The sequence below is a fragment of the Lemur catta genome, chromosome 23, assembly GCF_020740605.2.
Source record: "Lemur catta isolate mLemCat1 chromosome 23, mLemCat1.pri, whole genome shotgun sequence".
In the NCBI taxonomy this organism is placed as follows: domain Eukaryota; kingdom Metazoa; phylum Chordata; class Mammalia; order Primates; family Lemuridae; genus Lemur; species Lemur catta.
In genome coordinates, this window is record NC_059150.1 from 1,428,665 (window position 1) to 1,500,753 (window position 72,089).

General features: G+C 39.2%; 1 protein-coding gene across 1 annotated transcript; it reads right to left on the bottom strand.

Moving 5' to 3' along the window:
- Nucleotides 1-16,654: 16,654 nt before the first annotated feature.
- On the bottom strand, nucleotides 16,655-32,402 carry ATP6V1G3 (ATPase H+ transporting V1 subunit G3). Its single transcript, XM_045536009.1, has 3 exons — nucleotides 32,270-32,402; nucleotides 23,103-23,203; nucleotides 16,655-17,021 (listed from the first exon to the last, which is right to left on the bottom strand). The coding sequence occupies exons 1-3, from the start codon at nucleotides 32,349-32,351 to the stop codon at nucleotides 16,848-16,850; spliced, it is 357 nt and encodes a 118-aa protein (XP_045391965.1). The 5' UTR covers nucleotides 32,352-32,402; the 3' UTR covers nucleotides 16,655-16,847.
- Between the last annotated feature and the right edge of the window lie 39,687 nt (nucleotides 32,403-72,089).

Here is a 72,089-nt window from a genome sequence, read left to right on the forward strand (position 1 = left end):
GAGCTTTCACGGAGGAGAAGCGAGCAGCTGAGAGACTGAGAGATGGGGCCACACACAAGGGATGGCTCGTAGCAGCCTTTCTGCGCTGCTGAGGAGCAGAGGGAAATGTGGTCATTTAGGATGGGAGGTCCTCTCCCCACTTCCCATGCCCCTGCCTTGACACTGGACACAGCCTCTGGGATTTAGCCATGATTTCAGAAAAAGAAAAGGAGCAATCCATATTGACTGAGAATGAAATTCTGCTAGGAAAGTAGGCAGCTCAAATCAGATTCAAACTGGATTTTGGAAAAATAAGGGGTTTTTTGGGTGCACTTTGAGGTCTGAAGCGGATACCTGCAATCCTATACAGTATAACCTGTATGGAAGGAACATATTCTAGAAAACATTCATTTTATAAATGTAAGTATCATCTGTAGGTTCATTTGCTAACGGATCTCATCTCTGGACATTCAGGGCTGACGTTCGGGTGACTTCATCAAAGATTTAAAAGTTGTGAGCAGACGATTGCTGGAGTTCTGGTTCTAGCTATCCTAGTTTGAGGTTGTGTGACCCTAGGCAAGTTTTTTTGTTAAACTTGTTTGTTCCTTGGTTCCCTAATCTGCAAAATGGAAATATCAATGATTTCTACATCATAGATTATGGTGAAGGTTAAATTACATATCAAGTAAAGTGCTTACACAGTGACAAGATCTCAGTAAATGTTAGCCAAAATAAATACTATAAATTCTAGTTTAACAATGTAATTATAAGAAGAATCAGCTATGAAAAAACCTACGTAGAGCAGGGTTTAGAGTAAAAACCAAATAAAGTTTACTGGAGGTCTGTGAATGCTTTTCATAACACTCAGGCTTGCTTTTATAGGGAGCTGATATGGACAACAGCCATGTTTCTATGACCAAATTAAATATTTGCAGCTTATTTTTGTCTCTGGTGCTTTTCCAACATCTTGATTCACCATAAATTTGTATTTACATTTTTTTATGTACAGTTCAATACTTTTTATAGATATTTATACAAATTAAGACAATAGTCTCAATGTGCCCCCAGCAGCCAGAATTTTCTATTCCTTTCATTGTACTCATTTGCATTTGAGAAAAGTCACCTGTTGAAATGGGTGCATACAAAGTACAAGTAGCCAATGATAATCTCTGCTTTGAAGGAGGGCGTTTAAAAGCACAAAGAGAGCAACTATTCCAAGGTGGAAAGTTTTAATGCCACTATTTTGAATATGCTGCCCGTGTTATCTTGGACCCTGGTAGAAACAGGAGCGCTTGTTGTGAAGCTGTTTTCCCTCTGAGGGCAGGTGCTCACGGACACACCTGCCTGGGCGAGGGGGCTCCACTCCCCACCGCCCCGCCCTGCCAGGTAAAGCACCTGGGCGCGTGAAACTGACTTGCGCATGCGCCCTGTGGGAAATCGGCTCATCTGTACAGCGAACGTAAAATTACTACCTCTCAGGGTTATCTGTATTAGATAAGGATACATATATATATATATATATATATATACACTTTGTAAATTATAAAGAATTGCACACATATAAGGGGTTACGTTATTGCATATTTATATTTTCACATAATGTTTACATTCCTTCTTTTTGTGACATGAAACCTTGGTATTGAAAAGCAAACAGGGTAAACCCTCTGGTCGAGCAAGGAAAAGAGATGTTGGCACGTAGCCCGTTTGCCTAAGTGCCTTGCCACATTTCCCTTGCTTCCTACCCCAAACCAGGACGGAGCCAGTTGTGGGGCAGGAGCAGGCGGGTGCGCTGAGGAGCCGGCGGGGTGCAGGTGCGGGGCCTCGGGACGCTGCTTTCCGCGGGTCCCCCCATCACCCACTCATCTGTTCACGCGTTTATCTGTCCAGTCCTCGTTCGTCAAACACTTGCTGAACGCCAGGCCGGGTGCTAGGGCTCAGGGATGCAGATGGACCAACACGGCTGTAACGCACTGCTGGATTTGGGGTGAGAAACAGGTTTTGTCTCCGGCCACCTTTTCTCCGTGCTCTCCTCTCCCACCCCTCACCCCTGCCCGCCTCCCGCTTTCCGTGTCTCTGCCAGGACCCCCCACAGCCACCCTGTTCCCACCACTCAGGGACCCGGGAACTCCGCCCTTGGTCCTCCCCGTCTGCCTGGGGCATCCTCCCGTCCTCAGGCTGTCAACCCAAACTCACCATTTCTTCATGTGACAGGAAGAGAAACTTCCATGTACAAGGGACCGCGGCAGGTGCAGACAGTCCAACTGTAAACACGGTGGACGTGGCTCTGCCTTGGTGCAATGGACAGAGCACACGTGTAAACACGGGCCAAAGCTGTTTGGCAGTTACAGCGGTGACAATATGGATAAAAATACTGCTTATTTCTGATTGTCAGATAGCAACGAATCATTTGGCCAAGGGCCTGGAAGCAGATGAGAAGAGGGAACTTTATTTGATTCAAGAGGTTGGCGTCCGTCTACACCACACACTCATTTCTAATTGATTCTGACTGGCCGTAAGCGCCGCATATTCTCAGTAGGAATTTGAAGTCGAAACGATGCCTCTTAACAACTGACTGCGTAGCATCTGTGTGGTTTTATTGGAAAATCACTCTCTTTAAATATTAAAGTTTATATTGCTGCCTTTTGAAATGTTAAAGGGATGTAAGTATTTCCAGTGAAAGATTTAACCTATAGAAAAAATCCTCCCCAAAACAAAATTCAAGCCTACAGCATAATTTGAGATTCGCTTGCAGCCCCCTCTGACCTTTATGTATTTTTTCCGCATTTGCTCAGGAGCAGAGTCTTTCTACAATTGGCCCCAATTTAACACGGAACTTTAATTATACCTAAGAGCTTGGATTCAATTATCCATTAACCCAGTCAACAAGCATTTACTGAGAACCTATTGTGTGCTTGGCACGGCTCTGTACTTCGGGAATAACAGTAATAGTGAAGATGCAGGCAGGCAATGCAAGTAAGCAGAAAGGTGGCCAAAATGATTTTAAATACTGAAATAATATTAAAAGGTGTCTGAGGATAGGGGATACATTAGCTAGGGTGGTCAAAAACGATCTCCCTGCCCTGGTGATTTGGGGAAAGGAATAGCTTGTGTGGTTAAATAACGGAGAAAATGGGAGATAAATCATTATGTATGTGGTATAACAACAGAGCCACATATAGCAGTATGTTCACCGTGGGGAAAAGTCGGCATAGATCTCCATTAGTGAGACTTAGACATCACTGACAGCGAAGGCTGGGGTTCCTCCAGATACAATCAGCTAACATGTTGGCAGGGAATTCTGCACATGATGATGTCCTGTAAGTGTTACACTAATTATCAGTAATATTCCAGTGTTCTATTTACTAGAATTTTGCAATAATAACGTTTGGATTTTGTATTTGCAGCCAATGTTACCATTCCTTAAGGAAATCCATATGGTTTGAATTGCCTTTACTATTATAAAATGAAAGCCTATAAAAAGGCATAAAGCAAACAGCAACTGTGATACCAGCTAAATAATATGACTGCTGTCTCGTGTAAAAGGAAGTCACTTGACTTTGTTTAAATAGGAATTACTGAACCGTTGCCAAAATATATAAAAATCCAAGGTCTACTACACAATAGTTTGGGCACGTATGTAAGAGGAAACTCAGAATTTAGGAATTGTAAGGTGAATTTTACATACGAAATATAAAGAAATTAAACCAGATTAATCTTGTAAGATTAATCACCTAATTATAAATCCGATCATTATAATTTTAAAATTGCATTGAATTTAGAACACCTTCCTTTCTAGTAATGGTATCAAATTTAATTGTAAGGCACACTATAACATTTTTTAATAAAATTAAATTAGAACATGGAAAGGTTTATAGCAGTTTGTGGGCAGTTTAGCTCCTGGAACCTTGCACTTAAAAGAATATGGATTTTGAAAAGAACAACAACAACAAAAAAGGTCAACTGTACTCTAAGCTCTAAGTGGACAGAGATACTGTTTTTTATTTTATTTGAAACCCCTTTTCCCCATGATAAGCACAGGTCAAAGATATTTGCTAATAGGTCAAGAAATCAGTGTCTTAAAAAATGTTTATGGGCCCTGTTTTATAAGCAAGGCGCTTACGTACAGACTGTGGATAGAAGGCAATTTTCAAGAATCTTACCACCTAATTGGAGGGTACCCACATGCATATGTGCGCATCTTACGATGTGATACTAAATAATGTAATAGGGCACCAGCAACAACTCCAGCAAATATGCAGATATGACACTTGATTACTTTAGATGTGGATTCATATTGTCAAGGCACCATTCTGTATAAAGTATTTCTTTGCAGGTTTCCCTATTCTGTAGACTATAGTCTTGACTAAAATAGTACCTGAGACCCATCTGTTTCAGGGACCAATCTTTTAATGTAAAGACAATCAAATGGGGCTGGGAAAACTGAATATCAATATGCAGAAGAATGTAACTAGTCCCCTATCCCTCACCGTATCCAAAAAATCAACTCAGAATGAATTAAAACCTTAAATTTAAGATCTGAAACTATATAACCACTAGGAAAAAAAAAAATAGGAAAATTCTTCAGGACTTTGGTCTAGAAAAAGATTTCATAGCTAAGACTTCAAAAGCACAGACAACAAAAACAAAAATAAACACACGGGAGTATATTAAACTAAAAAGCTTCTGCACAGCAATAGAAACAGTCCACAGAGTGAAGAGACAACCCGTAGAATGGGAGAAAATATTTCCAAACTATTCATCTAGCAAAGGACTAAATCCATGTTGTACAAGGAACTCAAACAACTCAACAGCAGGAAGAAAACCTCAAATAACCTGATTAAAATGTGGACAAAGGATCAGAATAGACATTTCTTTTCTTAAAAGAAGACATACAAATGGCAAACAAATATATGAAGAAATGCTGAACATCACTATTCATCAGAAAAATGAAAATCAAAACCAAAATGAGATATCATCTTACCCCAGTCGGAGTGACTATTATCAAAAAGACAAAAAATAAATGCTGGCATAGATACAGAGAAAAGGGAACTCTTATACACTGCTGATGAAAATTTGAATTCATATAGCCATATGGTCAACAGTGTGGAGGTTTCTCAAAACCTAAAAATAGAACTACCATATGCTCTAGCAATCCTACTACTGGGTATTTATCCAAAGGAAAGGAAATTAGCATATCAAAGGGATATCACACACACACACACACATACACACAGACACAACAATGAAATACTATTCAATCATAAGAAAGAATGAAATTTTGTTACTGGCAGCAACATGGATGAACCTGGAGGACATCATATTAAGCAAAATAAGTCAGGCAAAGAGAGATATTCTCACTCACGTGGAAGCTGAAAAAACCCTGAACTCATGGTAGATGGAGGAGGTCCCGGAAAAGGAGGTCTACCCACAATTCTAATGGGGGAGGAGGATGGACATAGGTTGGGTAATGGATACAAAATTGCAGCTAGATAGGAGGAATGAGTTCTGTGGTTATGCAGCACTGCAGGGTGAATATCATTAGGTATAATTTATTGTATATTTTCAAAAAGAAGAGAGAATTTTGAATGTTCAAAACACAAAGAATGATAAATGTTTGAGATGGTGGATATGCTGGTTACCCTGATTTGATCATTACACATTGTGTACATGTATCAAAATATCACTGTTTACCCCATAAATATACACAATTATTATGTAACAACTAAAAATAAAAAAGAAACAAGGATATAACTATATCAAAGATTAAAATATTTTTGATAACTATCAAAAAAAGAGATTAGTTTAGAGTCCCATATTGTGATATAAAATGTATACGAACAACTAACTTAGACAAAAAAACAAACTTATGCAGTGTGATCTGGATGTTAACAAAGAACACCTCCTCACTTACAAACCGGTGAAGCCCATGCTCAGCTATGGTCAAGGGATGCTTTCTCCACCCTGATATTAGTAGAATCACTTTCTTTTGGATCTGTGATTCTGATTATTGTTCCACAGTGTTTCCCTTCCTGTGTGCTGTGTGTCACACCGCAGTGTGGTGGTTTAGACAGTGGACGATGGAGTCAGACAACCTTATGGGTAATATGGTATAGTTTTTAGTTTTTCGAGGAAGCTCCACACCACACTGTTCTCCATAGTGGTTGCTCTAATTTACATTCCCGCCAACAGTGCACAGGGCTCTGCTTTGCCCACATCCGCGCCAGCATTCGTCATTGCCTGTCTTTTTGATAAAAGCTATTTTAACTGGGATGAGATGATAACTCATTGTAGTTTTGATTTGCACTTCTCTGATGACTAATGATGTGGAGAAATGTCTATTGGATCTTTTGCCCATCTTTTACAGGGTAGAGCCAAACATCTCCTCTAGTTGTGAGTGAGGTTATTATCATTGGACTTGCTGTGCTGTCGAGAAGTGATTTGAGCGTGGAGAGTGATGACACGGTAGAGTCCCTTGTCAGTGATACTGTTTGTAACCTCTCTGTGGTGAAAAGGGACAAATGTCCCCATAGCTTGTTATAAATAAAAGGGATTTGGAAGCAGCTGTGTCCTCTCAGGCCGTGGAATCAAAGGGTCTGCTGGAAAGCAGTGGGGCAAGTCGCAGCAGCGCACCCGAGTGCAGGGAGGCTCTCGGGGCTGGGAGGGGGGAAGGGGGGTGCAAAAAGAGGAGGTTTTTTTGAGATGTGGGAAAAAAATAAAGAATACAGAATTCTGGTTGTGGCTGGAAAGCAAAGGCAAACAGATACAATAGCTGAGGGTAAATAAGAGGTTGTGCCGAGGGAGCAGCGGGAAGATGGCTCATGTCACGAGAGAGAGCTGGGTCTGCCTCCCAGGATGAAACACAAGAGGAGGAAAATCGTCATAGAACTGAATGGGGGGAGAAGCAAAGGAAGATGGGAACGATAGGTCTTCTGTAGATGGGACCCAGGCCCGGGACCGAGAGAGGGAGGGCTGTCTATCTGGCTGAGCCAACGGTAAGGCTTCTCCCCTAAGGAGGAAAGGAAATGACCATTCAAAGAACTAAACCTAAAATTTTACAAATTTGGAGCCAGTAAAGCTTAAGGTAGAAATGCATTCTCTACTTAAGCACATGGCAGCTAGAGATGCAGCATATGAAACTTGGAATTTCCAAGCAGAAAAACACGGCCTTAATTTAATACGAATTGAAAGACTGGATACAAGGAGCAAAATTCATCTCAGACCTAGGTCCTGGATGTCAGATTTCTAAGTGGCCAGAGATGAAAGACACCTCTGGGCAGGATGAGTGTCGGAGAAGGGTTTTCAACAGTCACATACGTGAGGCATGTAAGGGGTGAAGGAATGGACGCCTGAACTCCCAGCATGCGTCAAACACTGAATCCTCCCAAATGTAGGGAGCAAGCAGGAAATTCCTCTGGTAGTTGCCAGTTTTCCAAATGAGGAAAAGGAAATTGCAAATGAAATGCATAGCAAATGAAACAATGTAGGTGAAATTCTTTGGAATTACGCATACTTGTATTTGAGTTCTGTTTTACCAGATCTGTGACTTTGAACAAACTACTGAACCTCCTTCCCAGGCTTTAGTTTCATCATCTGTAAAATGGGGAGAAATGGCACTTCTTCTTCTATATGAAAGAAGATTGAAAAAAATAATATGTATAAAAAACTTGGTCCTGTGCCTGGCAGATGGTAAGTGCCCCAAAGTGTAGGATGATGCTATTGCTGTTTTATAAATATTGTTGAAAATATTGAGTCATCCCAGACCTGAAACTTCAGACTCCTACTCTTACTTTCAACAAACTATGCAGCTAAATACGAAATTTGTATTGAAAATATGTTTATGGGTATGATGTAAAGTTAAGAGAACGTCAGTAAAGAAACACAAGTAGTTTTCTGAACGATATGGGGAAGTATCTTAACTGGGGGCACAGAAAAAGGTACCTCAGTTAAAAGGTTAGGAATAGTTCTAAAAGTAAGCAAAGTGTGATCTGTGGATTAAATATTTTCAAAGGTATGAAATAGTGTTGATCTCTACTTGTTTACATGCATATGTTAAGAATATAATGGTATAATTGCTACAAATTACGCAACCTATTTCATGTTTGTGTTGATTAAAACAAGCCAAAAGTTTATAGTGTGTGTGTGTTTAAAACAAGTGTAAAATGCATCATGGATGTTACAAATAGACAATGCTACTTTGCCCAAATTGCCAAATTTTTAAGAATGACGCAATTAGAAGATAATTACTATTTAAAATATGAGCAGTTATTATAAGGTATATGTAGATTTTTCAATATCTAAACATCTATCTCTTAGAAAATAAATAATATTCATTTCATTTTAAGACTTGCAGCCTTCATCATTCTTTTGATTCCTCTCAACCTTCTTGGCAAGCTTCACATTTTCAAAAGATGCTTTTAAATCTCCAATCTAAGCACCTCCAATTCATCTTTTTAAAGTTATATCTGTAATAAGACAAAAAAAGATAACTACCAATTTCCCTGGTATTCCAGATCATATAAATCACCACTGAAATGTCAAAGATGCACTTGTGATTCATTAGACGTGTGCAGTACCATCCAAGCTAATAGTGTCATTGGAATTTACTAGAGATGCTAGTATTATGGAAATACTTCAGTTGAGCTATTGCACAAACACTCAATATTTAAGAACATTTTGGAAAAGACATTACATTGTAAAATGAAATGTACTACGTAAAGGAAAACTTGATTTGTTTGATTTCTGCAGAAAGGCTAGCAATGAGTTTTATAATGCAAGGCTAAGACCTGTTCTTACAGAAGAGAAAAGAGGCCCATTTAACTGATAGGACTATTGGGACAGAGGAAGAGAGGAGGGGGTACACACAGTGGAAGATTCTTTGATCTTTAAAATTAATGTCTCAGAAACTTGGAAACTTGGCAGAAATCTATGGAAAATGAGCAGATCACTGTTAAAAGGAGATGATATTAAAAATACCAGAAATCAGAGGTCTGGCTCATATATTTATGATACTTGAGAACAGTAGTAGGAAATGCCATGCTGTAAAATATGAAGACAGACAGTGTTCTAGAAAGGAGGAAAGTTAATGGCTATAAAGAACAAAATAAATACGAATAGTTGATTAATAGAATGCTCTAGTTAAAAACACTCAATGAATACATTGTATCAGAAATAGCAAAACGAGATAAATTCTTGTAAGACAAGGTTGAGGTGACATCTGAAGGTAAAGAGTCCAAGGCAGGATACAGGCAGGGCCTGCAGACACTCTGGAGTGTCTGTGGGGGTCAGTTTCTAGGATCACAACTGACAAATTAGGAAGGGGAAATTGTTAATAATGGGGACATTCTTTAGAACCTCCTTCAATGCCACATCAAAGCCTGGAGAGGCAGATGCATTCACAGCAGCCACGTCAGATATAAGGGCTTTGACGGGACTGGCGGCGAGGGATGTTCCCTCTGGTCCTGAGTTTTCCCTGGAGACTCTCTGCACTTTCTAGCGCCCACGGGGAAAGCCTTTGGTTGCATTTTTCAGTGGCAGATAAATGGGGGAAAACATCAAATGATTCTTATAATTGACAAAGACAATGATATTTCTTAAAGGAAATGTGAGGATATAAAAATGACGTGACACAATGTTGGTTTTCAGTTTTCTATGGGATCTTGTTTATAAAATTTCTACGCAGAAGGGCTGACGTGAAGGCAAGCGCTAACCTAGACGTTTATTCTGGTTTCTGGTTGGATGTATCTTTCCTGTCTTTTAGAAGACGTCCTCCTTAACCTTTGAGGGCTGCTCAGCGGCTACCTTCCTTGAGATGCCCTTCTGTCCTTGTGGGGGTGTCCCCCCCTTCCCTGCTGTACCCCTGTGCCACAGCTTTCCTCGGTTCCCATCACACTGTGCTGTCATTCTCCACTCCCGTGCTGGTTTCACATCTAACGGAGAACTTCTCTCGATAGGTAGACACGTTTTTGTTTCTTGTTTCTGCTTTTGATTCCAGCTCCTAGACTGGGATCCAACTATAGCTGGTGCTTAAATGCTTGTTAACTGAATGAATGGTCTTAAGAGAAATCACAAGCTTTCCAAAGAGGGATGTTCAGAAGGACATTCATTGTGTTTGAGGTTAGACATCCACAGTTGGCCGAGATACCCAGGCTGCTGGCGTAGGTGCAGGCATTTTACAGGATCCAGAGCAGCCAAGGTAGATTCCAGAGCTTTGTAACTCAGGCATCTCAGTAGCTTGTGGAATAAGTGTGTCCTGTAGGTGTTGCTAAGCCCTGGTGGGTACAGGTGAGTCTTTGGGTGTAAGGTGAGCCCTGCAGCAACTTCATGCCTCTGAGTATGGCTTTTCTTTAGCTCTCAAAAGATGTGACAGTTCAACTTCTCGACATTTACTCTGGTTTCTGGTTAAAATTTTGGGTTTGTTTGTACTTGCAGGGCTTCCTTGATTCCGGGACCATCTCCCTGTCCTTGCTGTGTCTTCACTACACCCACACACACACAGAGGTGAGGTACTGCTTTATTCAGCCGTGATAGACTCCTTGGGAACATGACCACAACTACTCACGATCTCCAGCTGTGAGGCCCCCACTGAGCAGATTAGATTTTTTAAATCTATCATGACTACTTCTCATTGTGACCTCCGTTACTGCCTCGACCCTGTCTAAGCCACACCATTCACTCCCTCCAACCACCTCCTAGGAGTCCTCCCTACAGCTACCCTCATCCTGCTTTAGTTCATTTTCAACACAGCAGTCAGCACTGAAGTTAGATCATTTCACTCCTCTACTCCAACGCGATGACTCACCAGTTCACTCAGAGTGGAAGCCGTTTGGCCGTACGGGATACAGTCCTCTGTCCGAACACTCCTCCTACTAACCTCTCACTTCTCGCTCTGCTTCTACTTTTCTTTTGAGACGGTCTCACTCTGTCACCCCGGGTAGAGTGCAGTGGCATCATCACAGCTCACAGCAGCCTCAAACTCCTGGGTTCAAGTGATCCTCCTGCCTCAGCCTCTTGAGTAGCTGGGGTTACAGGCGCGTGCACCATGATGCCCGGCTAATTTTTCTATTTTTAAGAGAGACGGGGTCTCACTCTTGCTCAGGCTGGTCTCAAACTCCTGAGCTCAAACAATCCTCCTGCCTCAGCCTCCCAGAGTGCTAGGATTACAGGCATGAGCCACTGTACCCAGCCCTAATTTTTTTATATCAGCCTATTTGTACATGTTTTAATGATCAAAATAATATCACACTGCTTTGATTATGCTATCATTTCCCAGAAGCTCAAAGCTTTTAAGGAAAATTCTTGTATTTACCCCTTGAAAACACTGTAATTGCTCAAGGCAGGGCATTAGGGCTTGGAGAGTGACTCTGTGCTGGCTAGAATGTTGAGCTAGACGTATGTTTCCCCCAGAGTCAGAGCTTCAAGCGTGCCCATCCCCCAGACGGTGTGCATCACACTCATTAAGTGTGAATCCACCCATCCCCTCCTCCCCCTCCCATCTGCCCGACGCCCGATAAATGTTATTCCTATATTTGCACTTAGGTGTTGATCAGTGAAACCAATTTGATGGTGAGTACATGTGGTGCTTGCTTTTCCATTCTTGGGATACTTCACTTAGTAGAATGGGCTCCAGCTCCATCCAGGATAATACGAGAGGTGCTAGATCACCGTTGTTTTTTGTGGCTGAGTAGAACTCCGTGGTGTACATAGACCACATTTTATTAATCCACTCGTGTATTGATGGGCACTTGGGTTGTTTCCACATCTTTGCAATTGTGAATTGTGCTGCTATAAACATTCGAGTGCAGATATCTTTTTTATAGTATGTCTTTTGTTCTTTTGGGTAGATGCCCAGTAGTGGGATTGCTGGATCAAACGGCAGGTCTACTTGTATCTCTTTGAGGTATCTCCATATTGCTTTCCACAGAGGTTGCACTGGTTTGCAGTTGCAAGTGCTGGTGGTTTTATTTGAGATGTTTGGACATATTTACATTTCTGCTGAGAAAAGCATCTTTCTGAACTGTGACTGCAAACTGTGAATTCCACCAGGAAACAGGTCTTCAGAATATTGGCAAGGTTCTCACGTTCACTGTAATCTCTATTTAAATATCTTTGAGGTTTGCCTGTGGAACACATATGTTCTTATTTATTGATTACACATTAATAAAAATGATAACACGTTAACAGTTATAGATGCTTCTTCATTGGAAGTGCTAGCATGATAAAACAGCCTCAGTTAAACTTCTGTTCCATTGGATTCTACTTAACTGAAGATGGAGAAACAGTTTAGTTACTCTACTTTAAAAATAAGAATTTTATTCATAATGATCTATTTAAACTACCTGAAAAAGTAAATTATAGTGATTCTCTGCCATTCCTCACGTCACAACCCCCTTCCACACTCATTTTATCTTGAGATCAGGCCACCCTGCTTAGTTCTTTTTCAACTATAATAAAAATAATTGCCATTATTATTTTAAACACTTATATATAAATCCAGATAGTCTAGTTCCAGGGATGGTACTCTTAACTGAGGTGCTACACTATCTTTTTAATAATTTTTAATAATTCATGCTAAATGTGCTTTCTGTTTGTAGTACCAATAGCAGGGGCTTAGTTAATTTGGGAACCGAGGGAATCCAATGCCCTCAAGTTGTACCTGGTCTTAAACTGGGATTGAAAAGTTGGGGCACTGGAGGTGGGAGGAATGAGAATACAGGGCTTGTCAGCGTTGCTGATAGTTGTGGCTATATTTCCATTACCAGTCTCAAATGAGTGACATAGCAAAATTCAACAATCACGGTTGAATAAGTGAATGAGTGAAGGAATGATTAATATGGTATAGGATGCCAAATCTCCCAGTTGTTTACGTCATTGATCAGCATTTCCTTCAGGTCACACTTTAAAGTGAGGAAACGCACTAGACCAGTAACTCCTTGTTGTGCAAAGGTTATGCAAAACTCCCACGAGAGTGTAGGTAGGATAGGAAACAGGACAGCCACGTGGCGTTATCAGTAGTCATGTTTATTCAAGGTGATAAGATAGAATCACCAAATTTTTAATGAGCTTTGTGCTTGGATTCCTTTCTCTTTTGTGCTTGACTTTCAATAATCTTTAAATTTAGGGAGATGGTAGTCTTTTGAGAAGAATTATTCCTGTTCAACTTTAGGGCTGAAGGGTGCGAGACAGGCGAGCTGGTCTCAGGTGTTTGCCGGTGAGTTTGGAGGTAGAACCAGTTACCTGTCTCCTCCCACCTGCACCTGAACCGCTCCCCATCAACAGAGACAAACGCACAACCGACTTCATCTCATTTAAAAGTATAACAATAAATCCCACTTAGACCTTCAGCACCGCCTGGCAATCCTGTTAAACTTCCCTGGCACTTCATCTTGTTACTTTCTAAAATGACCATTTTACCCCTTCCCTTGTTTTGATGAGTCTTCTGAAATTTCTATTTATCTCCAGCTGATCATTTCCCTTATATTTAATTCAAAAACAGCAGAGTCATCAGACAGGACCTTTCTGATCTTCCTACCATGAAATCTAATACCCACTTGTCTATCAACCCATGCCTGCTAATACGCGTCCCTATTTGTGTCTGAGGCCAACTCTTGTACTTTGTGATCTAAGTCCTGTGCTTCATGCCTTCTCAGGGACTTTGCTTCTGCCATAGTTCCCCTTCTCCATTCTTTATAGAATTCCCTATTCTAGTGAAATTTCAATCAACGTACGAAAATGCTCTAACATTTCCTCTTCCAAACAGAAGAGACATGCTCGACACACATCTCCCTCAAGCTGTAGCCCCATTTCTCTGATCCTTTTTATAGTTTCACGGTTATTGTTAACTTCTCTCTCTCACTTTCTCATCACGCATTCTCTCCTTGAACTCCTCCTCCACACGTGTAAATGTAACTGACACAGCTCTGTCCTGTTTTACTTGAACTCTTAGTGGCATTCAAGACAGTTGATCACCCTCTCCTTTTAAAGCAATATTCAGTGGGCATATTAGTTACTTATCGTTTCTTAACACATCATCCTAAAACTCAGTGGCTTAAAATAACAATTTATTATCTCTAATGAGTCTGTGACTCTTCTGAGTGGCTCATGTGGTATCCTCTCTGCTCACTTCCGTGTTTAGGGTCAGGGGCAGGTCGTGTGGCTCTGTTGATCTAGCCTGGGCTTTGACGTTGGAGGTCGTCTGTCCTAGGATGGCCTCTGCTGGGATATTTCACAGTTGGAAGCTTTGTATACTCTGGCTAGCTCTACTGTGCCAGCTTTGTCTGTCTGGGAAGTCACAGTGGTGATGCATTGGTGGCAGTTCTTGACTGTGTGTTTGTGTGCTAATACAGAGAAAAAACCCAGAGTCTTAACATTCCTTTAAAATTTTGTAAAGTACATGGTTTTGTTTTCAGGTGCAGTGGAAACGAGTCAGAATCCAATGGAGTCATTCTTTATTTTGCGGTTTCTGATTGTGCAAAGGATCAAAAGAAGGGTAGAGAAGAATTAAAAATATACTTGGATTGTTTCATTTCTGCATGAAGGCCTGTATAAACAGAAAAAGTCTTTTAGGATAAGTACATGTACCAAAAAAGTCAACTTTTTTTGTGTGATTGAGAAAGTTCTCATAGATAAGTGAGTTATCTCCGAAATATATAAATGGTTTCATATGTAAATAAAGTAAAACCTGGCAGCTCTACCATCTGTGATAATGTGAGAGCTCTTGGAAAATGACTCATTCAGTCAGGCAAAGATGTGAAACCGTATTTGAATGTACAACTACGTGAGCTGCATAGAACCTAGGATGCTGGGAACTGCATACTCTTGACAATAGAGTGTTTGGAATAGATGAGGGGTCACTGAGAAATTAACAAATACTACAGTAGCGAATAAAAAAATATAAGTAGTGAATACTGCTTTTTTGAAATTGGTCTAATTTAGTATGTAAGATTATATGTTAAAGGGCTGATGGAGATAATTTATTTCAGCAACACGTTGTAGATTTCAACACTACAGAAGAACCCCAGGCCCAAAGAGACTGAGTGAGTTGCCAGCCGGACAGAAAGCTTTCTGGGCACAGTGTGTTGACACCCAACTCTGGCCTCTTTCTCCTGGGCTTGGCACCACTTAGCTTCTGAGAAATACTTCCGACTGGCTTTAAAGTATTTCTGTAGTGCTTAGGGCCTAAAAATCATCCTATCTCCTACGCAGGCTCGGAAATTTATTATTATCTTGGATGTTCCAGATAATATATTCAGGCTTTCACAACCAGAAAATTGATATCTTGATGGTTTTCATGAGATAAGACAGAAGACTAAATCTTTAGGATATAAGACAAATCACAAGGCTATACAGTTTTACTCATTGTTTTATATATCTCAGCTCTGTAGGGAGAGAGTAGATGAATTCTCCAAGTCTGTGTTGAAGTAGAAATCCTCCGTGGTCGTCCTCATTTTAGGGAGACAACTTTACTTGATTTCCTCCCCAGCTCCTCAAAAGCATGAAGGGCCGTGTTCCTAGGAACAGTTGGTACCTTTCTGTTCTTTAATTGGGGGATCAGTTTTCCTTCTAGTCAGTGGAGAAATCTACCGTACAAGACCAATGAATTAGTTTGCTTTTCCTTGCCTTAAAAGTTGGAAAAATAGAGAAACAAACAGAATCCAAATTTTCTTCCTTTTACCTAATGTGAAAATAAAATTGACTTTTTCTGAAATAGTAAAATATGTGATAAAATTTTAACTTTTTATACTAAAAAGAAACAGTGATGCTAGTAATCTAAAATAATGATCAATTCAAATCATTTCAGTTTATACTTGGAATTAATTATATGAATAGTTTGGGGACAATTAAACTTTACTAATTAAATTTTGTTTAGACTGGAATTAAAATTTGTTTGCATATATTATTTGCAAATCAAGGATTTTATAGCATTCATGATTCTTAAAGATGCAAATATAGAAACTTTCCAGGGAAACAGTTTGGTAAGAAGTAGGGAATGTAGACACTGGAGTCATGTTGCCTGGTTTAAAGCCCGGGTAATTCCGGGCAAGTTCCATTGACTCGGTTTCCCATTTTGTAAAACGGGACACTAGTACCTGCCTGCACAATAGGATTGAGATAATTTGGACGTTGCACTAACAAAGCACTTAGTGCTTAACAAGAACTTAGCTTCGCTATTACTAAGCTAAGGATTAGTGTCACATTAACCTGGTATATATCTTGGGAGTTTTCTTTCTTCTTTTTTTTTTAAACAAAAATATTTGTGCTATCAGCTTATTTCCCATTAACTTTTTTCCTTTAAAAATATACTGAAAGAGAATAGCATCGAGTTAGTTGAGGTTAGGCAGATAGAATGGTTATAGAACCCATCATTCTTCATCCATTTGTCTCTGTCTGTCTGTCTTATTGGTTTCCCTACTGATTACTGAATTAAATAAAATCCTTGATGTGCTCATTTTAGATCAGTATAAGAGTCATAATTATATCCAACTTTAAAAATTATCTTTTAACAACCACAATTAAAAGCATACTTTCTAAATTAATGAAAAGGAGAAGAAATTTTTTTAAAAAACCATACCCACAAATAAGCTGTCATGACCATGTTTTTCTTTCAAGTATCGAAAAATATGTTACTTTACATTCTTGACCTACTCCAAGTTAAATGGCAAGGTCATAAGTATTACCAGGAAAGACATGACAACGGTTTTGCTTTTCTGTTTGTTTGTTTAATTTAGTACCCATGTGTGAATTACGTCATACGTTATCTGTAGATGTCCAGTAAATTTTAGATTAGCATTTCAAATTCTTTAATAGAAACATGAAGCGATATGCAACCAGGTGGCAGCCACACACCTTTCCTTGAACAGCATGATGTACATTTAGCTGGTGGCTCTATAGTTCACGTGGATTTCTGGATTCATGTCACAGACCATGCTCAAGAGCTGTTGCATTACACTTTCCATGTGCTTGTCATAGCGTCCATTCAGTTCTTGTATCTTCCCTCGTGTTTCTTCTTCTATTTCACCTGAGAGGTTACTTTGAGAACCCATTATCTACCAAAACAAAACAGAATGCATATCACATTACAATTTATTGTTTTATGAGTTAAATTTGTCTAGCCTATTTATTGATGATTGTTCTATGGGGTATACATTATGTATTCTTTTTTAGAATTTTTTTTTCCAAAGAACAGATAAGATTACCAATACCGTGAGTGAAAGGATAAATTTTCCTTAAAAATGGAAGCTGGCCATAGCAGGTTACTTTCATTTCTAACTGACTCCTACGTGGTACAAATTGAATACAAGTTTACAATTGTTATACCATGCTCAGAAGTTCTTTTCCAACATATCTTTCATGTATTTGTAATTGTTTCTATTCAGTTCCCATATCTTCCCTAGTGCTTACTTTCTGAATTACAAGTCTGGAAAATAAAATTGAAAGATACCATTAAACCTACTTTTGTTGGTTTTTAAAGATCAACTAGCTGACTTTCCTAGTTTTAAAATATATTAACTAATTAAGTCTTTTTTTTTCCCAGGAAGATACAGCTGTAATATGCCTTGTAAGACATTTTTACATGCACAAGTATATTTTTTTGGCTAATAGATATAATCTTGAAAAATTTAATGTAAATGTAATGTCTTTCAAATTGAGATATACTTACTTATTTAGTCACATTATAATTTTAGACACAGCTTAATATATCTTTCTGATTGTTCTTTAATTGGCAGTGATTTCCAGTATTTTCCATTAGCACCTTTTCCCTCTTAGCTGCTCTATTAAGGAATGATTTAATCAAAATATAATTTCACCAGGGAGTTAACAATTTAAAGGAATTCTATAGTGTAAAACTTTGAAAGTTATCCTTTACTAAAGGAAACAGTCAACTAATTTATCTTCTTTGTAAACTCAACTTTCTCATACATGGCACTGTTAAGGCAAGACAGCTGTTTTTTGTTTGTTTGTTTTTCTCTTCTGTGAGTGTTTAGGAAAAGTATGCATTTAGTTTAATCCAAGAGACTCCACTAATGATTGACTTCTACTTCAAGGTTGTTAGAATATTCTAAATTCTAGAATGTACATGATCTTACTGGGTCCTAAGCTTGAAATCAAATGTGATCTAGGGTATTGGGTTCAAGTTCTTTTCTGTTTACAGTACAGGCAATAAGGGCTTCTCAGTTCAAAGAAAATAATTTTGAGAAGATATACCTCCTAAGACATCAAATAACTTTTACAAAATAACATTTTGATATGTGGGTATACAAGAAGCAGGAACATATGGATAAAATTTCCCTTGCTAAGAAGTTGTTTAAAAGTAGAAAGAGCTACTTATCAAAATAATTCTACTGAGCTCAAACTTCTTCTCTTGAAATTTAGGGTCTTAAGTGGGATTCTATCAAACTCAAAAAAGAAAAAAAAAAAAATTTCTGACGAGTACATGGCAAGATGGGCACAGGATTGCTGGAGTTACTAGTTTTCTAAAAGAAGCCAGAAATGTGTTTTGTTTTTTTTTTTTTTAAAGTGTGACATCTCTTAATATTTTAACATTAGAAATTAACTCAACCTTTTAAAAAAACACGCTGTGGGGAAAAGAGAAAAGAAAAATAGGATCCAGGAATCAGACACAAGATGGCTGACCAGAGACATCAGCTGTCACATCGTCTCAGAAAGAATGAAGAGTTTTAGACTAAAAACAAAAACTGACCAGAAAGTGCCAGAACCTACCAGAGATTCCGTGGGAAGAAGGTGTGGAGCAGAGCAGGAAGGAGCACGATGCTGGCCGAGACCCACCCCAGGAGGCTCAGAGTTCAGTGAAAAGGGTAGGGGGGTGGTGTGTGTCTCCCTCCCTCACATCCCCGCAGTCAGCAGGATCCTGAGCCCTGGAGGGACTTTCTACCCTCAAGACCCCAAAAGCCGCTGCTGCCAGTGAACTGGGAGCTCCTCAGGACGAAGCCCCAGGCTGCCAGCCCCCTTGGGGCACTTCCAGTCACCACAGACCCCAGCCATCATGGCGGCACCACGTTGCTTCTCCACCTACTGAGAGCCTTTTCCTCCCCAGGGGCCTTCACACACTCAGTTTTCATCTTGCCTGTTCCCTCCCAAACATTTCCCAACTCTGGCCCGGACTGCAGCAGCCACCTAAATCCATTGTCTTTAGTAGTGAAAAATTAACGCGCAAACTGTTACGAAACTATAACCTTTTTTTCTTTGTAGCACCATTAAAAATAGTTATTATTAGGCCAGTTTAGTGCAAGTATTCTGTATGACTTCGGAAAAATTAATCTCAATCTTAGGTTCTTTATTTTAAACATAGGAATAATTTCACCCATTTGATGAGATTGTTGTAAAATGTAAACAGATTCATGAGTGCTATGTGCGCAGAGAGAACAGTAGTGTCTGATAAAAATGTGACATGAGCCACAATGGCCAGCCATATATATAATTTTAACTCTCCTAGAAGCCACATTAAAAATGTTAAAGAAACAGGTGTAATTAATTTTAATAATCTATGTTATTTAAGCCAAAATATTCAAAATATTTTAAGGTACAATCAATATAAGTATCATTTAATTCTTTTTTTCGTACTAAGTCTTTGATATCTGGTATGTATTTTACACTTACAGCACCTCTTAATTTGGACTAGCTACAGATCAAGTGCTCAGTAGCCTTAGGTGACGTGTCTAACATATTGGACCATGCAGCAATGGAGGGCAGGTATTAGCATTTGTTGTATTCTTCATGTGGTTTGCTAAGACAACATGGTCATTTTCTGCAGAGAGTTATCATAAAGATGGTACTAAGCACAGAAGCTTTGCGTTGAGCAAGTAATCGGTAATTGTTAGTGATAATTATTATAATTTTTCACTGATTGCCCATCTTGAACTTTCTGAATTTTTCTAGTGCATATTGCACTTTCAGAAACATTGTAATACCATTGTAAATACCCCATAATTCCGTTTCATCCTATATAAGTAAATATATTATTTCTAAGTTTATCAAATGGTCAATAATTTAAGTATCCACAGTGATTCCTAGACAGTATTATAATAATGAATAATCATACACTATTTTAAATGGCTTTCCTGGGGAAGAATTCCATACATTGATATCTGTAGGCGGACTGTTGATTTAACCCACATAGGAATTTAAATGAATGAATACAAGTTCCACAAAGGCAAAGATCAGTGTAGATGCTCGATATATATTTGTTGACCTGAGGAGAATGAGCAGGTTCCCCAGGTATTACAGAGAACTTACCTGTGTTCTGGTGCCCGTGTTGGCCGCAGCCTGTTACCTGGATGTTTGGGACACTATATAAATTAGAAGTTGATCATTGTGTGACAAGTACTGATACAGTTGGTCAAAGGGTAACATTTAATGACTTCTCCATGTTAGTTTTCAAAACTTCAGTTGAGGCTGACGTGTATAGCTTTGCAGCACAATGATTGATGGTGACGGTAAGATCTTTGAACATTCAATAAATTTTCTTATAAGTTACTCAAATGTTCCAGTTTACGGTAAGGCAGAGCTTCAGGTCCCAGCGTCATAGGCAAAACAAAATTTTATGCTCTCAATTTGTTACTGCCTCAAGGAAACAAAATGCTCTTGAGATATGAATTCAGAAAGAAAGATTCAAGACATAAAAATCTTCAGTATGCCCAAGGCAACAATTTTTTAGCTTTTCTATTTAGATTCATGGTCTAACTTTCCCTTGTATTAACAACAGATTTAATTTTTCACTGCAGTCCAGATCTCTTCTTAGTAATATAATATCTTCTTCAGTAAAAGATGTTATATTGGGTAGCAATGATAAACAAGGAATAAATAAATCTCTGATAAAACAATATTTGTTGAAGTGCAATCCAAGTTGGGATATTTGTTTCTGTTTGATAAGTCAGGGAATTTGAAAAAACACATACAAAAGCAAGAGCTAAAAAAAAAACCACACAAAAAAAGTAACATCAACGTACAACACCCACAGCAGGCAGGAAACTGGTTTCTTGGGTCTCCTCCCAGACCTCCTAATTGCCCTGGGTTAATGAGGATGCGATTTAACTGGAATGGCAACATGCCTGACATATGGAGGTCATGCCAGGGAAAGAAGATCCGTGCTAATGGTTTTTCAATATGCTTGAGGTAGCCAAGGCTTGAACACGCTGACCTTTCTCCATGAGCTTTGGATCAACTAGCTGTAAAATTGGCTTGGAGCTCTAATTATGAGAGTGACGAGGAGTTTTAATTATTTAATTATTATCCAAAGCAGAGAACAAATATCCTGAACCAGATATACGTCTGATAAGGTTCTTCTTGAGAAGAAATATTTGAAGAGATTTAACTCAACCACTTTCTGAAATTATGATCAGTTTTGTTATTACTTAAAAAATAGAAATAACTATCATATCAGAAATAGCCTACACAGGGTAGTCAAACACGATTAACGTTAAGGTTGATTATTTTCTCAGGTCCTAATATGTCACGGTTATAACCCGATTCAATAGGAAAGGTAAAGGCAAAGCAGAAATGTGAGTTCTTCTTCTTTTTTTATTATTTATTTTTTTTTACCTGGGTCCTCATGCAAGCCAAGTCAGTTATTCGTTCTTTCAAAAAATACTTATTACATACCTATTATAATGCAGACACCACTCTAATGCCTAAGTAAACAAAAGATAACAAAACAAAATAAAGAAACTGCTGTTTTGGTGCTTACAGTCCAGAAGGAAAGAGAGGCAATAAGCAAAAAAAAAAAAAAAAAAAAAAAAAAATATCAGATAATGATGAGTGCTATGAAGAAAAAGAATGGACTATAATATAATACTTTCCTTTTATTTATGAGAGACGTAATTTCAGACAAGGTGATTGAGAAGAGGCCTAACAATTGAACAGAGATCAAAAAAAGATAAGTGTGCCTAAAAGAAAACAATTGCAGGAGCCAGAGTGGCATGTGCAAAGGCCCTGTGGCAGTGGCATGTTCTGGCTGTTGGAGGAAGAATAGAAAGACCACTATCGCTAGACTAGAACTCGTAGAGACTAGGAAGAATGTGGTTAGAGAGATAGCCAAGGGCCAGTCAGGGAGGGCTGTATAGACTTAGAATTTTAGGATTTCTTTTTTCCAAATACTGGTAAGAAGAATTTATTTTTGCTGAGTGGTCCACTTTATTCTAGAATGGACTTTTTATTTTAAGAAAGATCCCACTACAAAAGTTTTTCTTACCATGGGGTCCAATTTATCTGATCCTGTATAAGCATCTCACCTATTATCACTAAAATGAAAGTTGTAAATAAAGAGGATTTCTAAACTGCTTGGAATTCATTGGCAATGTCAGGTTTCTGCATGCACACTGCACAGAGCTTTATCTATGTTTTTACTGAGGCAAAAAGAAAATATCATATAAATATAAACTTTAATTATGACACAGGGAGTTTAGCACTTTCTATCCTTTAGTCCATGTTGCAACATGGAAAGGAAGATACTGGCTTTGAAAATTTGATTCCTTATTTTTTACACTAAAGTGTAGATATTTTTCTAAAAAATGCCAGCATAAGAAAAATCATTTCTTTACCTCTAAATGAAAGATTTATTGAAGGAGCCAGCCAGTTGCAGAGGAAATCATAAGGATTCCTTTTCAGCAATTTGTGACAATATCTACCTTAATCATTTGTAAATCTTGGATCCACCAAAGAAAATTTGTCCTAACAAACTCCTTCCATATCTGAGCATTCAAACACTTTTTTATTGATTCTACCAGTAAAATTAGTCGACAAAAAGATATGTTTTCTGAAGTGTTTTTTTCTTACTAAAACGTGTTAATCCATCGTCTGTGGTAGGAATGACACTTTAACCAATCCCTTCAATTTGTTTATTTGAGGATATGATTTTTAATGTATGCTACATATACATAGTAACGATTGATTGACCTTTGGTCTGACAAATTAAAAATGCCTTAAGAGTGAAAAATGTACAATCAGTAGTTGTGTTATGTTTAAGATTTAGTTGGATGTGCGGCGCTGCTTGAATTGTCTCTGCGCAGTCCCAGCACAGATTTCCCTCCTGACCGTCTGCTCGCACCCGATGAACATCAGTGTCTTATCATCTGTTCTGGACCAAAATCAGTGCAGACGTCACTGCTTACCTTCGACTGCTTCAGTCGAAACTCCTTCTCTTTCTGCATCCTGTACTGGTCAATTTCTGCCGTTGCTTCCTCCTTAGCTTGCTTCAGTCGCTTCCCTTTTCCTGAAAATTGACAGTGGTATAGAAGGAATGATATTTCCTTTTCATATACATAGAACTGCAAACTTAAATTAAAAAAAAATTGGGTGAGTTTTTCATTCTATTTTTGATGATTTTTTTTTTCTAGAATGGCAAACTTTATTAAAAAAACAATAGATACTACAACATTTCTTACTTTTCCTATTGAATTCTTTAGGACATGGAAATGACAAATTTCTTTCGCACTTAACATGTTTAAATAAAATATCTCCCCACTGACGCACAGCAGTAATGTCAGAGAACAGATTTTAGCTGTCAGTTGCTTGAAAAGACATTATTTGGTCAGATTTTCTCTCTTGATTTGCTGCCAGGAATCCTTCAGTCCACCCCAACTGGATGCTATTTAACGCTGGCAGGCCTCCAAAATTGCGACAAACATGCAACTCAGACTCTATCAAACTGACTTACAATTTTTTTAAACATTTTATTAGGATTTTTTCTTACCATTTGTTGACTCTAGAATGTCTGATTAAGCCCCACAATACATCAAAGTAGATTTTTTTTGTAGTAGTTTTCTCTGAGGGGGACTTGAAAGTGGCTGTAAACCCAATTTTTTTAATGGTTAGGAGATTTAGGTAAGTACCCCCTTTTCTTTTATTAAGAGCAAAGGTGTAAGCCTTAAGCTATAGCAGACAACATAAATGAAAGTTTTAGACAAACACGATGCTGTGGCAATCATCAGCTAAGCACGTGAGCTTTTGACAGCCTGAATAAGTTTTGAGGGTCACAGATTAATATTAATTGCCGCTGTATCCCCACTCTCTGCCACCTTGGGGCTTAGGTACTAACGCTTTGTGATCATTACAACTTTAAAGAAACTCTGAACGGTGTTAAAATTCTTTTTTTCCTCTGAATCTATCGTCTTTCAATTTCAGTAAAATGCCCTCACTCTTGCCCATTTAATGCATTATAGTTTCTTCTCTTTGATAATCTCTCTTAAGTCTTTGCTTATGATTTTTGTCAGCTATTTGTCATATTGTGTAGACTTTGAACTAAATACATGTGTGTGCATTAAGTAGCATAAAAGAAAATCTTAATATAAATTTTTATCTTTCATTTGCCATTTACATACTTTTGTAGCACTTGAGTATAGGATGTTTCTAAATTTCTGTCCCTTCTGGGTATGACTTGTTTCCCCAGTCACTGTATATATGTGGAATAAAGACAGAGTCGCTAAATTACAAGTGGAAATACGTCTCTTAATGTCTATCACCTTTGAAAGGAACTGCCTAGCCTTCATTCAGAACTGGCTAGACCTCATTTAACTCTCCTTTACTTCCTTTAAAATCCAAGGTCTGGTGAAAACTAAATACTCTTCTGATGCTTGAGGCTTAATGGAACATTAAGAGCAAGATTATCTTTTTCTGAATTAATGCTCATTACCACTGTTTATACTGATTTCTTCATTCTCTATAGTTCTAACCAATCTGTCGCAGCTAAGCATATACTGTTCACAGAGATTCTCTGTGAACAGAACAAATAGATGACACGTTGGTAGGAAAAACTATTCCTTGGTTCCCAGCCCACTTTCTTATCACTGCTTCTCATTTACATCAGGGCAAAAATACAGAATCTTAATGTATTAAACATTGTTTTTAGTAATAATGGGTTGTAGGATATATAATTATTTTATAAAGTAAATCACATGCATCATTACTCTCCATCCTAATTGCATAATATGTAAAAATATTGGGTTTAAAGTTACGACTCTCTAGCACATTAAAAAATAAGAATAGGCAATGTTGCGTGTGCCCTGTCCCTGAGCAGAGTCTAGCACTCCACGAAAAGGCTGTACATTAGCTCCATCACACAGTGACAGGCTCAGAGCGTGTCTGTGATTCCCTTGTCATGGCACCAGCCACCTGCTGGTTCTCATTCAATTAAATAAGAGAGCCACAGGGAAATGGCTGCTGGCGCAGCAATTTTCTGGAAAGACTCAGCAGCTGGCGCTGCGTGAGAGCCTGCATATGCTGCACCTGATTTAATCCGGCGGAAGGAACCGGAGCCTGAAGCCTCCTGTTCTGTCAGAGGTGAAGCAAAATGCGTGCGTCAAACCCACTCATGTTAACCTCTGGCTTCCTCCTCTCTCTGTAAGAGGATTGCCAAATTTTAAAATTTTACCCATTTCTTCTTAAGCATTAAAAACATGACTACTCTGAACTAAAATGGGAAAAAAGGACATTTGGGCTGATTTTCAGGTGATTTGAGGGGAAAGGATTACAAAATCAACTTGGAGCAGGTTAAAACTGAACTCTGTGCAGGAGACAAAGGGTAATGCTCAAAATTGGGAAGCTTTCAGCTTCCTAGTTAGGATGGGCCGTGTGAACCGAGTGTTCCAACATTCAATAAATCCTTGAGATGCAGACAAACCTATTGCTTGGATTGCTAAATTTGTTTTAGATTTTTTTTTTTTGATAGGGAAGGCATGATTTCATTTATCATCTCAGAAGGGAATCAGAATTATATACTAGACACCACTACAATAAAACATTAGAAACTTTGCCACTTTGAACAAGTTATTTAAAATTTCTGAGACTGAGTTTTCTTATCTATTAAATAAAGCTAATACTTACTGCAAAGATTTATTGGCAGGATTAGAAAAAATGTATATGAAATACCTGACAAAGAGTAGTTAATTATTTTTAAAGATTATTGGGAAAACAGGCCTAATTCCTAGGGCCTTTTGCAAATAAGGAAGGCAGTAAGTAAAGCTCGAGTTTGAATAAAGTCCTCAGGCGGTCAGTAGAGAAGCCTCTGTCGGCTTCCCTGAGGACATCCAAGCGGAGGTATTCAGAGGGCAGCAGGATAGACAAGTCTGGAATTGAGGAGGAAAATCTGGAATGGAGACAGAGATTTGCATGTCAGTCATCTGGATTTGTGTATGTGCTAGTCATAGCAATGGGGTTTGGACAGCAATCAAGGGAGAGTGTACAGAATGGGGAGAAAAGAGGGCTAAGGTCTCTACCTGGGGGAATAATAACACTCAACAAACAAGAAAAGGAAGCAGAGCTTCAGGAGGAGCCTGAGAGTAGCAGTCAGAGAAGTAGAGGAAACCGAAAGGGACAAGAGAACATTCCAAGAAGGGTGTGGTTAATAGTATCAAATGGTACAAAGCACTGAAATGAGACATTGAATCAACATTACTGGATATCTGCTAGGTGCCTCACAGTACTATAGATCTATGGCTGTAGCAGTGAAGGCCGCAGATTTCTTGTTCGCATCGAGTCTGCATGCTAAATGTAGCTGGAGAAATAAAAATAGAAACAAAGAAGTGGCCTCTCCCTTGGTGCCAGTGACTACAACAGAGCTTCTCTTGCTCTGATCTATTTCCTGTCAGCCCTCCACTTCTTGGATGTTTTACTTGTATTTTCCTTATTAAAAATATAAGAAGCAGTTTTGTCTAGGTCCTGGACTGAATATAACCAAATACTATTAATAGATGAAAATGTTCCATGGTTATTATTTTAATATTACCCACTCGAAGAAATGAAAGTCCAGTATACTTACAAAGACCCTGTTAGTCTGTGGACTGTAAAGGAAGAGGAAGTATTTACAGGCCTACAAAACATGGCAAGACGGGGCTGTGAAATTCTCATTTAGCAACTTTTATTTTATTAGTTTATTAGAAGTCATATCTTTATGAACCAAAACATCCACTTGCATAGTGAAGAATTTATTAAATCAAGGTGCTTGTTTAAATAATTCAGAATATATGCATATTTGTAAACAAACAGGTGATTTGCTGATTTAGAAAAATTATTTATGATTGGCATCCTAGAGAGCCGCAAAAACTAATCTGCTTTATAATCTTATCTGATGTGTTATCTAGAAAGTACAAATATCTTAAGTATTTATTTTGCACCAAAGTATAATTCAGTGAAAGACTTCATAAAGTACCCTGCTTAAGAAATCATCAGTACTTTACTATTTTGCTGTTCTTTTAAAAATTTTATTTATTTATTTTTGTAGAGACAGGGTCTCACTACGTTGCCCAGGCTAGTCTCAAACTTTTGGTCTCAAGCAATCCTCCAGCCTTGGCCTCCTTGTTCTTTTCAATAAAATTCTTTTTATTGGGTTTGGGAGGATATTAGCAGCTAACAATTGCTGAGCACCTGCTCTGTACCAAGTGGTGTTTTAAGTCTTTCATAAGTGTCAACTCAGTTAATTACGACAACAAATCCATGAGGTAGGTATTATTTACATCTCCATTTTGAGGTTCCTTCCTCCACGCTGAGGAAACAGGCACAGTGAGGTTAAGAATGACCTGCCCCAGGTCACAGGGCTAGTAAGAAGCAGAAGCTGGATTTGCAGAGCAGCTCCAGGGAGTGAGCTCTGACCGCACTATCTTGATAGAAAACTAGAGAAGTGTGTCCTTCACTTCTATTATGATTGTCTACAGCTTTTAGGACATTTTTAACATACCTGCTTGTTTAGTTTTTCTCATCTCCAGATTTGAAGATTTACCTTTTTTTTTTAACCATATCTTTCAGTCTATATCCTGTAATGCAATTTGTAAGTTTTAGTTAAGCATAAGCCATTTTCTGCAGCTTCTAAAGTCAAAGATTGAGTGTTTGTTTGTGGGAGAGGTTGTAATGCATGTTTAGAAATGATTCAGGAATGTGGGTTCTTTACGGGATGCGGGGCTGCAGGCGTTGGAGCATTTCAGACCAGTGTTAATGCACAGATGTAGAGTCTTACGTTTGTAATGGGTGTAAATGAAATAGATGCTGCTCTTTAAAAAGGCCATAAACAAAAGTAAAAATGTTACATGTTTCAGAGAAACACAAGCCTCTGTTCCTCCTGTTGATGATGGTACCTTGAATTCCTAATCTCATTCTGATTAAAGGTTCAGTTCCATAGCCCAAACCTGGAGCCCCAGGGCAGGTCTCTGATGTTCCTTATTAAAAATATGGCCTGGCCGGGCGTGGTGGCTGGCTCATGCCTCTCATCCCAGCACTTCAGGAGGCTGAGGGGGAAGGATTGCTTGAGGTCAGGAGTTGGAGACCAGCCTGAGCAACATAGCGAGACCCCGTCTCTACAAAATATTCAAAAATTAGCCAGGCGTGGTGGCGTGCACCTGTGGTCCCAGCTACTCAGGAGGCTGAGGCAGGAGGTTGCTTGAGCCCAGAAATTTGAGTTCGCAGAGAGCTATGATGACAACATTGTACTCTAGCCCGGGCAACAAAGTGAGATCCTGCCTCAAAAAAAAAAAAAAGGTAACTTGTCTTCTACCAATGTACTCACTTTTCTGTTTTGATGAGTGAACAATTTATTAAGCAGAATGTTAACTCCAAGTAAGATCATTTAAAGTCGTGCAAACCTACTGTGGTTTCATCTAAATTCAACCAAAGAGTGAGGCTGTCTTGCACATAAAAACGTGTGTGAAAGCTTTAACTAAGAAATGTATTTTAATCTGTAATCAGTGAACAGAGGGAAATATCTGAGCATTTCCAGTCATCTTAGCAGAAGTCCAGTTCCCCCCCACTACAGGAAAGGCAGACCCAGAACTTACGGCAGGGTGTAAAGGAACGAAGCGAGATTGTTTATTCTATTCCATCTCTGTCGCTATCACCTCACCTATTGTACAAATACATATAACATCTATTAAAAATAAAAATAATTCTATTTAGTTTGTATTCTGCTTTATTATCTTACGTATATTTTCCTGATTCCTAAAGCATCTTGGTCATATATATATATATTACAACTTCTGTTTTTATTTCTTTAGAAAAGAAGACTGAAATTCAAAGATGCTAAATAACAGATTAATATAAAGAATCATAGATTTTCAACTCAAGCTGATGCTTTTTTTACTCTGCTGCCTCATGGCCTGACTTGTCAAGCCTGCCCACAGTCCTGCCCACGCTCCTGTCAGCCGCTGTCTCTGGGCAGCTGCTGGGTGTCTGCAGAGCAGAGGCCTGCACATCCCACCTCTGCAGACCTAATGGCCTTCCGGAGAGTTCCTACGTCAGGTCCCTAATCCCTTCTCTGTGTCCCTCAAGGCAAAACATTTATGCCATAGACTGTATTATGTAGCAACTTCTCGGATCTGAGGCTGTCCTCCTTAATGGAATATATTAATATTTTTACAGCATAATATATGAAAATACTGCTACCTTGTTAATCTTATATTTTTCTAAAATGATTAACATGTGAATTGCTGTTCTCTCTTTCTCTCCCCCCTTTCTCTCCTTTCTTCCTTCCCCCTTTATTTTTTTTTAATTTTTTCCCCCTTTATTTTTTTAAAAGAAATATATATTTAATAGTTCTGCTCTAGCGCTCTTTGTGCAAGTGTCTGAGAGACTTTCAAATAAATGGATTAAGAATGAGAAAGTGATCACAGACCTTCAATGCTGTTCGCTATTCTGACTCCTGCATCCTCATTGTGAATCTCTCTTCTGCCTTAAAAGGTCAGATTTTCAAACAAATCATGTTATCGGGGAAAAAGTAAAAATATATGGATTTATTACAATGATGACTATCTGTTCCATTCGTGTCGTTATTCTTTTCTCTTTTTTTAAATAGTCATTTATGCATTTATCTCACCGGGGAGTTCTTTAAGGAAGCATCCATGTCTATGCATCAGTGTGTACATCAAAGCAGCTTGGAATTAGTAGGCAGCCAGTAAATACTAACTGAATTAAATAAACAAATGGAATAAAAACTCCGGAAATATGAGGGGAGGTGTAACAAACCAATATATAAGGTAGCATTTCTGTAGAATGCTTGAGTTGGAGGTGGTGCTGTTGTGACTATAAACTGCCACCTGCTGAGAGCTACGTGGGAAAACAGTTTCTATCTGGTGAAAATTGTCCTCAAAGCCTGTGATTTCGTAGGCAAAAGACATATTCTCTGTAAAACTGAGTGCAAAGTTTATTTGTTGAAGGTCAAAATATTTTCTAGAATATTTCTAAATCCTGGGTATTTATTATTAATGGTTGAATAGTCTACTTGAATATTCCTGGACAAAGACATGGTAAACTAAGTAGAAAGTATACAAGTATTTTAAGTTCATGGCAAATAAAATGAACAAAATACAATATGTATTTTTTAATACTGATTTCTGAGGACAGATGGCCCGAGCACAGCGTATTAACTATAGGAAAGGAAAAGAAGTTTGGCTTTGTCTTTATTGTGGAATTTAAAGCTAGGTTGCCCTTAGTAGCTTCCACTCCCAAACAACTTGCATAATTAGCAATACTTTTCTTCTCTAATGACTTCAAAAAAAAGGAGAAATAGTTGGTAAAAATTATTTGAATCATGCAATAGTATTGATTATATATGTGCTCAGTGATGTCATTTTGTTTTTCCCATAAAGGAAACAAAGGCAACATAATTATCACATCTTAAAATAATTTGGTCTTCTGTTATAGAAGTTTTAAATGTTGTTAAAGAAATTTGAATAAAAAATAAGGGAGTTTTCTAAACTGTTTCAACCAGCAGGTACAGGACTGCTTTTTTTTTTCTACAAAATTACTCTTCATTCCTACCATCTTGCAATCATTTGCACAGTTTGTTGTAGAAAAAGAAATTGAGAAATAGGTAAGGTTTGTCTTCACTGTCTTCCTCTTTCCTTTCCTCTTCTGTCACCTCCACAAGAAGGCTTTTCCGTTTTTGCTGTTGATGCCCACGTTGCTGAGTGTTCAGGAAATCAATTCATCTTAAGAAAGGGAGATGATTTTACCTGTGGTTGAAAACTCCAGTGGACTTAGGAGTACCTGTCTTACTTCTTTCTTGCTTTGTAATGTACTTTCCTCATTTCATTCAATACATTTAAATAAGCTTTTGTCAGCACCTGCTTTAATCCTGTCACTACATTCATCCAAAGAGTTGCATCAGCTACATTTTTAAGCTGTGAGCCCCCTATCGTGCCAGACTTTGAATCTGACTGCACAGGCAGAGCACACGATTATGAGGAAGGTTAATGGCACTACAGATCGTTGTGGATTAAATTATGGGGTGACATGCAATGGGATAGTGGAAAAAACAGCAGCCTTGGCCTAGGGAATCTGAAACATGTTTTTTAATTATAAAAATTATGCAAATTTTGTATCATGTAGTTGTTAAAATCTTGGCTTGCAAATCAGACCTTGTCTAAATCGTTTCTCTACCATTCACTCTCTCTATGACTTTGGACAAGGTATATAACTTCTGTGAGGATCACTTTCCCCCTTTGCCATAATGCTTGTGAGGAGTAAATAAGATAAGCATTGAGCATGGTGCCTGGCAAAATATTTTCTATTTTTTAAATATAACCTTGGGCAAATCACAAATTCTCAGTTTCTACATACATAAAAGGGGAATAACATTAATACCTTATTCATTTGGCTATTGTTGATATCAGAGAGAATAGGAAAGGGGGTGGAAGTTAACTGAGGACATTCTATATGTAAGTATATAGACAGAGGACTAAATAAAAAGAGGGCCTGTAGTCCCAGCTACTTAGGAGACGGAGGTGGGAGGATCATTTGAGCCCAGGAATTCAAGCTGAGTGTGGACAACACAGTGAGACACTATCTCAAAAAGATAAATAAAAAAAATAAAAAGAGTTAGAAAACAGGAATAAAAAAGAAATGTTTTTAAATATTAGAAATTAAAGGCTATCAAGAGAGGGATGAGAGTGAGCTATGAACTGTTATTCCAGTTTCATGGAAGTGGAGGCTGATGCTTACAAAAGAGAAGTAATTTGCTCTCCAGAGTCGGCCTGGGACTTGTCTGTCTCTCAGCCGCTTTGCGACACGGAAACCCGAGCGGCGGGGGCGTCGCGGGGCCGCAGGGCCAAGGTTTGCGCTTCTGTCCCCGCAACCTTGGCGCGCTCGCCCTTCCCACCCCGCGCGGGCCCCTCCGCAGGCTCCGGTCCGAGAGTCGCCCCGCCGCGCTGATGGGAGCCTGGCTGGGCGGGTCCCGCCAACGGGCCGAAGTCCCGCAGGGAGAAGAGCAAACCAGAGCTTGACCCGAAACCTGTGCTCCTCCCACCGCAGCCCACGGCCTCTTTTGTGCGGGGACAAACCCGCTACAGGTGAGACTTACTCTTCTTGGCCTCTTCTAGCTTGTCCTTGGCCCTTTTTTCTGCCTGAAGGAGCTGCTGGATCCCCTGAGACTGGCTGGTCATGGTGGTGTCCTGCTCCAGGCCGGCGGCTTCTGTGACATCTGAGATGTGTCCTGTGCGCTTATCCGTTTAGAGATCACCGCATAGCTCAGTGTTGTGTCAACAGTGAGCTCCGAACACAGCTGTTCGCTCCAGACTGGCCTGCCTGGGCCCCAAGGAGAGCCCAAGGTGGAATCCAGAAAAGCAAGTTAAACCAATATGAAGATGTTGAAGATTGACCCTAGCTACCAACTTTAGCTCTTGTGTAAGAAACAGGGAGGCTTGACTGGGGTGTTGAGTCTACTTATAAAAAAATGAATCAGATACCTTCTAGAATATTAATGTCCTTCATCTCCCAAGACATATTGACATGTTCAGGGATTTCCTTTCCAGTTACAAGATCTTTCTTTGTTCTTTGTGTAGTTACAGGTATTTTTGTGTGTTTCTAGCAGTTCAATTCTCTGCTTGAGGAAAGTTTATTCACCTTTTGCTAGATAGGAAATTTTCTAGCACAGAAAAAAAAAACTAGATCTGTTCTTTTTTTTTCCCAGGCATCAGGTGACAGGAGTAAAAAGATTTCTTTTGGGCGTTGTGTTGCTTTTTAGTAATGCTGTATGCTGAACTTCCAGGGAGATTTTGGTGTGATAACTAAACAAATAGTGATAGTAAGAGTAGTAGAAATAGTAATATATAATAGAAATTATAACTGTAGGCTTGGAGATTAAATTAAGGTAATTTGATCATGTACTTTATCTTACTCGTGCTTGTGCTGAGTATTGTCCTAAGATAGTGCGATAAAATCCATCATACTTGATTTGATGAGATCTAGTAGGGATTGGACAGACAAGAATGTAGGTCACAGTGAAGAATCATAAAGTATCATCTAAAATTTTTATTTGAAATGAAAAGCTAACTTTTTTTTTTTTTTTACTTAGAATGAAGGCTTTTTTCCCTGAAATGATCTGCAAATTCAAGTTTCACGTATTACTGCTTTCATAAACTGCAACTCTACGGCCTCCTCTATAAATGCCAGCTTTGGTTTCTTTAAATAGGTGTCCAGACTTAAAGACAACTGTAAAACAATTTGAGAGCTAAATATTTTAAAATTTTAGTGATTATTTTTCCCCTAATCTTTTCAGGTTACCTTATCCATACCTACCTTACTATATTGTGTGTGCATCACACCTAGCAAATCTTTCCAAAAGGAAAAAGTTTTTTTCCCACAGGCTCACTTTTCTTCCTTTTTGGAGTTATATTTAGTCAGCTTATAAAATACTTAATTTTTTTGCATGATTACAACAAGCAGTGCAACCGAGATAAATAGATTTGTGAACAAGCTCAGCTCTTGCCTGAGGCCTCTGGACACAAAGATGCAAGGTGGAATGTCAGGAAGAAGTGCATCCCTGGGGGAAAAGGCTTTCAGCACAACTCAAAGTGGGGATTAGAATAAATTTCATCCTCTTCTGAGCCTCAGAAAATTACTTTATCAGTGAAAAGGAGGGGTAGGAAAATCTGCCCAGAAGTGGAGAAAGATGGCAAAGAAGCTTGTGATCTCACTCTGGGCTCTGGGTGTGTGGGAAAGTAATCATAGGTCCACACTTGTGTGGTTAGAAATTATGCTACAAGGGTCTTCTAGAGAGATAAAAACCATCCTGAATACAAGCTTATGATCTGAATTGCAAAACAAATGAGAAAGTACAGTTGAGGGGAGGGAGGCAACGTGGTGGTAGGTAGAGGCAAGAGCCCGGCTGGGGAATTTGAGCTCTGTTATATATGCAATGGGTTAGTATTATTATATGGTGGTTTACCTGCTATAAAATTTATTCCCTTGTTATTTATCAAAGCTGATTCTTGATATGATTTTTTCACTTATGAAGTCAAACGTTCTAAGGATAATAATACTTTAAAAATATTATCTGCTTTTAACCTAGATTTTTAGTTTGTTCTTTAAATATTTTGTATTACTGAGACATCAATGGACACGAATTTCATTTTCTATTCACTAATAAAATATCAGTTCTGTGCCCCAAGCTGGGTATGATCCTTTACAGTTTATAATGGATATGTTCGTATTTAGCTCATTTGATTCTCACAGTAGCTCTGGATGTGGGTATTACCACAGATCACACTCATTTTATCAGTAAGGAAACTAAAGCTCCTATAAAATAGGCAATATTGTGGTCAGGAAACTACGGCTCAGAAAACCTGGGTGACAGGCCCAGGGGCAGGTGGCTCCTAAGTGGAACTGATCCCATGGGCAGTGGTCTTGCTGCTTCCTGATGCTCTCTCCTTCTAGGAGCAATTTCCTTCCAGATTTCTTTTTTTCTCGAGAAAAATATGAAAAGAACACAAAGAATATCAATTGAAATTTCACTTTATAGAAAGCTATTCAAATATGGGTCAGTTTCAATGCTATATGCTTGAACAATTGATAATAAAAATAGCAAACCAAAGTGAGGTTTGGCTTATTTAGCCTAAATCCTCTGGATTATTGAAGATTTCTCCTCAAGAATTATCAATTTAAGCACCTAGAGTATTTTTTAATTCTATCTTTTTGCTACCACTTGTTCTAGTCTTACTATTTATTATATTCTATTTCATCTTTTTCTATTATACTTAAAAATCAAACCAAATAATTAGATTTCCTTTTAATTTGAGTGGAGTAAGTCATTTTTGGTTTCTGTTAGTGGAATGTCCGTGCTGATGGTTTCTATGCATTACTATATAAGAAACACACTTTATTGACATTATTGATACTTATTATTTATTATTGATATTATTTATTATTAGTTTCAATGGTAAATTTGATAGATTTTATAAAAGTCCCTGGAGTCCAAAAGATTTGTTTTTTTCAGATAAGATAGAGAAATGAATACACCAGTCATAGTAACTTTTGTAAAAAGGAAATATAAGAATCAGTACAGTCGACATTTAGATTTCTTCTCTTTGACTCTTTCTTTCATATTTCATATTTCATTTTATTTATTTCATATTTAATTTTTATATTTTTCAATGTAAAAAGTTATCAAAAATGGTAAAATCTTAAAAACAAAGTCTGTGCTCTTTGGAAAGGTTTTGATCGTTGAATGTTAAAGAATTACAGTGAAATATATCTTATTTTTGCTTGTCCTTAACTTGAAAATTTAACCTTGAATATTTTAAATAGCTGTAATTATAAATTTAGCAAGTGCTCAGGATCTTTTTTTGTTTCTCTTTTTTAAAGTTTCATTTCTACTCAGCTTCCTCTTATTGTCTATTCTGTCATTGCCCCCGTAGATTTCAGCTGATCACATGATCCTTCTTTCTTTTGCCCACGTAGGTTTGGCAACCAGATCTGAATAATGGTGAAAAGTAGATGAATTCCTGGTTTCCTCAAGGCCTGGAGCTTCTGGGTGTCTCAAAGCTGCAAACTTCAGTCTTGAAACACAACCCTAAGACTTGATCTGGGTGCTTCTACCAAGGACAGTACCTTTCTTCACTTCATTCATTAGCTGAGCAGTGATATCTAAAACAAATATAACTCAAATATTGAACAGTTTAAAGCTTTGTTCTCTCTCCTAGTAGGTAAGGGAATGACTGTGCTTCCTGTCGTCCTCTGATTGTCTCCCGGCCTCTCTCCCTCCAGCTCACGCGTGCTAAGTGTTGCCTCTGCAGTCCCAGAAACTTCTCTCTGTGCCTTTACTCGGCTCTCCCCGACGCCTGAATACCTTTCTAATGCTTGTGTGCCCCAAAGATGAATCCTTCCAAATGCATTCCCAGTATCTGCTGTAAATGACGAAACCTCCTGGGTGCTCTCAGGCCTGACTGGTTTCTCCATCTCACGCATCTTCTGGCCCTTCACGCACACTTGCCGCAGGGCACGTCTCAACCCTGCTTGCACACACACTGCGTACGAGCTCTCTCAGGCTAAACATCGGGCTTCGCTTGTGGTTGTCCCTTGAACAGAGCCTTGCACACAGTTGGCAACAAATTATTTTTAAAAATTACATCGATATTTTCTTTTAGCTGCAGGACAACAAAGAATTCCATTTGCTGTGAGGAACTTAGGAGTCTGCGAGGTCTCAAAATGTCACTTTGGAAAGCAGGGATTATTATGACAAAAAAGTAATAAAGATGAAAATATTGTAGTTAAATATGGTAGCTGCTTAGAGCTGAAAGAAAATATTCCTAGCTATGGTGAAGTTATGCAAATTGTTTCCTAAATAGGTCCTAATGTTGTCTGCTCCCAGGATTGGATTATGTAGCCCTTCCATCTTTCTGCTTTTCTTTTCTTTTTTTTTATTTCAGCATATTAGGGGAGTACAAACGTTTAGGTTACGTATATTGCCCTTGCCCCACCTGAGTCAGAGCTTCAAGTGTGTCCATCCCCAGATGGTGCACACCACACCCATTAGGTGTGAATATACCCATCCCCTCCTCCCCCCTCCCACCTGCCTGACACCCGATGAATGTTACTACTATCTGTGCAAGTAAGTGTTGATCAGTTAATACCAGTTTGATGGTGAGTACATGTGGTGCTTGTTTTTCCATTCTTGTGATACGTGACTTAGTAGAATGGGCTCCACCTCTATCCAGGATAATACAAGAGGTGCTAGATCACCATTGTTTTTTGTGGCTGAGTAGAACTCCATGGTGTACATAGACCACATTTTATTAATCCACTCATGTATTGATGTGCACTTTGGGTTGTTTCCACATCTTTGCAATTGTGAATTGTGCTGCTATAAACATTTGAGTGCAGATGTCTTTTTTATAGAATGTCTTTTTTTTCCTTTGAGTAGATGCCCAGTAATTGGATTGCTGGATCAAATGGTAGATCTACTTGTAGCTCTTTGAGGTATCTCCGTATTACTTCCCACAGAAGCTGTACTAGTTTGCAGTCCCACCAGCAGTGTATGAGTGTTCCTATCTCTCTGCATCCACGCCAACATTTATTGTTTTGGAACTTTTTGATAAAGGCCATTCTCACTGTAGTAAAGTGATATCTCATTGTGGTTTTGATTTGCATTCCCTTGATGATTAGAGAGTTGAGCAGTTTTTCATATGTTTGCTGGCCATTAGTCTATCTTCTTTTGAAAATTTCTGTTCATGTCCTTTGCCCACTTTTTGATAGGGTTGTTTGATTTTTTTCTTGCTGGTTTTCCTCAGTTCTATATAGATTCTAGTTATCAGCCTTTTATCGGATGTGTAGCATGTGAATATTATCTCCCATTCTGTAGGTTGTCTGTTTGCTCTCATGATAGTTTCCTTAGCTGTGCAGAAGGTTTTTAATTTGCTCAGGTCCCATTTATTTATTTTTGTTGTTGCTGTGATTGCCTTTGGGGTCTTCTTCATAAATTCTTTGCCTAGACCAAAGTCCTTAAGAGTTTTTCCAATACTTTCTTCTAGAATTCTTACAGTTACATGCCTTAGGTTTAAGTCTGTTATCCATCGTGAGTTAATTTTTATGAGAGGTGAAAGGTGTGGATCCTTTTTCAGTCTTCTACATGTGGCTATCCAATTTTCCCAGCACCATTTATTGAATAAGAAATCTTTTCCCCAGTGTATGTTTTTGTCTGCTTTGTCAAAGATTAGATAGCTATATGAGGATGGTTTTATATCTGGATTCTCATTTGTGTTCCATTGGTCTATGTCTCTGTTCTTGTGCCAGTACTATGCTATTTTAGTTACTATAGCCTTGTAATATAGCTTGAAGTCTGGTAAATTGATGCCTCTCAATTTGTTGTTTTGCTTAAGATTGCTTTTGCTATAAAGGGTCTTCTCTGGTTCCATATGAAATGTAGAATTATTTTTTCTAGGTCTGCAAAAAATGATTTTCATATTTTAATAGGGATTGCATGGAATCTGTAGATCATTTTAGGTAGTACAGACATTTTAACAATGTTGATTCTGCAGACCCATGATCATAGTATGATATTCCACCTGTTTACATCCTTTGCTATTTCCTTCCTCAGTATTTTGTAGTTCTTCCTGTAGAAGTCTTTTACCTCCTTAGCTATATATAAATTGCATCTTTCTTCTCTTTTTTTTTTTCAGTGCCTGCAGATACTCATTAATGCATTCAACAAAAAGTTTTAAATATCTATGCTATGCTAGATTACCTGATGATTAGAAAGCTGAGTAAGACTTCCCATTCTTGCCTTCAATTTGAAGTCTTATAAAATAATTGCTATAATAGGTGGACTATGAGGATTATAAGAGTCACTTCCAAATGTGGTAGAAATGTTGGACTGTGCAAGTGATAGATTCCACTTTAACTGACAGTATTTCCTCATTGTTTCCATAAAGTGAGAGAATGCTGTCACTTTAGGTCCCAGTTTTATGCTTCTTTTTCAGTAATTAATGACTTCCCCATCTCTGATGAAGCATGATATTGCTTTTTGGGATTTGGGTTATGTGGAAAATCTGAATTGTTCTAGCCTAAGGCAGTTGTTCAGAGATTTTTGTGATGGGCTACAATTCTTTCTACTCCGTATTCTGCTACATATTTGTATTAAAAGTTCCACTGAGATCTCTGGGTGTTCATTCAAGGGGATGGATGATATAATCCTAAATGCACTATGCTGTTTTTAAAGGCAGGCATGAGCATCTCTAGAGTTTCTTTTCTTCCAACTAATATGTTCACTCTTAGTTGAATCACAAAGAGAGGAGAGGCTGTTTTCATATACCTTGTTGGACACCAACATTTTTGATTTTCCTTCTATCTTTCTGGTTGCTTCAGCTTTTCTGGTTTCTCCTCATTTTCTTTCCTTCTTTCTTTTCTTTTCTTTCTTTTTTTTTTGGTAAATTTTGGAGTTGTCCAGGATTCAATCTACATTCACTCTCTGGGTGATCTCATCCTGGCTCATGGGTTTAAATGCCATCTAGTCCTGATGATTACTACTTAAATCTCCACTTTGCACCTCTCCCCTGAATGTCAGAGTCATATCCATTTGAATGTTTAAAAGGCATCTTGAACTTTCTATGTTCCAATCTCAGTTCCTGAACACCAACGTATCTGCTCCCTCTACTTTTTTTCCCATTTCAAAAAATGACAGCTGAATTCATACAGTTTCTCCAAGTGAAAACCTATAAAGTCATTCTTTCTTTCATCCCCCATATCTGATCCTTCAGAAAATCCCGTTGCCTCCCCTTTCAGAACAAATTTAGCATCTTACTTCTTCCCACATCCCCACTGGTGCCCGGGTGGGTTGAAGCTACCACCGTCTTCTGAGTAGAGGACTTGCCACAGTCAACTAACCCCTGTCTTATTTCAGGTCTTATACCGTTCGAGTCTATTTTCCATATAGCAGTGAGAATAATCCCATTAAAACAGTCAGAGCAATGTCCTCCTATGGTCAAGGCCATGTAGTGACTGCCCAGCTCACTTAGGGTAAAAGCCAGGTCCTCACCAAGGCATCAAAGGCCTCCGTCATTTGTCCCCCTCAAGTCACCTTGGCCTCCTTGCTGTTTCTCCAAGGTACCCGGCACGCTACTGCCCCCAGACCTGTGCACTTCCCTCTGTCAGCAATGCTTTTCCCTGCGTATCCACACACTTGCTTCCTCCCCACCCCTGTGTCCTGACCCAGAGAGGACTCCTCTCACCTCGCCTCGCCGTCTAAGACTGCAGACCCCCCTCCTGCGCCTGCCCAGACCCTCACTGCCTTGCCTCTCTGTCTATTTCACAGTTATTCTCACCATCTGACAGTTTAGTTTTATTTATTTTTCTTGTTTATCTGTCTCCTCTCACTGGAACAATAGATTCCATAAAGGCGTGGATGTTTTTCCTGTTTGATTAATTATTTCATCCTCAGCATCTAGAACAGTGCCTGGTAAATGTTAGGTGTTCAATAAATATTGTTGAATGACCAAATAGATATGAGGCTACTCAGGGGAAGGTATATGGTCATCACAACTAATCTATCTAGTAATAAATATGAATGCTTGTGAGCAATTCACCACCATGTTATTTCTTTTCTTCCCCTCCTTTACATGTTAGTCAAATATGTCCTAAAGCTTAATGAGGCAAAAGGAAAACATGAAAGAGAGGAGGAGAGCAAGAAGGAGAGAGAAAAAGAGAGGTTATTTTTAATAAACTAGTTGAATCAAGGTTCCTATCCCTAAGGGAAAAATAATCTTTTAATTATTTCCATATACTTTATACTTTAAAAGGATATTCAACAAGATTTAAACTGTATTACCATATATTCCAAAATTATTGGGCAAATCCTTAAATGGGGGATATCTTAATTTTCACGCCATTGCTTTCCAGTTGTGATCACACATTGTCACTAATAAAAACAATACAGCATTGGTTACAAGCGTGGACTCTAGAGCAGACAGCTTGAGCCCAGGTCCCAGTTTGACCCTTCCTGTCTTTGTGTGCCCAGCTTCTTCCTCGAATGTTGCACAAGTTGGTGAAGCATTTAAAAAAATTAAATAATTAAATGGAAAATATCCAAAGCCTCGTATTTAGCCCCACTGCCTCGTCAGCTTTGTTGCTTAAGTGTGCTCATGATTTTCTCATCTGCCCCCAAAGAGAGCTTGGTTCTGTGCATTATCTCAGCCAGCAGTTCCGTCAAGATCAACCTCTATAGCTAAAAGCAATTGCCTGCAGAATAGTGATTTGGAAAAATGTTTTATTTTGTGACTTCCTATAACCTAACAAAAAGTCTTATCTTTTGGCCTGATTTTGCTGTTAAATCATCTGTAGATTTCCAATTATAAAAAATTACGGTTTGAATTTGCTAAAATACGTAGCTAAACTCTGTTATCAAGTGAGAAAGCCTACTATCCGATAGTCAATTCAGAGATAAACAGAAAAAAAAAAAAAAAAGGATTTAAACAGTAATTCAGAGAGAGTCTGAGAAAAGAAAGAAGCTTTTATTAAAGGTACTTTTTAGTCCTCAATGTTGGAAATGCATCTCAACTAAAAGGGAAGATTTTAGTGGAGTTTCCTCATTCAAGGATGTGCTTTATGCTTTAGAATTTTTTTTTTAACAAATATGCAACCCTGAAAAGCCACCACCCTTGGACAAGACACACTGAAGGGTCATTAGACAACTGTGACACCCACCAGTGCTCCCACTGGCCTGGCAGGATGTGGAGGGTCTCAGGACTGGCCCCGAAGTTCAAGAGCCTGGGCTTGAACCCCCTCAATCATAAGCTGCATGATCCTGGGCCAGGTTTGCAGCCTCAGCTGTAAAATGCTGTGGATAAAACAATATGTTTGTCATGAGTATAGTATGAAGATTAAATTGGATGAAGTATGAAAAAAATATTTAATATTTCTCATGTAGTAAGTGCTCAATAAATGTTAGCTATTGTTAGACATTACATAAAGCAGAGATCATACCAAAATTCTTACATAGGCTTCTTGACTTTTGCATGCTATCGGTTATTGCAGCGATTTTGTCTATTACCCTTCTAAACTGTGCAGTTTTTTTTCCTGAGTCAACACCATATAGTCAAAAATCATTTATGATGTTATATTCTGCAAAGCAGAAGCAAATTCTCACTGGGCCGGTGAGGACTGTTCCTGGTGAACACTCTGTTTGATCCAGTGACCATGTTGCTTCCTCATCAGTTCTTGCTGGAAGCCTGTGGGGAACACCACCAATTAGCCTCCTTCCTAATCCACACCAGGCTGAAGAATACGGTCCTCGGACGCTGTGGCTCTCAAGCTTTCAGGCTCCGTGATGTCTTTAACCAGACAGACAAACAGAAAACACTGTGCTCCACCTGGGTCTGCTTAGCACTGGGGAGACTCCTCCTGAAGAGTTTACTCAGGTAGTCATTATTGTGCGGCACTGAGGTGCGAATAGCCACACGTGTTGGGTCCACACTGGGCTTCGGTTCCGACTACCCTGTATGGTAGCCAGGTAACCTCCGGAACGTTGCTCGCCTTGGCTGATCCTCTGCTTCTTCATCTTCAATGGTTATAGTTACACTTACCTTTTCCAATCGTTGTCAGTGTTGGAGACAACAAACTAAAGATGCTGATTGTAATGACAGGCATGTGGAAAGTCCCCAGGGAGTGGCAGTTATCAGTGCCCGTTGTTGGAGGGGTGAGAGTAAAGGAAGTAAGGGTGGCAGCAGTCAGCAGTCTTGCCGTAGTCCTGGGTGCTCCTGCAGCTTATGCAGGCTTCGTACGTTCTGAAGTCCACAGTTTGCTTACATCAAGATACGAATGAAAACCCTTAGAAACTCTATAATGTTTGGTTTCCTTGTATTTGTTAATAAATATCTGTGTGTGGTAATTTTGTGAATCCTACAGTTTGAGAACCACTTGCAAAGACCGAAGAAAGGAACAAAAGGAAAAGATGTCTCAGCTTTTCTGGTTTTCAGACAACTATCGATGCCTCGTGGGGTGTTTCAGACAGTTGGGAAGCGTCCCGCTTGCAGGGAAGGCTGACTTCATTCTGTTTTACTGTCACTCTGCAACCCCAGTATATGTCATTAGATTTGCTTTTCTTTGTGAAGATTAAATGACATAATGGGGTAGCAACTCACTGAGAGTTATGTTTGAATCTCAACATAGGAGACTTTTGTGGAGATGTCACCCTTGGTCTTTTAGCTGGAGCTCTATATCATCAGGGGAATATAAATGTTAGAAAATGCATTTTTACTTGATGTATGTTAGACAAACTTGGAGGTTATAGTTTCTAGGAAGTCAATATATCCTCCACACTACTTTTTGTCATATCAATTAGTTGGACTGAACACCCGTAAATTTTACAACACTCTCGGAAACTGCAGTGGTGAGTGTCACAGTGGAGGTTAATACTCACGTGATGTTAATAATAATATTTGGCAGTTAACACAACAGTAATATATTAATACTGCACTTGATACCTTGCAGGGCACTTTCATATACATTATTTCATTTGAAGCTCGTAAAATGCTGTGAGGTAGGCAGGACAAACATAACTTTGCCCATTTTACAGATGAAGAAACTGAGACATGAAACTCAGGTAATTTGCTAGAGTCATTTGGCTCCTAAAAGGTCAAATTAGGATCAGAATTTGGTAATATTCTTTCTACTATGCTGCTGTACTCTGAAGAGCTTTAAGAATAAAACATTCATGGATTTGCACAGAAGAGACTGAATATTCTGCAGTTATCTTGGACGGTTCATATTTGGCCGGGGGTGGGGTGGGGTGGGCGTTGGAGGCAGGCAGTGGTATCCAGACTTTTCTATAGACATCCATCGTCATGAACCGCGGGGTCATCTTCTTCCTGCTCTTTGTCACATCAAAGTGAAGGACACAGCACGTGAGCTTGATGTAGAGTCTGAAAAGGCACAGCCGCAGTGATGGCTCCATGGGGTAAAAGAAGACGGAGACCCTGGGTGCTGGACCAGTGAGGCAGCCCTCGGGGCGCCATGCTCTCGGTCGGAGAAGAAGTTGCTTCTGGTTGACTTGAGATATCACAAGATTGGGGAGGCGAGGGTGTTTCCCAGCCTGTCTTTATAGAGAACTGAGACTGCTTTACATACCATCTTCCCATAACCTCCCTCCCTAGCAACTGTTGTCAGGGGCTAAGAGGGGGTGGTGTTCCTCTTTCCTTTTACCCTCCCCCAGGCTGCTCTTTCATGAGCTCTTTCATTTTTCAGAACAGCCCCAAATGCTCCCTTTAACCTAGTTCTCCTTCTATGGCTCTGTGGCAGAGGGAGAGAGGGCAGAGCCAGTTGAGTTACCCATTGATGACCCTGGAGAATGTTCAGGAAACCTGAACAAAAGGGAGGGAAGGTGTCAAAGTGAAAGTGTCAAGAGCCAGACCTGGTGCAGCCTTTTCCCTGGGATAGGTCCTGTCCCAGGCACTCCTCCTATGTTCTGGAACCCTCCCCATTCTGTGACTTTAGCTCCAAAGATGTCATCTTCCCATGACCAAAGAGCACCTGATCCCAGTGGGTGTAAGAAAGCACAGGAGGGGAGTGTGGAAAGGTATCGGGGAGCCTGCAAGAGCCACTTAAGCTCAAGAGAGTCTGCTGGAGGAATCCACACAGTAAAGACGGGTGGGTGGAAGGACAGCCTGGAGCAGGGGAAGTGGCACTACTAAGCAGAAAGAAATGGGTGGCAGTGGGGGAAGGAGGAGAAAAGGGACTGGACAGTACAGAGTGGGATGGAGACACACGGTGAGATGTGAGTAGCCAGGGCAGATCTGGGCTCATCCGCATGAACGAGGTCCCCAGTCCTGCCAAAGGTGTGCACCATTTAATGCTCAGCCTGTGCTTAGGATGTACCTTGTGAGGTCAAAATAGAAGTAAAATATGTGCATTACTATTTAGACCTGATGTGTATTTATGTCATAATCCACTAACCTGATAGGCAAGAGTCATCATGTTAAAGATTGATCAATGACAAGCATTAAAAAACATTGCCCACTCTTTCAGGCTGTGTGATATGCACTGTAGCCACTGCGTATTGAGCTCTTGAAGTCTGCTAGGCTACTGGAAAATGAGATGATTCATAATACATACTGAATTTTGGAAATGTAGCATGCATAAAAGAATATAAAAATATCTCATTAATGTTTTAAAATTACATGTTGAAAAAATAATATTTTAGATGTGTTGGGCTAAATAAAATGAATTAGAATTATTTTAAGCTATCTTTTTTTTAAATGTGACTAGAAAGTTTAAAATCACATATGTGGCTCATTATATTTATATTGAACAGTAATGTTCTTGAGCTTAATTTTGCCACTACTTTACCATGCGTCCTTGAGGAAGTTACTTAACTTGTGTGTGTCTAGGATATCTCAACTATAAAGTAATTGAGTTTTGAGGGTGAAGTGATTTCATATGTGAAAAACACTTAGAAAAATACATGGGATATAGAAAATGGAGCCGTTGTCATCTATCCATCCATATAATTAACAGCTGTAACACATACATGTGTATTATAGAAGTACCAAAGTGACATACAGAAGCACTGACTATTACAAAGTGTTTTCATCCTAGTTCTTTTAGTTTCTTGCTTTCTTTTGTGGCAAAAGAATTCGGTAAGCTACAGTTACCAATAAAGCAGTTGAATAGGGATGTGTTTCTGTACTTCGAGTCAACTCTTGTAGGTGCCAAAAACTTCTGAAATATTTTGCTGGCAGTTGGAATAATAATAATTTAACTATCTTTCAAAATAGAGTAACAATCTTTTGGAAATATGAACTCCCATAAAGCATCTCTGTTTCCTGATTGGCACGGCAGGAAATGCATAGTGCAGTATCCAGCAGGTAGGGCAAGTATTTTGGCATAGACAGACAAATGCTGTCGGTTGTTTACTAGAAATAAGAAGAAAATACACCAGAATTAGTGATTTGTTTAATTATAATTTGTAACTTGCTTATGTGTGTTTCCTATTGCAGTTTTTCTACTAAACTATTTTTAATTTTCTTAGAGGCGAACCTAAAATCTGTAACATATGGTCATTTCTAGACAGAGAAAATCCAATGCTGTGGTGAAATTGGTGGACTGTGATTAAACAGAGAAGGGGAAATAGAAAAATTGCTCTTGGTGTAATTTAAGGAACTTGCTAGGGCTTCAAGAATATGATACGTGATTCCAGGATTGCTTGTACAAATAGCAACCTATCCACATAACCCTGGGATACATAAACAGGAGCAGAATGGTAGGAGAGTTCCTCTTTTATGTGAGATGTATTATTCCAGTGCTTTTTACAGAACTGCTTCTAATTTTTGGTTCCATAATTTAAAGTGAATGTGATGGGTATAGAGGGAAAAACAAAAGTGATCAAAAGATTGGAAAATGAAATATCTGAGAACAAAGGATTTTAGCACAGAATTTTTAAAACCTAAAACAAAACCACAGAGTTTTTGATGTGAAAATGGGGTGAGTGACAGTTTACCAAGGTTGGAAATGATGAATGAGACTGAAGCCGTGAGCGTAACACATGAATAAAGACGTTGTCACGTCATAATCTCAGCCGAATCTCTGCCTGAGGATCCATCAGAGCACGTTCAGCCTGTGCCGCCTTAATACGTATCATTTCTTTGACATTTTTAGAGGACGGGGGTACAGATCTCTTCTCACTGCATTTTCTCAATACCCTGGGCATCTCTCTAAAATGGTGCCAGGCCCCCTGTACTACAATTATCCATTTATACGCGGGTCTCACCAGCGCTTTAAAGATACAAATTCGTGTCATCTTTTTCTATCTCATCACAGAACCTGGCCATGTCCTTGGCGTATAGAAGTAGGCACTTGGTAAATATTTGGTGCCCAAATGCATGAATCAACACAGGACAGTTTGATTTGTTGCAATTAGGGCCATCATGAAATAGTTCGTTAATAGTTATTGATTGTAAGGCTGAGGAGGAGGTGGGATGACAGCACATAGCTGTAGGAGTTTTGGAATCAGACAGCTCTTTTGCTATGCCGGTTGCGTAAACTCCCTGAGATGCATCTTCTTATATGTAAAATGAATAGTGTGATACCTAAATTGTAGAGTGATTGTAAACTTTTCAGTTAAAAGCAATCTTTACCACAATATAATCATCATGTTCATTCATTCAACACATATTTATTATAGCACAACAGGCACTGTTCTAGGCGTTAAGAATATAACAGTGAACAGGGTTGTCATTATTACAGCATGTAAAATCTCTGAGTTAAATTACCTGCCCACGATTCTCTTTCCCCCGCTACCAGGAGGCCATTCCTAGGCTGCTATTAAATAGACCAGGAAACACACATCTAACGTAGACTGTTGCGAATGCAGCTCACTCTGTCCATCCACCTCCAATCCGCAGGATTTGTGCAAACAGTTGGGTCTTAACATTGACTTGAGGATTTGGGTCTATGCTTTAGAAGTAGGTCAACCTTGAACTTCTGTTGAAAAGCCCACCTGACTCCAAAGAGCATCTACAGTTCTGTCTGAAATTCCAAGTTTTAGATTTAGCAAGGAAACACTCAGAAAAATTTAATTTAGCCATTTCTACAATCTGCCATTTTTTTAAGAACTTAGATTTATTACGGGAAGCTAAATGTTTAATAAATGAAAACATATTTCTTGTCTGTGGTGTGTATGCATCGTGGTTTTGCTTTCACAATGCTGGCTCCTTCGCAACTTCTGGGTCTGTTGCCAGAGTGGACCTGAATTTCTTTTTAGGTTTTTTTCTAATGTGATCCCAGCAAGGACAAGGAGACGAATTGAAGCACACGACACCCCTCATAACTCAACATGGAAAACTCAGTATGCCCAGTTTCAAAAATCAAGACCTGAAAGAAACCAAGGAGTCCTCTCTCCAACCTAGCAAGTCAGGGAGAGCAGCAGGGCCAAAGGAAAGGTTCTCACTCTTTCTTTCTGTATCTTTCCCTGATTTCTTATCCATATGAGTCTTTCTGGAGGGATATTTCCTAAAGTGCTTTCTTCTGGCAGAGATTTTGCACTCTCAATTTAGGGAAAAGAAGAACTGTAGGAAGAAATGGTCACAGGTAGAAAAGAGAAAGGTTACATTTTTTAAAAATGTGATCAATGGCAGATTCTGATCTTTTAGCTAAATTAGCAAATTTTAAGTTTGATGACTGTTACAAGACTATTGAAGTCTACATTAAATAATAGAAATAATATTATTAGTTAGGGAGCTTTGTGCCTCCATAGATTAATTTCATTGGGTGTGCAATACAGGATTAGTGGGTGCCAGAGGGCGAACATTAACAGAAGGAAATTTTTTCCCTCTGGGAATTCAACTAGTTCTCTTTTATTTCTTTCCTTTTCTTTTCCCCTCCCCTCCGCTCCCCTGTCCTTTCCTCTCCTCCTTTCTTTTCTTTTTACTGAGTTTATTTCTAGCCTGAGAGGGATCCTAGGAGTCTTGACTAGGCTAGGAATGAAAAACAAACAAACAAACAAACAAACAAACAAACCTGAAGAGGTTCTTTATTATTTAAGAAAACCAGTTTGCTTTTAGGACCAATTGGTTGTTTGTATCTGCCCTCGAGTTGGCCTTAGATGATTCTTAAGCGATGCTCGTGGAGCTGGCGTGCCAGACTTCCCCTAGAAAGTCCTCACCTGGACTCATGGGCAGGACCATACATATTTCTCTCTCGAAAATTTTGGTCTTGGCTTGTTCCTTTGAACTTAGGTTGCAGATGTGCTGATGCTGTGGCCAACATCTGACGGATGAAAAGACAGTCACTCCCAGATGGAAGGCACAGAGAGAAAGAAGTCAGCTGCTACGTACTGTTGCCAGTCACTCCGCTGGAAACTGTGCACATTGTGTCCTTAACACTTCAGAACAACTGTGTTAAGTGATCATATCCCATTTTTTGTTAAATAAATTAGCGGCCAAATAAGGTAGGTAATTTTCTTGAAGATCTTACAAGCCTTTTATAAAGTGGAACTGGAGGAATTTGATGGCAGGTCTGCCTGACCCAGAGTCAGGATCATTCCTGTTCAGGTGACACCTTCTCAGCTAGGTAGGGCTCCCTGTATACACTGTCTTAGTTTCTTTTAAGGTCTCAAGTAATTTTTTAACTCACGAGGACTGCATTTTCCAAGCTGAATGACACAAGGAACCACAGAATTGACGCTGCATAATTTAGGAAAGCAAATTCAAACCTGGGTCAGAGACCATTTGTGCACCAAATCTAGGGGATCCCATCCAGCTGAGTTACATCCTAGTTGAGTTACATAAGGTACATCCTACCGAAGCTGAAACTGAAATTGGGGATCTGCAGCTTAAACAAAACAATTTTGTCTTTCCAATGACCAAAATGAGACTGAAGAAAATAAACTTTGCACTTGGCTGGGGCAGAATACATTCAAGATGGAACAAGACCCAGAGACACAGGAGTAGAGGAAGGAGAGAAGATTTAGGAAGGATGGAAAGAGTGAATAATCTATTGTCTGTACCCATTATGACTTCTTGGAACTGAATTTAAAAGCAATGTTTATAAATTAGCCAGTCTCATGTGCTACCTGGACCTGGAATTGCGGATACCACGAATTGCTGGAGGAATATGAAGAGAAAAGCCCCTGGATTTCAGGAGGAAGTTCTTCGAGAGAGAAGCCCAGTAGCCTGGACAATGGCATTGGTAAACTACTCAGAGGGACATTTACTAAGATTTGGTTAGGGGATCTTCTGTTGCCCGTTTGCCAAAGCACATCCTCAGAATCGGACTGGAAATAAACTTAACTTTATTAATGTGTTTTATTGAAAGTGAAGGTGGGAGTAGAAGATGGAGGCGAGAGAGGGATTTTGGAATTATTCAACAGGAAACTTTCCTAGCTTAAATTAGTCTTCCCAATACATTTAGCTGTTGCAAAGCCTAGCCTGTGACAGCCAAGGACACAGTCAGAACTCTCCAGGGCCGTGCTAGAGATGCGCTGGGTGTGGTTGCCTATGTTAATGTTATTCAGGGCTTCCTGTCGTCTTAAGAAAAAGGAAGTGCATGAGCGTGTGTGTGTGTGTGTGTGTGTGTGTGTGTGTGTGCTGGCGTGTGAGTTTCTCACTGTGCCTGCTAGTTTCGCCGTGTATTTCCGGGCGAGAGCGGGGAGGATGGCAGGGTGGGGTGTAAGGGAAGCACAGAGATCGCGGCAGGCCAGCCTGCTCTGGGACCAGCCCGTGAGGCTTCCGTGGTGCGGAGTATCGCTCTCCATTTCTTCCAGTCTGGGAATGATTGTCTTTAATTACCTGTTTGGTTTTGCTGCCATATTTCTGGGCTACCACATGTGTTTTTAATTTTCTCTCAATTACAAAAGCAATATATATTCAATGAAGAAAATTTGGAAAATATAGAAGACAGGGAAAATAAAATAAAACCGGCTCATAATTCTGTCACCCTACAATAACCACTGTTAATGTTTTGTTATGTATATCCTTCCAAGTACTTAGTTTTACGAAACTGGTTTGGTCTTCTACATATCGCTTTATGATTTGGTTTCTCCCCTTGACTTATGTCTCTGCTTTTCTTTGCCAAACTTTCATCTGTCCTCCATGCTTTGGTATCTCATTCGGGCAACGCTCCGTCTTCGTGCTGTGCTCCCGCCTAGTGGCCTTACACGTGTTCTGCCTCAGTGACTTCCCCCATGTCTCCCTTTAGAATCCATGACCCTCCCATAAAATCCCCTCTTTGCTTATACAATTAACCCCCTTTTTGTAATCACCTATCAAAACCTCAACCTTCAATCTCTGGTTTAGGCACACACACACACACACAAAGCCCTCAACCTTCAATAAATGTCTCTACTTTTCTATTCTATGTTAAACAGTGACGGAGAAAAACATACACCTGTGCCGACTCCTCAAAATGCTACTCTTCGAATACGGTATCGCTCTAATCAATGAAATGTGCTCCTGCCTTCTGGCCTCTTAGTGCTCTTAATGCCCAGAAATCTCTTTCTTGAGCTCCCTTCTGTGGCTTATTCCTGTACATTCAGGTCTTTCCTCAAATGTCCTCCCTAAACTCAGCGCAAACATCTACCATTCACCTCTGTGCCTTGTGCTGAAGTGATGGAATCATTCCTCTCTCTTTTCTTTTAACCTGTAGGCTCCTTGAAGAGACGAATCATCCCTAGTGGAATCTTATCACATGGTAAGAGCTCAATAAATGTCTGCCAAATAAAGGAATAAATAAATGGGAAAAAATTTACGATTTTCCTTCTTTTCCGGTTGACAGAGGGGTTTTACCTACGTTATTATGTTTGATTCTTTTGAAAAATCTCTGTGATACTGGTTTGGTGACTATATTTCGGCCGTTTGATAAATATAGATTTTGAGCAAGACTCGACCAGATTCACACCACTAGCAAGGGGAAAAGCCAAAGCTTGGTGTGACTTTTGCTCCACTGTCCTTCTCATGCTTCCCCATCTAAATAGCCCTAAAATCAGAAGAAATCGTCTACCCTGGATCACATGGGATGCTGTAGTTGAACATATCCTACTGAAGCATGACATTTCTATGAAGTATCCAAAATTTGTTTACCTTAAAATTATCTTCAACTTTGTACAGATTTAGTATACTATTACTCTGTTACATCTTTGCTGCAATATTATCTTTTTTTAAAATAACTTACCAGTTAATTTACTTTAAATTGCTTGATTCCCCCCCTCCTTCGAGCAAAAGTGCCACTCCAGAAGATGCCCCGTATGCATCCTATGGCTTCCGGGCCCTTCTTGCATACCTGAAACGTCCCCGGTGGTTTGTTTAAACCCAGTTTGAGAGACACCATGCTGCACCACGCAGCCTTTCCCAGCTGTAGGTTGAAGACAGGACTTGACAGTGTTGCTGTTTGTCTATCAGTGAGTGAAGTGAGAAGCACCAATTCAACTATGCAACATCTACTTCCGATGCAAATTTACAGAGAATAGCCAGGCTGCAGGGCTTATCAGAGATGGATGATATCTGGACATGCTCTTGAGATATTTTACAACTTAGATGGAAAGAAACTCTTCCTGACTCCCCCAGATATATAACCACGCTTTACTCTCCCCTCCTCTGAACAACTAATGGACCCCCTGTGGGTAACCATGAAATTTATTGCAAATATTTGAAAGATATAATGTTCCTCAGGGAGAAAAAAATTAATAAATAGTTCTACGTCTGGAATGAGAAGAAGTAACTAGGGAAGACAAAGTTTCGTGTTACCTGATTCCTAGATACACCTGCTCAACCTTGGAGAGGCTGGAGTCATAATAAAAGAATAAAAAATGCAATATGAGAAATATCAATGCATAGTTTGATTGCACTACCAAGGGAGTTCCATTTTACAGAGCAGAATGAAACAGGAAATCTTTTATTATTTACGGCAGATTATTTATGGAGAAGAGAATTCTCAAAACTCTGGCTTTCTGCTTTATAAAATTATCTCCAAATGCAATAATTATACATAAATGCTTTACCTCCTTTTGCTACTCATAATGGTCTTTTTGATAAATATTTTCTTCTGCCACTAAAACAAAATCTAAATAGCCTATTTGGATTTATTTGTTAAAAAAATCATTGTAAAATAGCAAAAATACTGTATTCTTGTGAGGACATAAAACATGTGTGGTAAGAAAGTAAGCTCTAAAGGTTCAGAAACTAAGCATACACTTGAATTCCTTGTAATAGTCCTCTTAGCTTAATTATCTTTTATTTTATTAGAATTTGGTATCTAAGAACTGGGTCCCTCTTTGCTGGTGACATTGCACACAGACAAAGTTACCAAAGTATAGAGAATTCCAAAATTGTAGAATACAGTAAGAATTTAAATCCAAAAACCGAATGTTTGAAATCTAAGCAATCCCAGTCTGAGCCTCGGCCTCCTGTAAGCTCATGATGCGCACACAGGGAGAGTCAGGAGTTCAAGAAAGAACTTCTTATCAGAACTGTCCTCTAGAATAAAACTGTATCCTAACAGCTTTGGCCCGAGGGGCTCTAAATTTATAGTTTTCTCTTAAAATACTGATTGCACAGCAAAGTATACAAATACACAGACTCCAGAGAGGAAAGAGCATTGCCTTCCCCAGTATCAACTTCCTCCCACCACCCTGCTCCGGTGGCTGCAAGCCAGTTCCCGGGGCAGCGCAGTTAAACCCCGCTGTGCGGCTCCGCGCTGATTGGCAACGCGCGAGTTGGCTCCGCAAAGTCTGCAGAATGAATCAGGCGCTGCCGCTGTTACCTGCCTGGCTTCAATGTATCTTTGTTTGCTTACCGCAGGAGAAACAATGTAATAACAGGCAGTTTACAGGCGTGATTACAGTGGGCTGGTGCGGTGCAGTTCTAGATGCACTGGCAAGACTCAGCCAACAGATCTGGTGGTTTTATTTATTTATTTATTTTTATAAAGTTAGCTGTTAACGGCCCATTTGTGATTGAATCCAGAATTACATGGTCTATACTACTGACCTATGGCACAGCTAGGGGGCCCTAGATTTTGCCAAGAATTTCTGGCTGTCTCTACAAGATACCAACATGTCTAGATGAAAAAGGTAACATGCTAGCTATTTTGTCTGTATAACAGTTCTGGTGTTAATTTTTTTTAAGTGAACCTGCTAATTTAACACAAATAGTAGAGAGTGAACACAGACACGACCGCCAAGTGTGCTGTGTGCCTTTTCACGTAGGTTCCACTAGAAACAGTTACTTGCTTGTGTTAATTTGTAAGATCCACAACAGAGAACAGTATCTCATTCCCTTGCAATTCAAATACTGGATTTAGTTGGAATAAGCAGGCTTATTAATGATTATTGTAATATAGATCCAGATAATAGGAAATAATTCATACATTTCATTGGATATGAGGCTTTTTCTATAGGTTTGGCTTATCATTGTTTATGTTCACATATTTCTATTAAGTTCAGGGTGTGATTTCCTTTTTGTTAAGGTGATACTAGAGGGAGGTGGTTAGTTTATATTTTGGGGGGGCTGTTTGAAAGAAATTAGGATCACTTTAAGCCATTTTGATAATTTTTTTTTATCCTAGTCAAAAGACAAAATGGCTATTTCTGAATCAGGGAAAAGTGAATAATCTAATTTGTATCAGGATTTGGGAACATTTATTACACCATAATAAAAAACGGAACAGAACTAAGACATAAAACATAGAGACATTCAGAAACCTACTCCTTCAGTCTCCAAGTGTTTCATTTCCCAGGCTCTGCTCTGCCTTTCTTCCTGTGCCTCTTTAACCCGTCTCGAGTTCCTTGGCTTTCTGCCATGCTCGCTTTCTTTCTTTTACACCAGCAGCATCTATATTTTAACACCAGCCTCTGGTGCTATGTACATTTTTCTGTCTTTTAAATGCCTTTCTGCATGGGAGAAAAAAAGGAAAAAGTTAGGAGAGATATAATTGTCTTCTGTCTTTTTTCCCCTCTTTCCTTGCCTCCCTCCACCCTCAGGTGAAAACAGGTTCAGATACTTAAGATCAACATGCATTTTTAACCTAAATGTGATTCTAATTTTTCTACTCTGACTTGGAAAAATGATATATCCTTGTCTCATTTGGGATCCAAGGTGGAAAGTTTTAATATCTCACCATAAAATATAATGCTTGCTGTAGGTTTTTAAAAATCAGATTAATGAAATTCCCTTTTAGACCTAGTTTAGTACGAGTAGCATTGCACAGATGTTGAATTTTATCCAATGCTTTTCCTGTATCTATTGAAATGATCACATATCTTTTTTCCTTTATTACATTAATAAAGCGAATTACTTGTATTGGTCTTTGAGTATAAATTCCTTTTTGGAATAAACATCTATAGTGATAACCTCTTTTTTTATTTCTGATATTAGTTATTTTTGTCTTTTTTAAAAAGTTTTAGTTAACATTGCTTTATTATTTTTGTAAATCTTTTTAAAGAAGCATTTGAATTTGTTAATTTGTTCTACATTTGCTTCCTTTCATTTTTTCTGCTTTTACACCTATTTCCTTTCTTTAACAATCTTTGAATTTAATTTGATCTTATTTTATAAATGTCTTAAAATGGATTCTTAGATCAATAAAAATTATTCACTAATTTTTAGCCCTTTTTTTCTGATATATGCATTAATACTATAAATTTTTCTCTAAGCATGGCTTTAGCTACTTCCCAATGTTTTGATATGCCATATTGTAATTTTCATTGACAACATTGCCATTTTGATTAATTATTTGGTGGATTATTTAGAAGCATATTGTCAGGGAGCTGGGCACAGTGGCTTGTACTTATAATCCCAGCTGCTTGGGAGGGTGAGACAGGAGGATTGCTTAAACCCAGGAGTTTGAGACCAACCTAGGTGATATAGTGAAAACTCATCTTCAAAAAAAAAAAAAAAAAACAGAAAGAAAGAAAGAAAAGAAAAAGAAAAGAAACATATTGTCTAATTCTTGAACATTTAGATACTTTCTGGATATCTTTTTGTTATTGATACCTAGTTTACACGGTAATCAAAGGACACACTTCAACTAACTTAACTCGTTTGTAATTTGTCCAGCTTTTTGGCTCCGTCGCTCTGTGAGATTTTCTTTGCAACCACCTACCTGCTAGCATAGAAGCAAACTATCCTTGTGCTTTTATCCACATTTTCTTGATTACTAGTAGAATTATTCACCTTTTGGGATATTTATTTTCTGTTCAGAAATTTTAGATTTTGACACAGTCTAATTAGCACTTTTTCTTTATAATTTGTGCCTTTTATTTCCTGTTTCACAAAGCTATTCCCTATCTTAACATCCTAAAGATATTCTTAGATACTTTCTTTTAAAGTTTTTATGATAGTAAAAGAGCATATAACCAGATAAGATACCAAGAAGCCATGTATTAATATTTTAGTATAAACCAGGACTGGTCTGAGCAAACTGGTATCTGCTGTTACGCGACCTAGAACCCATTTTTAATCCCTCATTTTGCCTCATTTCTTCAAGTTAATTGAGGACCTCCTATAACAAGTTAACATGATTACGTGTTAGGAGCTAGGCTAAATGCTTTATAGCCATGTTTGATTTAATTCTCACTACAACTCCATGAGGTGGGTGTTGTCATCCCTGGATTACAGACAAGGAAAGTGCCATGCGTAACATGGGGATCTGGTAACTGAAGCAGTGTCTGAATTCAGGAAGCCTGGCTCCAGGGCCTGAGTCACCGTGGGATGCTAAGGTCGTTAGTGGCACACAAATAACGGTAGTAATTATTCTCTTTGCCTTAGGGGGGTTCTCTGGGCTCTGCTTCTCTTCTTTTACTTTCATCTAGTTTTCCTTGTTTCCATTCCTTTGCTTTTGACTTAGATTCTGACGTTTTGCTTAGGCCTCTGGATTGACAGCCGTATTTTAATGATCTGCACAGCTTTGAGTTAGTACTAACTTTTTATTGCTACCTGCTAGGTTTGGCTCCAATACATGGCTGTTCCTTGGCTTTTATTCCAACCAAGGCTCAGGACTGAGTCTACTACTTGCCTAACAAGAATATTAAATGAGAAATATGCTATAATTTTCCTGGAACTCTAATAACAACTTGCGACGTATCCAATACCTCCTCTAAACACTACTTGTTCATTGGTCTAATTTAGTCTTTCTTTCTTTACTTTCTTCTTTTTTTCTTCCCCTCCCTCCCTCTCTCCCCTTCCCTTCCCTTCCCTTCCCTTCCCCTTCCTTCCCTTCCTTTCCTTTCCCTCCCTCCCTCCCTCCCTCCCTCCCTCCCTTCCTTCCTTCCTTCCTTCTTTCCTTCCTTCCTTCCTTCCTTCCTCAAACATTTATCAATGTTGAACTTGTCTGTTCTAAGCATTGGGCGTACGGAGAGGCATAAGGTATGTGCCTTGCCTTGTAGAGCTTGTATTTCAACTGAGAAGACAGGATTTTAAATATATCGATGATAATCAGTATCATAGCATTGCATAAGGTATTCTAGATTCTTTATGGACCTTATTACAAAGGAGGTAACATATGAGCTTGGCCTTCAAAGATAAGATAGATGGGCGTATGGTGCTAGCGGTTAAGGCTTAAATTAGAAAGCTAGACCTCCATGCATTCCTTTAAAATGTAATAAAATTAACTTGAGAAAAAGAGCTTTGATGATCCTGGAAAAGGGGCTCATGGTTCCAAAAAAGCACAGATAATAGCATGTGTATGATATGAAAATCTTTCTTTGTTGCTTCCCTACTTTTCTTCTTCATATTTCTCAAGGTGGTTTTGACAACCATGAAGCTGGTGACAGTTTATCAGTAATGCATATACCAAGTACAGCACACCACAGGGGTCCGCGGTCACGTCTGAAACCCTAAGAAGCCACAGCCTCCCATGAAGGATCTGAGAACATGGCAGACTCAGGGCCCATTTTACCTCAACAATTTGCTCTCAGTGTAGAGTAACTCAGTGTGATATTTAAAATGTTTTTCCCTCCCTTCCCTTTATAGGAATTACTCTTGATAAGCTAACAAAGCATAAATAATGGTAGTTATTTTAGAAAATGCAATCACTTTAGCTAGGTTGGGGGGAAAAAGTATATATGTTGTTCTTGTATGTATACCTCTTTCTATTGCATCTCTCTTCCATTAAAAAATGGCATCCAGCAATAAATTTAGATTTCTCAGACATTTTTCGTAATTACACTTTGCTTATAAATTGTGGCCTAGTCAGGATACTGCCAATAATTTTAATTCATCACAAAGTTATGATAAATAAATATCAATGTCTCTCCCAATTAAACAGACTTTTATCTTTTTATTATGGAGACTGAGCTGTTACTACTCAAAAGGTCACATTTATGCACATTATTAACCTCTAACTTTATGTGATTTCTAGTGCAATTTATTTATTTTAGCTCTCCAAGACTTCACAGCAATTTGAAGTAACTCTAAGTTATCCATATTCCATTTTTTCTTATATTTTATGAATGTGTTTGTTAACTCTTTATTCTCAAAGCAAAAAATAAAATAACTATTTTAAAAATTTGGTTACTTCACAAATGCATTAATGTTTTAAAAAGTAGATAAATTAACCAAAAGGAGAGAGAGAAAGAATGGATAACACTCTCCTTTGCCAAATTATAAATGACAAACTATATTTTACATATAAGAACCTAGCAATTATCTTCAAGTTCAGAGTTGTAGATAATTTTTACGGGTGCTTAAATAAGAAGAAATAGGTTTAATATATAAAAGAAATGATTAAATTTGGTATTAACAGCTCTGCTCATTTTCCACTAAATTTTGAAGCAAAAAAGCAGTTTAAGAATAGTTCTGGTTACTATAGGCTTGTAGTATAGCTTGAAGTCTGGTAAAGGGATGCGTCTTGATTTGTTCTTATTGTGTAAGGTTGCATAGGCTAGTCAGGGTCTTTTCTGGTCCCATATGAAGCAAAGAAGCATTTTTTCTAGATCTGCAAAAAATGGCATTGGTGTTTTAGTGGGGATTGCATTGAATCTGTAAATCACTTTGGGTAGTATAGACATTTTAACAATGTTGATACTGCCAATCCATTAGCATTATGTTTTTCCATTTGTTTATATCCTCTGCAATTTCCTTCCTCAGTTTTTTGTAGTTCTCCCTGTAGAGGTCTTTCACCTCCTTTGTTAAATATATTCCTAGGTATTTTATTTTGTTTGTTGCTATTGTGAAAGGTAGTGTATCTTTGATTTGATTCTCAGTTTGACTGTTGTTGGCATATATGAAAGCTACTGAGTTGTGTACATTGATTTTGTAACCTGAGACTTTGCTGAATTTATTTATTAATTCCAGGAGTCTTTTGGAGGAGTGTTTAGGGTTTTCTAGATATAAGATCATATTGTCAGCAAAGAGTGATAGTTTGATCTCTTCTTTCCCCATTTGGATACCATTAATTTCCTTCACTTATCTGATTGCTCTGGCTAGGACTTCCAGTTCTATGTTGAAAAGAAGTGGTGATAGCAGGCAATCTTGTCTGGTTCCAGTTTTAAGTGGGAATGCTTTCATTTTTCCTCTTTCAGTATGATGTTGGCTATGAGTTTGTCATGTATGGCATTTATGATTTTGAGGTTTATCCCATCTATGCCTATTTTGTTAAGCATTCTTATGATAAAAGGGTGCTGAATTTTGTCAAATGCTTTTTCTGCATCTATTGAGAGGAACATATAATTGTTGTTTTTGCTTCTATTTATGTGGTGGATATCTCTGTGTCCCCTCAGAACTAATTTTTACTAATTTTAACTTTCTCTCCATTATCATTCTCTTTATTAGTCCTCTTTGTGCCACCAACTCTAGAAAAGTGATTAATGTGCAGTAGACATTCAGTACATGCTTGCTGAATTGATGGAAGTCTTTGCCACGAGGGATACTATATCCAAACTATATCCAAGATACTGACATGTTTTTATTCAGTTATTTCCTAATCCATTAGTATTTTAATTTTCCTATGAAGATTTTTCTTCGGCATCAGAGAGAGAACTAATAGTCAAAATGAAGTTTCTCTTTAAAAATAACCTTTCTCATCAATTTTATAAACAATGTTGAATATATATCCTCTGACCATCTTCCTTTTTGGGATTGTTTCGTACTTAAACGTTCAGAGGAGAGAAGAGCCCTAATACACACCACAGAATTATGTGGCAAGTTGTTGTTGTTTTAATCCAAGACAAAATGTGCTCTTAGGGTGGCAGTCCCTAATGATTGCTTATAAAGAATGATGACTTATGCCACGCAGGCTGGGCTGCCAGCTCTTGATACAAGTCGTCTCTGTGCCTTCTGGAACCTCGTGGATTTAAAGAGACAAGATGAGGAAAAGTACAGAAGATTTCCTTCTGCTCCCTGTTTGGGAAACATGCTCTTTCCAAAACATTAAAACTAATTCATATTCAGGTGGGAAATAGAATAGATTGTCACCCAAACAGAAGAAATAATTCATTGATGAAAAAATAGCTTTACCAAAAATACACTATATTTGTATTAAGAACAACATACATTGCTTACTATGTGCCAGATGTTATTCTAAGCACACTTTATGCATGTGCACATTAAAATTTTTAACAGTGCCGTCTTACTGATGAGCAAAGTCTGCTTAGAGGGGCTGAGCTGTAATTAGTAGGCAGTGGGGCCAGAATTCAAACTCAGAACCTTCATAACTGCGATGCTTCTAGTCCTCCTAAAATAAAGCACCCCTTTTCCTTCACGTGGGGTCAAGTTCTCTGGAAAATATTATGAAGCTAAGTAGGATAGACTTTTATTTCTCAAATAAAGCTCTGCATGTTGTGTAGAATGACCTACATAAAACCAGAAGGGCAGTGGCTGTTCTGTGACGAGGAGGCGCAATTAGCCAGTCAGGCGACTGTCATCTTCGCAAGGTGGAAAGCAGGATGACGGCAGGACTGCACAGCAAGTCTGGGCTCCCAAGGTGTTGAAGTTTGGGAGTTGCCTTTGCGTTCTCTTCCTTACTTATTCTCACCTGCTGATGGGAATTGCATATTTTATCTTGGATTAAAATAGCAATCTGGTGAGCTTCATTAAACCCAGCACCTTTCCAAAGTCATCAGACAGAATCAGAACTAGAATCAAGAGTTAATTCTCTTTGTACCCATGTATTTCATGGTCAGGTCCCTTACTTTGTGGTTGTACATTCTGTGGTTCATTGCCTGTGGCTCTTGGCATTAAGGTAATTATTTATTATAAGTGAAATAAAATTTGAGTCTGCAATCACCTGTTGTCAGGCACATGAGATTGCAATATTCTATCTCTTTAAATTCTTCAACAAACACACATACAGCATAGCACCTATGTGGTAACACCAGACTCTTGATAATTCAAGTTGGTTTTCCCCTTCTGGTGTCAGCAATGTCTGTCCAGTTCTCTTTCTGATCACGACAGTGGTGTTTGCTTTAATGAAGAAGTTGCAGCCATATAATACCAGAGTCCTCCATCATTTTCCCCCCTTTCAGCTCAAAATGTCTCTTCCTTTCTTTTTTCCAGCTTCCATAAAACCTGTAAGGTCTTTGGTATTTTATAAGACATTTCTAAGACATAGTGTCCTATTTGCTGTCTTCTTTTATTTCTTTCACAACCTGGCTTTGAAACAGTTTCCTTTGTCTTTTTTCATTTCCAGTTACCTGATCTTCACAGTCCTTTCCTTTGTCCTGAAAACATACTCAGGTGTTCCCCAGCCTTGGAAACGCTCTCTTAGCCCGTCCTAGAGCTGTTAGTCTTCTAGTTCTTTTTCTATGCAGTTCTACATTTCCTGCAAATTTGTCTGAATTAAGTGACGACTTTTCCTAACCATACATCATAGCCCCGTGCATTATGCCTTGTTTCACCACTTCTTTTGGGAAGCTGCTCTCTTAAAGGACAAAGTAACTTCATTATTGTCAAATCCCATGGCTCTTTCTTACATTTGAGCATCGTTCACATGGCTGAAGCATTTGCTAATTTCTTTTCTTTAAAATATTTCCTCTTTATCTTCTGTGACCCCCACCATTTCCTGGTTTCCTCCCACCCCTGTATTACTTCTCAGTTTTCTTATCTACTTCCTCTTCCATCTCTTGCCTCTTAAGCTCTGACAATTCCCCAAGGTTCTGTGCTGATTTTTGTTCTGTGCTTTGCACTCTGTCTTTGAGTAATCTCATGATCTTCCAAAGCTTGAATTATCAGAGAATTTGTTGACTTTCTGAGTCATAGACCTTTTCGACCAGCTGACAAAAGTGATGAAACTCCTCCTTCAAATATTCACATAATAATATACCAGCTAACATTTATTGAACAGTTACTATATGACCTATTAAATCCTCACAGCAATCCCTTAAGGTTGAATAAGGAAACTTGGCAAAGATTCACACCTCCTAAGTTAATATAGTTGAGATTCAAACCCGGAGTTGGCTATAAACAAATATACTGTGTCACTCAAACTCTGTACACATCACTAGGCAAATTGTGGTCCCTTGAATCCCTTTTCAGGAACTCCTGAACTCTCACCACCAAAGTGATGGCTCCAAAACCTCTCTCTCTAGCTGTAAACTGAATTCCATATAACCCGCTTTTTAGAAGATATTTTATTGAGGTATAATTACCATATGATAAACTGCATATATTTAAAGCGTACAATTTAATAATTTGGGCATATGTATCTTCCTTTGAAACTATTACCACCTTCAAGATAGTACACACAACCTCATCTCTGAGAGTTTCTTGGGTGTCCCTGTCATTCCATCCTGCTCATCCCCCTCCATCCGCCGAGAGGCAGCCATTGATCTGCTTTCTTTTACTATAGAGCAATTTACATTGTCTAGAGTTTTATATTAATGGAATCATATAGAATGTACTCTTTTTGGTCTGGCTTTATTTTCTGAGCTTAATTATTTTGAGATTCATTCATGTTGTTGTATGTAATAGGAGTTTATTCCTATTTATTGCTGAGTAGTATTCCATTATGTGGATATACCAAAATTAACTCACCCATTCACCTGTTGATGAACATTTGAGTTGTTTACATTTTGGGGTTATTACGTATAATGCTGCCATGAACATTTTTGTCTAAGTCTTTGTTTGCACACATGCTTTTATTTCTCTCGGGTAAATAACAAGGAGGAGGAGTGGATTTGCTAGGGCATATAAATATGTATATGTTTAAATTTTTAAAAAGATACCAAACAATTTTGCAAAGTGACTGCACTGTTGTAGATTTTCATCCTCAGTGTATGAGAATTCCAGTTGCTCCACATTTTTGCCAACACCTGGTATGGTCAACTTTTAAAAATTTTAGCCATTCAAATAGGAGTCTTGTGGTTTTTACTTGCATTTCCCCAATGACTAATAAGGTTGAGCATATGTTCATGTGCTTCTTTGTCATCCACATGTATTTTTTATGTGTCTCTTTAAAAATTTTTTCCATTTTAAAAATTGATTTTTTTATTACTGAGTTTTGAGAGTTCTTTATATTATTTGAGCACAAGTCTCTTATGTCTATCATTTGCAAATATTTTCTACCAGTCTAAGACTTGTCTTTTCATTATCTTAACAGTCACTTTTGAAGATCAGAAATTTTCAATTTTAATAAAATTCAATTTATCAGTTTTTTTCTTTTATGTATAGGCTTTGGTTTTGTATCAAAGAAATCTTTGCCTATTGTAAGATCACAAAGATTTTCTATGTTTTCTTCTAGAAATGTTAGAGTCTTTGGTCTTCATTTGGGTCTAGGATCCATTTTTAGATAATTTTTGTATATGGTGTGAGGTGTGAATTAAAGCTCCAATTTTGCATATGATTATCCAATTGTTCCAGCATCATTTGTCAAAAGAATATCTTTTCTCCACTGAATTGACTTTTCACCTTTCCAGAAGATGGATAAATTCACCCATTAATGTGCATTTGGCAGCTTTCTCTTCCTTCCTTAACTGAGTTTCAGTTGTACATGCATTGAACATAGTAGCAACATGAATAATACTGAACAGTCTAAAACTGAATCATAATATTTCAAAGGAGGAACATCAGAGACTTATGGTAAGATACCATTAACTAGAAGCCCAATCTAAAGTAAATCTCTGTGTTTGTTACACTATTAAACACCTTTTAAAACATTTTTATTAAGAAAATCTGAACAAAAGTAAAAATTCACAGTGATCACTCACATATATGACCTAAATACACCACTTGTTAGCATTTTGTTGTATTCTTTGTCTATCTACCTACCAGTCTGTCAATTCACTCTCTTTGATATTTTTCCCAAAGAATTATAAAAACATCATGATACTTTGCTCTTAAAGATTTCAGCCTGAATATCCAAAAAAATTATGAACATTCTCCTACATTCACATCATCATTATACCATTGCCATTACCACACACCTAGCAAAATTACCATAGATTCACTGAAGTCAGTGAATATCAAGAATTCACTTATTCTGAAAGCCAACTTGAAAAGCTAGGAAAAAATTCCTTTTAATTACAATTGGGCAGTTCAATTCATTTAATATAAATAGTTTTTAAAAGCAGTCTTTAAATTATTATTGATTTATGATTTTATCCTGACAACAGGTTATGTAATATCCATGTAAACATAAGTATAATAACAGTGTGCACACATGTAGAGTAACAAGATAATATTTTTTCTTTCATGATGAGAATTTTCTGAGTGAGTATTTGGTGATGTGAATTTTGCACTCTCAGTTTGCACTTTATCTTCGGTGTACACATGCTGCCTACAGAATGTCGACCTTTGTAAACGTCAAGCTAAAATAGTTGATTACATCCCTCTACTTGGGGGCACTAGGTGTTTTCGTAAATAGTCCCTTTTCTATTTAAAAAGCATAGATATACTTACCTCCCTTTAAAGGTATCACCACAGACTATCGGGCAGAGGATCCCTGGCTTCCCGTATAATAAAAATGGACCTGATTCTTGTACTTCAAAGAAAAATGATTGAAGCAAACAAACAAAAAAGCTGGCTTCAAGGAATCGCATTCCTCAGGATGAGCAGGGACCACACAGGTAAACCTAAAAGAATGGAGCTGCTTCAGCAGTTTAGTCAGGTGACCAGGATGAAAAGGTAGACCTTACTTCGTCTATGCTTGAGGAGGTGAAGTCAGTTTTGTCATGGATGTGGTCCTGTTCACCTTTGTGTCCCTCTAAAGTTACCTGTTTACCATCGTAAAGATGATCAACATTACGGTGACAGCGTAAGAGCTCTCTCACTCCCGTGTCTCTAGGCGAGGCAGGTGTGTTCAACCCAGTCCGGGTGTCCTCAGATCACACATTCTCTGTTTACATAGAAAATGAGCTGGTCTAGAGCCACCGTGTGCCTGTTAGTCAGGGTGAGACTGTGCGGACGCGAGCACGTGCCGGGGAGGGAGGAACCGCGGTCCCTGTTGTGTGTGTGACACACGTGTGGACCGAGGTCTGTTGTGCATGGAACATATATGTGGACCGAGGGCTGCCGTGCAGGGGACACACGTGTGGACCGAGGGCTGCCGTGCAGGGGACACACGTGTGGACCGAGGGCTGCCGTGCAGGGGACACACGTGTGGACCGAGGGCTGCTGTGCAGGGGGAATCTCACCTGAACCGCTGCCTCCTCCACGGCCACCGGGGGGCTCTGCCCGGCACTGAGCTGCTCTCACAGCTGCGAGCAGGAGCTCGGGCCCTCTGTGCCCTGGGGCCCAGAAGTTCCCGCCCAGCAATGTCCCCTCCCCCAGCATCCCCCTTCCCGCAGCCACCTCCCCTCCCCCAGCCACGTCCCCTCCCCCAGCATCCCCCTCCCCCAGCAACCTCCCCTCCCCCAGCAACCTCCCTTCCCCCAGCATCCCCTCCTCCAGCAGCCTCCTCCCCCAGCATCCCCTCCCCTCCCCCAGCAGCCCCCTCCCCCAGCCACCTCCCCTCCCCCAGCAACCTCCCCTCCCCCAGCAGCTCCCTCCCCCAGCAGCTCCCTCCCCCAGCAACGTCCCCTTCCCCAGCAGCCCCCTCCCCCCCGCTGGAGCGAAGTCCCACCGCGGGGCGGGGACAGCGGGGACAGCCCAGCCCTGTCCAGCACGCACGTTCCAAGGCAGCCGCAGGAGGCTGCGCTGGGAGCAGGACTGTCACCAAGGGAACCACTGACTTCCTGTGACACACGTCCTCTCTCGCCTCACTGTGCACGGGGGTGGGGGGGGTGCTCAGTCCGTCGCGGGGACAGACGCAGGTGTGTCCCCTGTCCTGCAGGTGCTGCGCGGGGGCGCCTTGGCCGGGTGGGGGGGTGTCTGCAGCCGGGTCGGGGGGCGCCTTGGCCGGGTCGGGGGGGTCCCCAGCCGGAGCAGGGCCGCCCCCCGCTCGTGCGTCCCGAGTTACTGGCTCCCACATGTCAGCTCGCAGGGTTCACAGCACGCGCCTCGCAGCTGCGCCCCCGCCGGGAGGGCGAAGCCGGCGGAGGGCTGAGCTCATTTCCGCCCGCATGGAATGTGCGAGAGAAGGTGGGGGGAGCTGGCTCTGAGCACACGGCCCAGGCCGACGAGCCCTTCCTCGCCCCGTGCCGGCGGGACCATGTGGACCCCATGTACAGGGCCTGGACCTACAGGTGCCAGCGACTCTGTGCTTAGTGGCCCTGCTCTTCGGTGACCCTGCTCTTCGGTGACACTCCTGCACACGTCCCACCCCACTCCCACGCCCTCCCCGGATTTCACCTCTAGACTCATTCTGAATGCAGGGACAAAAGAGAGAGAGAGAAATATTAACCAAAAGTTTATTAAAAGGGTCATGAGATAAAGAAGATGAAAGAAAAACACCCAAATGGAAAGTTACCAAGCTGTGGATTCTTTGTTGAGGGAAAATAGAAATGAGTTGGTAGCAGAGAGAAAGAAAAAGGAAGCATTTATAAGATACAAAACAGGAGAAGTTGGGCTTAAGTGAGAATAGGGGATCTTTGCTTTTGTCCACAATCTACTGCATCTTACACATCGAACGGGTGTCAATACCGGGGAACAATCTGAGCGTTCTTGACTTCTCCCCCTCCTACTGACGTTGCCAAACATATTGGTGAGACACCTTTGATATCTCTTCTTCTGGCTCCTACGACAGTCTCATTGCTTCTCCCTTGGTTCTGACTCTCACCACGGAGTTGTGATTATTGTGTTCTCACTCGGTCAGACCCACCCTATGCTATCGACTGAAAGATTTTTTTACAAATGAATTTTGTCAGATGCCTCCCCTGCTTAAAATGCTGTGATGATCCTTCATTGCCCACAGATTGAAACCCTAGCCTCTGAGTATCCCATCCAAGGCTTTCATGGCCTGGGAATGGCTCATCTCTGCAAATTCCTCTTCTGCACATTATGATTCTACAGAGTTGAAGGCCTTGCTTGAAGTTCTTCAGACACGGTGTTTTGTCGGAAACCTCCCTGTATCCCTCCCTGCTCCCCTTCGCTTGGAACCTAATTGCTGCCCTCCCCCCACCCCTGTACTGACAGGTCTCCCCTGGTACCTTCCACTGCCACTCAAGCATAGTTGATCACTTCCTCTTTTTAGGCCACAATACCATTATACTGTAATCACACTGCATTTTAATTATTTTTTACAGGTCTGTTTTCACTACTATATAGTGAGCTGCTGCTGGGTATGGACTTCGCTCCTACTTATTTTTGTGTGTTTAGGTCCTATCACCAATGCCTTGAGTATACTAGATATAATTCTAAAAATATTTGTCCAAGAGTAAATAAATGGATATTTCAGTAGGCGAAAGTCTTTTCCCATGTGGGGACCTGGCAATTTCTGTTGCAACCGTCACAAAATTTGACCCAACCTAACTGAAGCAGAGAGGTAATTTATTGGCTAAGGTAAGATACAACATTCAGGGAGATCATTAGATTGGCTATAACCAGATTGAGCCTACAAGCAACATCATGCTTCTCTAACTCTCTTACTTCCCATCCCCATCGTTGAATTTAAGCTGTTTTGACTTTAGACTTAGAATTTGCGTGGTAGCAAGAGAAGGCCCAAATTCTAGCCTTTTTGCTTTTCAATAATCAGTCCAGCAGGAAAAAAATGAGAGTTTCTTTCCCAGAAATGCCACTTAAAATTGCCTAGTGTACAAAGCCTGTGACTGGGCTATGTGTGCATCACAGAACCAGTTTCTCTGGCCAGTCTCTACTCTGATGGCTTAGACCTGTGCTCGCCTTCTGTGATGAGCCTCTCTGGAAGGGGCGGAAAAGAATGTACTCAGTGGGTTACCAGAGGAGGAGGAGTTGTGGCTGGATGGCAAAGACAATACATGAGTTATAGGGCAGATTATTTTTTATTCCTTTAAACCTAGATTTGAAACATTGGGAGCTTCACTTGTTACCTAATTTTTAATGGCAAAATCAGAAAACTCATCTCCTATTTGACTTTAGTATAACACACCTTTTAATGTGATTTTTTTTTAACAGAAACTTTACTCATTTTGATACCATCATTCCAATAATGGCACAAGAAAGCTAATAATTAATCAAAATTATTATTAGAGTTTTGACTAATTTTTGACTAATGACTAGTCAAAATTGCTGCTTCATATGGGCCAATGAGAAAGGGTGTTTGTGAGAGGTAAGACTAGTGATATGGTCCCAGTGTTTAAAATAAAACTAAATGTAGCTTTTCATTGCAGTGTTTGCTACAAGAGTTGTTCCAGTTATCTATTGATGCTTAATAAACTTTCCCCAAAATTAAGGCTTGTAATAATTTATTATTATTATATGTGTGATTCTGGGGGCCAAGAATCTGGACAGTACCGAGTGCAGATGACTCATCCGGCTCTGATGTTTCTGACCTCCCCTGGGATGACAAAAATGTCTGGGGCTGGAACCGTGGAGGGCCAGCTGAGTATTTCTCGTTCTCTCTTTTTCTGCCAAATCCAGTTTTCAGCCTGTGATTGTGCAGACCACAAACAGAAAGGTTTTTAAATTTTTTTAATGTTTGAAAAAAAACCTAAAGAAGAATAATACATCGTGAGGTATGAACCTTATGAGATACAAATTGGTGTCTGTCAACGAAGATTTATTAGAATACAGGTACACACATGGGTATAAATGCTGTCTAATCTCTGCAACTACAGGGTCGAAGAGTTGCAACCGAGACCACCTGTCCTGCAAAACTATTTGGCCTTTTACAGAAAGATTTCTGACCTCTGCTTTATGTCAATTCCCAAGTTACCTGAGGCTTCCTCCCAGCGCGGCAGCCGCAGAGTGGTTGGGTTACTTACCTGAAGGTTCAGGGCATCAGGAGTGAGTATTTAAGAGACAGAACATGGAAGCTGTCATTTTCTGTCTTCCTTTTTTTTGCTGTTTATAATTGACACATAATAATGGTACATGTTTATGAGGTACAGCGTGATGTTTCCATACATGTGTGCAGTGTGTTATGATCACACTGAGGGAGTTAGCACGTCCGTGGCCTCAAAAAGTTGCCATTTTCTTAAGGCCCTTTCTATTGTTTAAGTCCATCTTCAGTCTCCCACACGTGACCTGCAGCCTTAAGTGTAGAGGAAATTTCTGGAGGGCAGAGGGTTTTTTTAAATTATTTTTCCCCACATCAGTGGACTTTGTCACAATTAGGGTTCAATTATGAAAGTGATAAAATCTGTTTGCCTTGATTTCAAACTTGGAAAAAAAAATGCTAGTTTCATCTAATTTCACCTTTAATTTGGAAATGGGGATCAAGATGCCAAGGAGCTGTTCTCTGAATCACTATGTGGAGAAGACCAACTGCCAGTCTTGGAGCACCGCTTTGGACTGTTTTGTGTGGGAGAAATGAGATTCCACTGTGTTCGAATCTTTATAAATTTGAAGGTCTAATTGTTCTAGCAGGTAGCATTAACCCTAATTAACAGTGCTTAGAGAAATAAGCACTGAGATTAAAACAGAGCCACATCTTTGGAAGATAATATTGGTTTGCATGCATATTTTGTTTCTTCTTGCATGCATTGCTGAAAATGAATTTGTGTTTGTTAATAGGAAAAATAGAGGTGACTTACTAAACAAGTATAGCAGAAAAGATTTTCTAACCTCCTTTTAGGTGTTAAAAATTTATCACATTCCTTTTTTTCTGTAATTAAAAACTTATACCCTAAAAACTGTAGAGAAATCAAGTAGAGAATGAATTTTTTAAACATGTTTTAGTCATTGGCCGAAGCAATATGGAATGACTTTGAGATGCCAAGAGCATGATTGTTGAGATTTGCAATAGGTTGAAGTTCTAGGAACACATTATATGGAACTTATACATTCTTACATGCATTTGGCACTTATTTTATTTAGTTCAGTTTTATTTACTTTAATTTAGTGGGGTCCAATCCACAACTCATCTAATGCTATTTGCTTTGTGACTCTGCTTTATAAACTTGGAGCATCAACACACCTATATTCTCTGAAATTTTGAGATTTACTGTTAGCTTTTTGAAAGGGGCTTTTGCTTTTTTATTATCCAATATTTATTTGAATTAATTTCAAGCTGAATGCAGAAATCTTAATTCAAAAATACATACTTTGCAATATTTATACCATTGTTCACTGATTATTTATGGATGTTATGCTGCTGTTTCACAGTGATATTCCAACCACTGTGTTATTCAGTGATGGACTTTTAGAAACTTTTTGTGAGGGGAAAGAAACACAGACCATTATTCAACATCGTTTAAAAATAATCAGAGCTACCAAAAAAGAAACCAGCAACACCCACTGCTTCCACATCAAACTGATGAAAAAGAGTATGAGAGTTGTATGACAGGTGATGAAAAACTGCACAGAAGGGTAAACAAATTCATGCAGGTGAGCAGAACCCCAGCTGGGTCGACATGGTGTGAGGGAAGCATCGTTGGCAGTTGAGATACAGCTAAGTATGCATCATCTTCTGCTCTTATTTTCTATCTTGTTGAAAAAGTAAAAAATACGATGTTAGCATTGTTACGAAAGCTACATTAGTTAATTAAGCAAATATTCAAGAAATGGCTTAAAGTGAACACACTAGGTTATAATTAAGCGTATACAGTAGACCATACACAGACTTATGACTTCTATTTTGTACTATCGTATTTTCCAACATCATATTTCTTCATAGAATTTGGAAGCTAATTCAAACCATGTGCTAAACTTGCTACCTGCTGTATTTATGCATCTGGCTCTGTAACAGGCCTCGCCCAGACAGGAAAGTCATCCGCTGCCAGGAGCTGGTGTGGAAAGAGATGTGAGAGAGAGAGAGGAAGGGAGGGAGGGAGGGAGAGGGAGGGAGGGAGTTCTGTATCCCACAGCCATCAAAGGAATCAACAAATGCTGGACGTGGTTTGTAATCTGTAATGTGGGGCCCGGAGTGAAACACACACATCTCAGTTCAGACCTCACGGAGCACGGACAGTGTGGAATCCACAGAGGGCTAGTCCAGAGTGGAATATTCTCTTGATTTGCTAAAATTTACCAGTTTTTCGTATTAAGATGGGTTTGGAAACTGGTATCAGAGCTCATTGCCTATGCTTAATAGTTCTTTGCATGTAATACTGGTTTATTAAACATTCTGAACGCAATGAAAAATAAGCATAAAATAATTGCATTGTTCTCTCAGCTGTGCTACTGTATTTCTTTGATCCTAAGATACACATTTTATAAGACATATTTTAACAGTGCTGAAGTCAGAATGCATCTTGCAATTAACAGTACCTTTAGTCTCATAAAGCACAGAATATTGAATTTACCTTTTCCATTTGTTAGCAATATATAGGACAGGTCCCACAACTTCTTAGTCATTTTTGGGTTAAAAAAAAAAGTTTATTCTAGGCCAGTTTAACACTTTAATCTCATATCTAGCTTAACTCTTTCACCTCCTCTTTCCCTTCCAGGACCCATCAGGCCTTTGCTCGGGCCATTTGCAGAAGGGAAAGGTCAAGGTCAGGCCCCAGGGGAGCTCTTCTTCCTCCCTCCTTTGAGGTCTCTACTTTTCTGGGTTTTGATGGGGGCGGGGTTAGAAGGAGGAGTGGGATGTCTGTTATGTTGTATGTACTTTAATTATAACCTAGTGTGTTTACACCGTTTCTTCAATGTTTGCTTAATTAGTACATTTAGTTCTCACAGCAACAATATAACATTATTAGCTCCATTTTAGAGAGATCAAATCATTGCTAGAGCTAGAATTTAACCCTGTTCCTTGACCACTTGGAAAATCTCTTTTTTTAACGTCATATTCAAGAATTCCTGTGTTGGCATTGATCACTGATGCATAAGTATACATGGGCTTTGTATATGTAAGATAAGAAGGAAAATTCAGATTCTAGTTCTTAAAGTGGAAAAAACTCTAAAAGCAGCACTATCTTCCTCCTTGTGCAACTTGGCATTGGTGAGATTTATTTTTATCTGTTTTGACATTTTACAAAAAGACAGAGGGGCAGATATATCAAGTGACACGGATTTCTTTCCTAAATGCCTGAATATTCAAAAGACAAAATAGCAGAATGCAAGAATGTGTTTTTAAATGAAATCAAATGTAGACGTATTCCCTCCTTTGTGCTCCTACAATAGTTTATTCACTGATAAGAATGTGTATCGAATTTTATAATTATAGTGTTAACTAGTCATTTATTGAACTGGTAAACATTTCTACTGCCCCCATTTCTTGCCTGTGCTGTAGCACAAGCTTCTCCACGATTCTGCCAGTTCCAACCCTTGCCTCCCCCTCCAATTTATTGGCCACAAACGTGTAATTTGTTCATTTATTTCGGGGATTTCACGTATGGCAACCACTGTACTAAGCACTGCTTAGACCTCGTGGTCTACCGCCTAGAAGTCAGGCTCATCTTCTCCTGGGGGAGGTGGAAAAGAGTAAACAAAAACATCCCTAGAGCTGGAGAAACCAAAGAAGGTTCTGAGAGGAAATACTGTAGAGAGGCTTCTTTGAAGTGGGATGGTCAGGGAAACTTCATTGAGGAAGTGACA

Excerpts from the sequence above, each read along its gene's own strand:
- ATP6V1G3 (XM_045536009.1), bottom strand. The coding sequence starts at position 32,351 with ATGACCAGCCAGTCTCAGGGGATCCAGCAGCTCCTTCAGGCAGAAAAA. Across the intron at positions 23,204-32,269 it reads GCTAGAAGAGGCCAAGAAGA|GAAAAGGGAAGCGACTGAAG; the intron begins GTAAGTCTCACC and ends GTCAATTTTCAG. Across the intron at positions 17,022-23,102 it reads TTCGACTGAAGCAGTCGAAG|ATAATGGGTTCTCAAAGTAA; the intron begins GTAAGCAGTGAC and ends TTGTTTTGGTAG.